This window comes from Saccoglossus kowalevskii, chromosome 8 (assembly GCF_978046115.1).
Source record: "Saccoglossus kowalevskii chromosome 8, keSacKowa6.1, whole genome shotgun sequence".
In the NCBI taxonomy this organism is placed as follows: Eukaryota; Metazoa; Hemichordata; class Enteropneusta; family Harrimaniidae; genus Saccoglossus; species Saccoglossus kowalevskii.
In genome coordinates, this window is record NC_140648.1 from 15,343,162 (window position 1) to 15,405,237 (window position 62,076).

At 35.6% G+C, this 62,076-nt stretch overlaps 2 protein-coding genes and 1 long non-coding RNA gene across 3 annotated transcripts; 2 read left to right on the forward strand and 1 right to left on the reverse strand.

Moving 5' to 3' along the window:
* The first annotated feature begins 1,529 nt into the window (after window positions 1-1,529).
* LOC102808674 (uncharacterized) lies at window positions 1,530-44,972 on the forward strand. Its single transcript, XM_085502251.1, has 9 exons — window positions 1,530-1,607; window positions 3,437-3,839; window positions 4,157-4,222; window positions 4,702-4,788; window positions 5,056-5,118; window positions 5,248-5,339; window positions 42,910-43,101; window positions 43,205-43,318; window positions 43,697-44,972. Exons 2-9 carry the CDS (start codon window positions 3,437-3,439, stop codon window positions 44,141-44,143), a joined length of 1,464 nt encoding a protein of 487 aa, XP_085358377.1. The 5' UTR covers window positions 1,530-1,607; the 3' UTR covers window positions 44,144-44,972.
* On the forward strand, window positions 8,429-14,222 carry LOC146739338 (uncharacterized). The gene is made up of 2 exons (XR_014930084.1): window positions 8,429-9,530; window positions 9,901-14,222. It is a non-coding gene; the product is annotated as an uncharacterized LOC146739338 (long non-coding RNA).
* A 1,969-nt stretch (window positions 44,973-46,941) lies between the features above and the next one.
* On the reverse strand, window positions 46,942-58,550 carry LOC144357845 (peptidase M20 domain-containing protein 2-like). Its single transcript, XM_085502919.1, has 6 exons — window positions 58,074-58,550; window positions 57,793-57,944; window positions 57,336-57,478; window positions 47,948-48,102; window positions 47,494-47,737; window positions 46,942-47,347 (listed from the first exon to the last, which is right to left on the reverse strand). Exons 1-6 carry the CDS (start codon window positions 58,440-58,442, stop codon window positions 47,199-47,201), a joined length of 1,212 nt encoding a protein of 403 aa, XP_085359045.1. The 5' UTR covers window positions 58,443-58,550; the 3' UTR covers window positions 46,942-47,198.
* Window positions 58,551-62,076: the final 3,526 nt, after the last annotated feature.

The following is a 62,076-nucleotide window of genomic DNA, read 5'->3' on the forward strand; positions in this document are numbered from 1 at the left end:
GTTGAACTTTGCTGACAGGTTAGAATTGTGCAGTCGCTAGGAGCTCTCTTGTAGAAAATTAATTTTGACTATGTGTTAACATTAAACGCGAGAAAAAGTGAATAACATGTTAGTACAATATTGTTTAATACTGAATCTTTATGTGTTATTGATGGAAACTGCTAGATTTACTAATAAGTAATTTTTTAGTATTTCATATTTAGATTAGAGACATTTTCGCTGCTGCAGTGTAAGGGCTGAGTATTGATGTTGAGAGGGATACCCACAGAACTCACATTGAACTGGGGGTTATTTCACTGCTAGAATGGGGTAGAAAAGACAATAGTACTGGTCCAGGAAATGAAATACACACCAACATAAAAAGTTAAAGCTCCCGGCTTTAATACTTACAAGAAATAAAGCACAGAAAAATGCAATGCATAAATTCACTAAAATAGGGGATTGTCCAGGGATGTGTGCATTGGTGATAACTCGTAGTAACAGGATGTGGAAATTGATGACAGTCAATGGCTTCTGCAACACAATAACGAAGTGGTACAAGAGTCTTGCTTGCAGGGACGCTGTTATTCTGGAGGGCACCGCTGATAGCAAGAGATCGCAGTTCACATAATGATGATTGAAGCATGTATCACTTGTCACTCAATATCGCAGCAGCAACAGACAGAGACTTAGTTAAAATGATGATCCCCAACTGTCCTCAATCTAGCCTATTTATAGGGCATAAATAGCCCAGTTTCAGGTACACCACATGGGTTTCCACAGGAGCCAATCAGAATGTGGTCTTGCCAGCAGCTGTCTCACGTTGACCTGATGGCACTCACGTCAGCAGGTCAGTAGATAGTAAACATTCTTTGTAAATCACAAGCCAACCTGGTAGATTCCAATTGTCCTTCCAGAGTTGTAAACAAGTATGACCTGTAAATCACCTTTATGACAGTTATCACACGGCAATGCACACCGTTTCTTCCACGCACACTTCCATTTGCAGGGTTTTAGGTAATATAAAAAAAAACATAAAGTAAATGATGCTGACAATATCAAATATTTCTCCACATAAAATATGGATAATGAAATAGCCGGAGTTAATACTACATGTAATTGCGAATTTCTTTCTCCATAAGCAATATTCATCAGTAATAAATTTACATATTTCTTCAATACTGGATATGCATATAACTAATGATGTCGTGTGCTTAGCTATAAGCCAGTGTAGCCAATATGAATATCTGTTGCTTGTATCATACTTATATATTTAAATAACATTTAACATATATATTTATTGATTTATTGATTGAGACTTTCATACAAACTATAAACAGTAGTCTCCAATAAAAGATGCTCCCACAAGTCAACTCCCGACAAAGTATAGACTAACATCCATTCTACAAAATGATAATGCCCTAGTGAGAAATTACCAGTGCAAGAAAACTGTGGCCATAGAAAGACACCCTATGTGATTATAAATTAGCCCCTCGCTCCCCGGGACGGTCCAAATAGTCGAGTACTGGTTACGTGACGCGCATGATAATCCCACTTTCATCGAACTAGAATGTCATTGTCACAGCTTCGGGGCATGTCTGCGTTATGATTATATCTTAGATAAATCGGTGAGTATATATTGAGAACACGTATTACTTCTAATATTATAAGAGCATAGTTTCCTGACTCGATAGAGTGAGGGTCTGGTAAAGTTTTCGGTAATTATTATCAGCTCTATAAAGATATTGACAATAAGCGGCTGTACACTCGCTCGGATATGGACAAAAACACCGAGAGAACAATAGGGTCATATCCGGTTGTTGACCTATTCTTTAAGGCAGGTCACCTTGAATTATGAAAGACCACTATGCAAATAACACATTTTCATGGCGTTGGAGAGACATTCAAATTATATACGTCAGGTAATTGCAAAATCGGTTGGTTTTTGTCTGGAATTTGGTACCAGTTTAAGTATGTCGGAACACAAAAGTACTTGTCCTGGCAACACGGTTACCAAAACAAACTCAGTCATGTGACTTGTGCTAGTACGGAGGCTCATTCGGAACCATACATATGCGCCACTTTCATCGAACTAGAATGTCATTGTCACAGCTTCGGGGCATTGTCTGCGTTATGATTATATCTTAGATAAATCGGTGAGTATATATTGAGAACACGTATTACTTCTAATATTATAAGAGCATAGTTTCCTGACTCGATAGAGTGAGGGTCTGGTAAAGTTTTCGGTAATTATTATCAGCTCTATAAAGATATTGACAATAAGCGGCTGTACACTCGCTCGGATATGGACAAAAACACCGAGAGAACAATAGGGTCATATCCGGTTGTTGACCTATTCTTTAAGGCAGGTCACCTTGAATTATGAAAGACCACTATGCAAATAACACATTTTCATGGCGTTGGAGAGACATTCAAATTATATACGTCAGGTAATTGCAAAATCGGTTGGTTTTTGTCTGGAATTTGGTACCAGTTTAAGTATGTCGGAACACAAAAGTACTTGTCCTGGCAACACGATTACCAAAACAAACTCAGTCATGTGACTTGTGCTAGTACGTAGGCTCATTCGGAACCATACATATGCGCCAATACCACGGAAAGAATATGGGACTAATAAGAGAATGTGATATTGTTTTTCGAATGGGGGGTATACACAAAAGAAAGGTATATAATCTAACCAACTTGTTTTATTTCGGAAATGATGCCATTCTCACCGAGAACTGTTTTTACTGACAACAATTTTTTGAATGTTTTGACCAGTACTTTCCCCCCTACCCACACACACACACTGGGAAAGCTGTCAAGATCCCCACTGCGGCCAATTTCCCACTCACAAGATGGGCCTCGAGTCACGTGCTCACTGCTTCGTTTCGGTAAATAGATCAGTAACATATGCATTGTCTACAATTATAAACAATACTTTTAGAGATTTGTTACCAATAAATGGTGTACACGTGTTACAATGACGTGTGATTAATAACGACTATAAATATTTATTTTCATCCTACCATAGTAGGAAATGTTAATTCCAAATATGGAATACGCGCGTAAGCATCCTCTAATAATAAAAACAAACATGGATGCCGCCAAGGTTTGACCCGGCCGGACTCCACACAAAGAAGTTCGCTGATTCTGTTCTAAACATTTTGGATTTCGGCATTCCCATGATGTATCCTTGGAAGGAAAAGATGTATAATAATAAGGTTTTTACGAGGATATCTCAAAGAATGCACTCAGACAGTACACCGTCGCATCGCTGCGCGTCGGTCGATACTTCCTTTGTACTGTAACCTCATAATTAATTAATCATATCTACATTAGTTATGTATTATTTCCGTCAAATATCAGAGTATCATAATTTTAGTATATAATTATATTGTCCCTGTTCTGATATTTCACACTGATATCAAATAATATGTGTTTAAATCCGTTTTAGATGGACGCGCCAGAGGAACTAGACGAGAAAGCTGATGTGTATTTTTGCCACCATGACAACCTAAGTGATCAACTTCAGGTCGAGCGACTATCAGAAATGTTGGAGAAACGAGGTTTAAAATGTTGGCATTCCGCTAGAGATTTTCGCGGTGGTGTGCCGAAAGTCACAAACCACTTGAGTTGTCATGAAAATTCCGAATGGACGGTTCTCGTGTTATCGGAATCTTTTTGGAATTCCAAGCAATGTGAATTCAAAATGCACCAAGTAATACATAATGGTGGACAGAAGATTATTCCAGTTGTGCTGGATGACTGTGCCATTCCGATTGAAATCAGCCACATTACTCCATTGGACGCCAGGAATGAAACATTTCTAGAGCGATTTCTGTTGGCAATTTTCACAGGTATTCATGTTATATTTCAAATTGATTTACTTATTTTAATTAATTTATTTGTTTGTTTGTTTTAATATATGTGTTTATTTTTAAATAAGTTTTGATTGGTATATTTATTTATTTATTTATTTATTTATTTATTTATTTATTTATTTATTTATTTATTTATTTATTTATTTATTTATTTATTTATTTATTTATTTATTTATTTGTTTGTTTTAAAGTAGTTCTTTGCTTGTTTTAAATCTGTTTCTTCGTTAATTTGTTCCCTTAATTAACTGATGAAACTGGTGTCTTTAGACATACATCTTTTTTTGTTATTTAAGATTCAAGTCAGAAAAGCAAAACGACATTTCCGAGTACGAATCTTTCTAAAAGAAGACCCTTGAGTCGTAAGTATATTATTATACCTATTTTATCTTTGAACACTCAGTCGTATAAGTCAATATAGATGACACAAAGGACACACGAGGAAGGACATCATTTGCAGACGTTGTTCTTTTAGGTCAAAAGTTACATCGTAATTTTAGCGTTGATTAAATAAGTTATGCTTTGCACCTTCTAAGCCACAAGGTAAATATAACCATACTGCTGGTTTATAGTGTTATAAGATGTTAGCTTGAAGGTGTTGACAGCAGTCAGTGGCGGCCTTGTGAAACAGATATTGTTTCGGTACTTCAGTTCAGATTCGTTTGTATATATGTTTTATGTGGCTTGAAGTGAAAACAATTCTCTTTACATTCTCTTCACTTTTCAGGCAACTGGTACGCAGTGAATTTATATAAATGCAAAAACTCGCTAAACGTGGAATAATGTGTTATTAAATGTAGTAGTTCGGTAACTTCCAGAAGTTTCATATATATTTTTCTAGACCCACAAAGCAGAAGTAAGACCATTATGTACAGAAAATCGTTGCCAGGTCCAATTTTACAGCCAGCGCCGTTCATTAAGTTGACAGGTAATACGATTGATTGAATGACCGACCGGCCGATAGATCGAATAATTGATTGAATGATTGACCGACCGGCCGATAGATCGAATGATTGATTGATTGACCAACCGGCCGATGGATCAAATGATTGATTGATTGATTGATTGATTGATTGATTGATTGATTGATTGATTGATTGATTGATTGATTGATTGATTGATTGATTGATTGATTGATAGGAAAAGATTAATTTATATGATTGATTGATCGTTTGTGATCTGCTCCTTTTTAAAGAAATTCTAAAATCAGAAGAGGCTCGCTCACAGTTCAGTCTATTGATTGATCTCACACAATTTGGTAAAGTATTTCTTTTTATTTTTTAATTTCTAATGCACTAATAACAATACATATATATATAATTGTTTGCCTTCATAAGGCATAAAGTCGACTGTCACAAACCGTTGATATATTATGTTAAAATTGCAGGAATGTGGTCCCAATTAAACGAAATGTGCAAGTCGCTCTTTAAACAGAAGATTTCTAAATACACCGATGTTGCAATTGAGGAGATCGTCTATGTAAGTTTCACTATAATAAAATACAGTCAAAACAAAGTCAGCTTGGACTTTCAGTTGTGAGACATGACAAAACAAACGCTGCCAGTGATGGATTTCGTGAATTAAAAAAACAAAACAAACGCAATCAAAGGCGTTGGAAATAAATAGAACACGTTGTGACATCGTCTCACTAGCCTCATTCGCTCACGCAATTATGATACTCACGTTTAAATCATGTTTGTATTGACACAATGTGAAAGCAACAGTCTACCAGTGAATGTATGTTTATCAAACACCAAACTAAACATTCAATGTTTTATACATGAAGCGGACTGCGGCGGTCATGTGACTAAGACGAAGGACATGCGAAAGTACTAGTATGTTCGTCTACTACACGTTCAAGCACCCAACTTTTCTATAAAAAAAACGTTATTTGTATCAGCAATAATTTCTAGTACTGCCTGAATTGCATATTATTAGTTGTCATTATATATTTCCCTGTACAGGATTTTTTTAACGATGTGTCAAATTTCTGAAAGAATATTGGAATAAGTTGGGGTAAATATGAATTGAATATCCATGATTATGGTGAAGTGGCGAGTCATGAGCAGAGTTTGCTGCGTTAATGTTAAAAAGAGATCCGAGTCGGGGAAGCTTTGACGATGTTTGCATGAGAAAGTTCGTTTCTTTCGTATCTTTAGATTTCGACAACTCCAGAACCAATATGCGCATGTCAATATACCGTGTTATAAACACTATACTAGGGTAGCTGCATCCCGATTAATCCACAAATATGATTCATTAAGGGTCAATTTTCTGCAGTCTTTCAAGATAGCCTTGAGTGTAGATTAAATTAGCCTCCGAAAATGTTCATTTTCCAGGAAGTCGACATTTTACATTATTATTCTTCATGCCCATGACAGCCAATCAGATTTGCGCATTGCAGGTAGACATATTCGTGTGTCTACCTACATCCGGGTACAATCTGATTAAAATCTGATGTAGTGTACGGGCATTAATTATTTTGGCTATAAACTTATTTTAATTTTATTTTTATTACTTTTGTTATTAATGCCCTTTTTAGTCCCCGTTCGGACGCAGTCCGAAACGCAGTCCGAAACGCAGTCCGCAGTCCGGACGCAGTCCGAAAACGGGGACTTATGTTTTGCCCTGTGTCCGTCCGTCCGTCCGTGCGTCCGTCCGTCCGTGATCACCTGTATCTCGAACAGGCATGCACCGATTAAGTTCAAACTTCACTCATACATCACACATTATATGGGACATATGCACATGCATTTTTTTCATGATCCGATTAACGATAGCCGAATAGCGGCCATTTTAAGGCCGAAAATGCATCAAAATCGCACATTTTCACCATTCCGGACCCGTATCTCAGTTATGCATGGATGGATTTTGTTCAAATTTGGTACATACATTAAACATAATAGGACCTTGATGCACGTCTTTTTTTCGGATCAAATTCGAAATGGCCGACTGGCGGCCATTTTGTTAAAGAATTCAGTTCTGGATCCGTATCCAAGACATGTCTGGATTGATCAAGTTCAAACTTCACACACACATGGTACATCATGTCACAAATAGATATGTGCATTTGTTTCATGATCTGCTTAACAATAGCGGAATGATGGTCATTTTAAGGCCGAAATGCATCAAAATCACGTAATTTCACAATTCCAGAACCGGATCTCAGTCATGCATGGATGGATTTTGTTCAGATTTAGCACAATGTGTTGTACATATGCAGGTGCATTTCGGTCATGATCTGCTTTGAATGTATATGTCACTCAAATATGAACGGAACGGGGACGTGTCATTGACAATGACTTGTATTTTATTATTTTACTTTGATTTTGATTTTTTTTTCAATTCCGCCCTACCTACATCTGATCCGACGCCTATGTAAGTCCCGTTCAAATCTCGCGTAAGTAACAGCCAATCACAGTCCCCCTTTTATACAGGCTGTCGGTTGCTTACTTTTCAGTGTAGCGACACTCTACGGGCAATCTTTCTGTACATTATATTGTGCTCACTTGAATGAACCATTAATAGAAAATTGCTAGTATATTTTTATTTGCAAAAGAAATTCCACAGCATTTTACAATTTTTGTCATTACATTGAATATTTTTTTCACTTCCAACAAATGTGTGCACTTCCAGATACATCTTCGCCAGTCAAGTTTCGTTCATTCAGTCATCGCTTCAATTTTACATCACTGAGCATAATTATCTAAAATGGAAGCAAAAAAATAAGTAAATCATAATGATTAGAACACTGTAAACAGCTATAGTAAACAATGCAAACTGATTTTAAATTGTATAACGGTCACCGCCCCATGGCATCGACGCAAAAAATTGGAGCAAAAAAATATTTCCTGATCAATTGCGATGTGTTCCAATAAAAAATATTTTATTCCAGTCCAAATCAGCTCAATTACCTTAATAAAGAGTTATTGTATAATGTACAAAATGTTGATACAATTTGATGAATATTTACAGCTACGGCTTCAATACCGTAGACGATGTTGGCCCGATCGTCAACAAAACATCACCCGTCTCCAGGGCAGGCGACTGGAAAAAGACACTCGTGTTCGGTCGAAATGGTGAAAACAAAATCGTCACTCCCAGAATAACTATGCAAAATAACGATCTAAAGTAGAACCATTCGAGCCACAATATTAACATAAAAATGACTTTCGTTGCATTTGACAATGATAAACTTACCGAAAAACCGTGTTATTCTCGGTCGCTAACGTCGGTATAATCGGCCATTTTATTTGAGTGTGTTTGCCACCCGACTCCGCCCGGTGACGTCATCATGTGCGCTATAGAAGGAGGTCTGTGATTCGTTGACTAAAATCGTCGATAGTGGGTCTCGTTGAAATCTCGTTACATAGGCATCGGGTCAGATTTAGGTAGGGCGGAATTAAAAAAAATCACAAAATCAAAATCAAAGTAAAATAATAAAATAAAAGGGCATTAATAACAAAAGTAATAAAAAATAAAATTAAAATAAGTTTATAGGCAAAATAATTAAAACCCGTACACTACATCAGATTTTAAGCAGATTGCATCCGGGTACTTGTCTCCTGGATTTATCTGATTTACGCCAATAACTTGTCAAGGGAAGACGACACGCGGCAATATTCATGAACTGATCTCATTGGAGTAAAAACTAGGATTGCGTAGCGATTTCGTTTGATGTTTAGACGTGCTTGCCGTGCGTTTTGCCAGCGATTGCGCAGTTCGTCTACCAACAAATCATGAGAGTCGTTGACTTACTTGTGACGGCACTGTTTTGTTACGTATTTTGCGGGTTTTGTATATCACATATTATGTAGAGTGTATTTGTGAAAGAGAATGGCCTATACAAATCTCGTACAACGAGATCAGTTTTCGACGAGTTTTGTCGACCAATCATAGTGCGGCTTATAAAAATAGCTATCTGACTTTGCGCATGCGCCAGACTCATCGTTCCTGGTTATTTCAAGATGGCTGCAGGTAATATTAGAACCGATGTGAAATCAATAGAGGATTCCGAATTTGAGGTGAGTTTTAGTCACTTTTACAAAAACTTAATTATCTTTTGTGAGCAATCACGATTGATGTATGTAATTCATTTGAGATAATTCGGATTTCAACTTTGATGACCTTGTATTGCCACAGGTGAGGTGGCGTTACTCGACCATGTTAATGAGTCGCATTCGACGCAATGTAAGCCATGCGTGCATGTTGTTTCGACTTTACTGATACAGTCATCACGATCTAACTATTGCATTATGAGTTAATGTATTACGACCAGGCAATGTTTTTGTGAGCCTAACCCTGTGGCTTTCAGTAATTTTCGTATTTGTCCTTTCAACGACATCCCCCACTCCAGTCTTAACCGTTAAACGGTCCGAGCGCCTGTGAGTAACAGTAACAGTTTTGTCTTCATGCCGTGACTGTGACCTATATGCATGAACAAGTAACGTGAATCATGTATTTGCCGAGTCATTTTTTTTATTGCGATATATTAAATTTTTCTTTAAGGTGCAAGAAGGAGGCATTAACACAGGCATCTGTTATCTAAAAACAATGTCCTAGCCATTCTGCCAACTGGATTTGGTTAAATCACTAAGCTACCCAAGTATGATTCAGGAACCAGGTTCTGTTATCATAGTTTCTCCTGTGGTTTCATTAATGAAAGTTCAGGTAAGATTTCCACTCAATATTAAAATCATAGTTTGCATTATGTGTGTTATAAATTGAAGAAGTTCATGTTGAATGGTCGATGGAATGCGGTTTACAAGTGGCTTAGCCACTCATCATTTCATATTTTCTGATACAATATTTTTAATGTAGGATATATGTGAACATATTCCCCCACTACTGCATGTGTACAGAGCTGTGTTGGTTCATTAAGTTATTTGGGCAATTCATTATAAAAGTGCTCATTCTAACAAAATTTCAGTGTACACATTTTATTAGAGATTTTTTTTTCAAAATCAGGAAATGATTAGATTTGGAGTCCTAACTTGTACACGTTCACCTTCAAATGATAATTTCTGTGATCTTTTTGTAGGGGTGAAAAACTAAATGACAGCCAAAAAAGCAGGCGCACGACGCAACAAAGTGCATTCAAGAATGTTTTCTAACATGTTGGGGAACTACGCTGTTTTACCTGATGTTACAGTCCTTGCACTGACCACAACTGCCTCAAAGTCTCTACAGTCCCAGTTAAAAGACAGCCTCATTACATTATTCCAGATTGTAAGACTATAAACATTTGCCCAAATAGGGAACATTGCATTGTCAGTCGTAAAGACTCCTAGGGACAGTACATCCATATTTTATTGGATGGTTGATAAACTAAGAGAAGAGAAAGATACTTTCCCACAGACAATTATTTATTGTTCATTAGCTTTTTATCATTATTTCAAAGAGGAGTATTCCCAGTTAGTTTTTTATATTCGAATGTACTATAGGGAAACTGGCAGTATTGTACAAGAATCGCATCCAAAAGAAATAGCTGAAGTGTCCAACTAAAGTTTGGGATTAATATTTTGCCACACAGCCTTTGGTATGGGCATTTTTATCAAAACAACTCATGTACTCCATTTAGATCCCTCTCTTTCGATATTGAAAGTTATAATACAGGGGTCGAGTTGAGTTGGTAGAGATGATGAACCATCTCAGCAGTCTTGTTTTACAGGTTTTTTTTAAAAATAGTGTTTCGATTTGGTAGTTAGATGCATGAATGTAGCATTATTCGACAGCCAAACATTGAGACAAATCAGGTTGCACTCTTTATAATTGTAACCAAAATGTTACTTGGCGTCTTTACTACAAACTACGTGGACACGAAAGCCCGATCGTGCCCGCCGTCCGTGTCAGTGTTTCAGATTCCGATGTAATAATGGTTATGGCAAACTATAATTGTCACAACAGACCCTACCAGAAGGGAACGTCACTCAGCGATGATTTATCTCAAATAATCATAAAGGAAATCGTGGAGAGTGGTGGTAATATGAATACCGGCGAGGTACCGAGAGCAGTGTTCCCTGCAGTAGGGCGTACGTTTTCAATAACCGCGGCCGGTTCATCTTCTTTTGCTTTTATTTTTTTTTTCAAATCGTCACGAACCTTTGCTGATTTAATTAATGCTGCGCGTTCATCTGCGTGTTGAGGGTGGTTGATATCGCCATAAATCTTGGTTCAGACACAACGCTCATTCATACAGTTTTTGCGATTGTGATCACCGACAAGATCACAAGATCCACATCGTTTTTTGGTTGGGTCGCGGAGGGTTGTTATCGACACACTGTATTGTTTATTTAACTCCATGAATGAGGACTCTGCATGTTGAACTTCAAGTTGGAGTTCATTGATTTCTTCATTCCTTATTTCCATGTCCAAATCTTGTGGCGATTTGTATTCAAACTTCAACCTCTTTGACACTGACGACGATCGTTGCTCCTGTGCTTCGCTACCTGTACTTGTTTCTTGTTGTACTTCACTATTAACAACAGGATTCATGGCAGGAGAATATCCTTCGGTTATTGTTATTTTCAATCGATGGTAGTCTGTACCAACGACTTCCAGTGTACATCGGAACATATCAGTCATATCTCGGATGTCGTCGGATAACGTTATAAGCATGCCTTCCTCGTTCAGATATTGTACAGAAAACACACTGTCTTTCAAAGATGCAATGTTTAACTTCACCTGCTTTATAAAATTATTTTAATCTACTGGTTTGTCTAGGTAGAATTGCCTGGCCCTGCCTCTGTATTTTACCTGTACTTGGAACATCACGAATCAGTCGATGTGTATTATTAGGCTGTGTAGTTGTGTGGGTAATATTCGCTGTGTGCTGTTCAGTGCTAGGAATATGAGTGAATTTGGCGGAAAGTGTAGATTGTACCAAGGTACTGTCACAATGTAGCAATATGTAAGTGCTGTAATATGTTGCAATAAATAAGGCAGTTATGGTGTAATGTAGCAATAGCCTATACTTCATTCTGTATACTGCCTAGTACTTAATACTTAGTACTATTTTTAAAACCCCTGTATCATGTAAATTAAAAAAATTATATAATAAATGTAACAGTATGTAGGGTTAATTAGTCATTAGTCATTAGATCATCACTATGATGATGTGCATACTGGTCCCTACAAATGTGAGGGTTGTGAAAAGGAGTTTCCTAAAAAAGCTCAATTGAAAACTTATAATTATAACTTATAATTCGGTCTCCGTGTCTCCGTGTGTCCGTGCGTCCGTGTGTCCATGCATCCGTCCGGAGTCGTATCTCAGACTCCCTTGGACAGATTCCGTTCATTCTTTGCATGTGCCTAGTACTTTATGTGGGACATATGCACATGCAGTGGTTTAGCGATTCGATTCAAAATGGTCGACTGGCAGCCATCTTGTTTTTTGAAAATGTTGTATTTTGGACATGCTTTGCTAGTTTTGATTCAAATTTAGTACATAAATCATACATGTTAGGATACATGTTCCCGACCATTCGTGAGTTCCTGAGTCTGTCCGTCCGACCGTCCGTCTGTCCGTGCGTCAGTCTATCCAACGTTATATTTCAGAATCCCTTGGACCGATTCTGTTCATTCTTTGCATGTGCCTAGTACTTTATGTGGGACATATGCACATGCAGTGGTTTAGCGATTCGATTCAAAATGGCCGACTGGCAGCCATCTTGTTTTTTGAAAATGTTGTATTTTGGACATGCTTTGTCAGTTTTGATTCAAATTTAGTACATAGATCATACATGTTAGGATACATGTTCCCGACCATCCGTGAGTTCCTGAGTCTGTCCGTCCGACCGTCCGTGTGTCCGTCTGTCCGTGCGTCAGTCTATCCAACGTCATATTTCAGAATCCTGTGGTCCGATTCCGTTCATTCTTTGCATGTGCCATGAGGGTTGTGAAAAGGAGTTTCCTAAAAAAAGCTCAATTGAAAACTTATAATTATAACCTATAATTCGGTCTCCGTCCGTCCGTGTGTCCGTGCGTCCGTGTGTCCATGCATCCGTCCGGAGTCGTATCTCAGACTCCCTTGGACCGATTCCGTTCATTCTTTGCATGTGCCTAGTACTTTATGTGGGACATATGCACAGGCAGTGGTTTAGCGATTCGATTCAAAATGGTCGACTGGCAGCCATCTTGTTTTTTGAAAATGTTGTATTTTGGACATGCTTTGCTAGTTTTGATTCAAATTTAGTACATAGATTATAAATGTCAGGATACATGTCCATGATGATTTATTTCACAATTGGATCAAAGATGGCCGACTGGCAGCCATCTTGTTTTTGAAAATGTCGTATTTTGGACATGCTTTGTCAGTTTTCATTCAAATTTAGTACATAGATCATACATATTAGGATACATGTCCCTGACCATCCATGAGTTCCTGAGTCTGTCCGTCCGACTGTCCGTGTGTCAGTCTGTCCGTGCGTCAGTCTATCCAACGTCATATTTCAGAATCCTGTGGTCCGATTCCGTTCATTCTTTGCATGTGCCTAGTACCTTATGTGGGACATATGCACATGCAGTGGTTTAGCGATCCGATTCAAAATGGCCGACTGGCAGCCATCTTGTTTTTTTAAAATGTTGTATTTTGGACATGCTTTGTCAGTTGCCATTCAAACTTGGTACATATATTATACATGTTAGGATACATGTCCATGACGATTTATTTCGCAATTGGATCAAAGATGGTCGACTGGCAGGCATCTTGTTTTTGTTTTTGTTTTTCGCGGTATCTTGGACGTGCTCTGTCAGTTTTCATTCAAATTTGGCACATACATGTACTTTATACATGTTAGGATGCATGTCCATGACAATTTGTTTCAAAATCTGGTCAAGGATGGCCGATTGACAGCCATCTGACTTTTTGGCCTTACTACTATATTTCCACAATTTATGTACCATTTTCATTCGTATTTGGCACATACATCATACATATCAGTGTGTTTCATAATCAAAGATGGCTGAATAACGGCTGTTTTTATTTTAGCCACATTACTATGACACGAAACACGTGTTTTGATGTAAATAAACAATCTGTTGTATACGCCACTTGGAACTCAAATTTCAAGGACACGCTCGCGACAACCCCTCCGCTTTAATATGACGAGCACAAAGAGAACTTAACGGGGACTGTTTCATTTTCAATGACTTGTTTATTTGAAGATTTTGCATCAAATGAAGACATCAGTGACATGAAGAGCAATAAACCACATCACCTACATAAGTGACATCTTGGTATATTAAGCCATTAATTTATTTCTCAGCCGTTTTCATAAGCATAACATGTTCATCTGCTTAAAAAAACAATTGACAGAACAAGGTTTATTTAAGTATCAATAAATATTTATTATTCAAAAAAAATATGTTTGTCAATCACTAATTTACTGAAAATACTCTTATAAAAATAACAAAAGTATTTGACAGCTATTCATCAAAGTTTTAGAATTTTAATTTTTGTTGTTGCTAAGTCAACAGGGATATATGGCTACCTACTATTAGTTAATTGTGATGGTACTGTTTATCAAGATAGCACAAATATTCGAAAATGCCTGTTGAGAATCTTAGTTAAATAAATTGATGGATACTAAAGATACCTGGTGGATCTTTTCTCTGTGTGACCAAAGATATAAACTAAGACATTTTGCATCAAAAACACTGATTAAAAAATAGATGGAATCAATTCTGATCAGACATAGACAAGAACAATGAAGTCATCAATAATTATAAAAAAAAAGAACTGGTATGAAAAAATTATAGTACAGCATCATGTCTAAGAAAATACTAATTAACATGTTAAATTAATCCATGTGCTGCATTAATCACATAACGTAAATTGTATGAAACTTGCAAAAAAAGTACACTGTGTTTGCAGCCTCTAAGCTGAGCTGTTAGCAATGCACATCAATAAATACAATATAGGTGATTAACATAAATATTATGTAAATTATGTAAATTATATAAATATATACTATCGACACGCTAATACTAGTAGTTTGTTTCTAAAACTGAATCCACAAACAACACATTCATCTGCCCTGGAGGATAATTGTTTCTGGGGTGTCACGTTCTCCCTGAAAAAAACAAACATGGAACACGATGAAATGATAGCGTTGTTGGCCCGATCTTAAGCATGCGCGTTGACGGTGACCAATCTGTCAACCGGGAGCAGTAGAAAAAGCATCCATACTTCATGAATTCTTAGCTTAGAAACGATCGACTAAAAGGAATTTTCAAGTAAAGATCGTGATTGGGGTAAAAACGACTTGATCCAGAGGCAAAAAACATTACTGGCACATGTAATTCACCTGCCACCAAACAGAAATGAAATACAATCAAGGCCAAACTGGTTAATGAATGCTACTTACTTATTTTAGACAACGATCCATTATCGATAAAAAATGCGTTGTTAATAAGTTGTACGCGGTCCAGCTCACGCAAAAGCACAGTCACTTGGGGGTTGAAAATCAATAAATACTATTTTTTTTTTAAATCATCCGCTATACGCATATAAATAAACAAGAATCCCCCTTGATTCTGGCTGCTGGCCATTTTCGTTCATGAAATCGTCGGATATCATCAGAAAACGCGGGATTTGTGCAGTTTTGAATAAAACCAAGTTAGCCATTATGAACAATGGTTATTAACATAACACCCGATCCCCTCTAAACGTTTTTGTTTAGCATTTTAAGGTAAGAAATCAAAATTTGAAACCGACAATGTGTCGATTTACTAGGTGCCATGTTTCACAACTTGTTTATTTATATGCGTATAGCGGATGATTTATTGATTTTCAGCCCCCAAGTGACTGTGCGCAAAAGTAGCTGCCGTACGCCGCCATGGATTGAGTCATGCTCAGGCGCGTTTGTAACCCGTGATCTGATTGGCTGGTCCCTGGGCGAGATTTGTACGAGATTTGTGTTGGCATTGAGTCAGATGTAGTTAGAGGCGACTGGGACACGATTTTCTAAGAACTGATTAACGGCAAGAAAAAACAAAAAATCGATATATTCAAACTAAAATACAAATAAATATAATATAAAGGGTTATAAAAAAAAATCGGAGTCTCGTACCTACATCGGATTTTAATCAGATTGAGCGTATAGCTGCGCACAGGATGGCGCTGGATGTGTTTGTAAAAATCTTTTCTTCGAGAGGCTGAAACTGCTGAAATTAGGTTTGTCAATACAACCATGAATTTCAAATTAAAATAGCAGTGGAATTCAATCACTGCACTTGAACTCTATCAACTTGTATATTTGCCGTGCAGTTCTACGTGGATGATCTAGAAGATTGCCATGATTAAGTGACACAATTTCCGATTTAAGATTTATAGGGTATAATAATACAAATGTACACCCCAACAGCGGAGGCCATACAGTTTTAGAGACCCCCAGGGCCCATATGAGCTATTCGGGTCGCTAAAACTGTATGTCCACCTCTGGTGGGGTGAACATTTGTATCATGTTGAACACTACGATAAAGACTTTCCGTTTTCGACATTGTGAAATTCTTTCGTTTTTTGGGACAGAAAAAAACAGATTTTGACAAGATAATTCTGAAATTTATATAATTCATAACGAAATGTATTCCCTGTGCACCCATAAATGATTTTCATACTTACTGCTTTCACAAGAATATTACTGAAAAAAAAAATTGCTATATTCTCTATAATTGTGCCTTTTATTTGTCTTGAATTATGACTGAAAGAAGCTGGATGAAATTACAAACTATGTAGTGTGTTCGACAACTCATGTATGAACAATAACTTTAATAAATATGATTTTACTTGGTAAAAATACAGTATTTGTCTGCATAAAAACAAAAGAATTTAACAATGTCGAAAACGGAAGGTCTTATCGTAGTGTTGTTGGTAATAGTTGAAAATAATACATCATCCACGCGAATTTGCTCATATTTTCAACATGTATATGTATACATCCAACTTCGCCATCGCTAAATTTCCTTGATGGACTACAAGCTCTGTTTCTTGTTTCACGTCATCATGTTCACAAAATCGCAGACAATTATTTGTAAGATTGCCCTTTGAAATAGCAAATTTTCTCTATCTTTTAGCGAGTACTCCGCGAGGTATATAGCGTGTTCTCACATTTTAGCATAATTTTCCCAACTTTTATTGCACTCTTGTTTGTAATATTGATATGTTGTTGTTGTTTTTTTTGTCTTCTAAATATCGAGTTTATTTTTAATTGACATTCAACGAGATTGCTTGAATTTGATGGCTGGTTCGAATTTATCCACTTTTACAGTGGTCAATGTTGCGTTCAAGTAGAGTTACTAGTAATTACAAGCCTAATTTACATTTTCTTGTGTTTTTTTTGTCAATGTATTTAAGTGCGTTGGTGAATATCGTAATTATATTGCGTGAGTGAAAGAGGCACGTGAGACTGCGTCACGACGCGTTCTATTTATTTCCAACGCGCGTGGTCGGCGCCTTTGATTGCGTCTATTTTGTATTTTTATTTTCGAAATGTATCACTGGCTGCGTTTGTTTTTGTCATGTCTCGCAACTGAAAGTCCAAGCTGACTTTGTTTTGGCTGTAATTAACGCATGACTCAACACAGGTGGCGCTATTCAGCACAGACCTGTGTCTTATGACGCATATCTAGCCTCTGAAGGCTAAATATCCATCCGCTACCATTTTTCTCAGCGTTTCTGCCGCGGAACTATATAAAAGTATTTTTCTTGTTTTGAACACATCCTCTCCCGATTTTTAGCAAGATTTAATCTTTAATGAGTTGATACATTAAAATAACACACAACACTCATCAGAATATCTTATTTTATTAACATTAAAATGCATGTAAATTGGGAGGTCAAAGGTCTAATTTTTCTCAATATTGCATTGACACGCAGATCGCCGCAAACCAACCGAATAGCGCCACTTGTGTTGACACAAAGTGGAAGTAGTTCCGACCACTTTTCCCATAGTTCCACGCGCGGTATGTGTCAGATCGGTTGAGAAGGGTTATGCGCACGCCACATTGGGTCGTATCTGGGAGCTCTCAAATAGGACCTCACGAATACGACCTACTTTACATATTACCCATATTGCATTATACAAAATGGCTGGTAGGTTAGTTGTTAGTTTTTTTCGGTTTCTTCGCAGTGTGTACTCGATGTTTTGCGTTTACCAGTAATCGTACGTTTTCCTGACGCAGTATTTGAACCAATATCGCCTCGCGAGATAGCGATTCAGTTTGCATGTTTATTCATGTTTATGAACGTAGGATTTATTGACATTTATTGGAATATTTATTGGCATCGGACTCGTTGCGTTGACCCGAATCTTCGACAGCTTGTTAAACGGAAGAATAACAAATAGATTTCCATACTCTTCAGGAGTAAAACAGAGCTGTAACTTAAGCCCAACATTATTTAATCGTTTTTATTTTATAAATGCTCTCCAGACATTTTTGCTATGAACACTTGTGATCCTCCAACCAGTCGGAGCCCAGGAACTTTGATCAACTGTACGCAATCCCTATGAGCGGGGGGGGGGGGTTATCGGCTGGTATCTAGTTTAAGAAATAAGGGATGAAGGCTCCAGCCAGCTCATATTTTTTAAACTCGAAAAAACAGTGAAACGGAATGAAAAAATAAAATCTAAAAAAAAATACCAGCTTGAAGAATATTGGTTGCTGTTTAAAATTTCAAATTTGATCATAGTTCCTGTGCTCCAACACGGGGGGGGGGGGGGCTCCTTTTACCAAAACCATCACCCCATACCACTCCTAGCCCAATTTAATTGCGTATGTCCCTTCTAAGGACGCCTATAGTTATCTAGGGAAGAAGGCTTATTACTGAAACAAACGTACACTAGTACAAGTTCGTACTAAAACAAACACTCAATTCTGTCTCAAACCTCAAAATAAGCATAGCTCTAAACCTATTTGATAAATTGATAGCACCCATCATTAGCTATGGGTGTGAAGTATGGGGAGAGGAAGTCACTAAAAATAGCGATATTATTGAAACTGTTAACTATTCTTTCTTCTGATTACTCCTGAGGGTTAAAAAGAATGCTACTAAGCTTGCAATCTTAGGGGAATTGGGAAGATACCCTCTTGCCATAAAAATTATCACACAAATAATTAAATTCTGGCTCAGATCAAAACTTCCATAGACGCCCAAGTTAATAAAAAGCACCTTTGATGAGGTCAATACAGTAAAAACTAGGTGGACAAGAAATGTCGACAAAATAATCAGTGACAACAATCTTGATAAGGCAATAAAACAACAAATAAAAAAAAAGAAACCACACCAAACCAAGACTATCTCTGCTTTACTGAAAGAAAATTATAAAATAAAATGGAAAGAAGCTCTATTTGATGACAACAGAGCAAATGGTGGAACAAACAAATTGGAAAATTATAGAACATTCAAAACACAGTTTAAAATGGAAAAATGTTTAATAACAATGAGTAATATTAAACTGAGACACTCCCTATGCCAGTTCAGAATCTCTGATCACAAACTTCATATTGAAACTGGCAGGCATTGCAGAACTCCAAGGAATGAAAGGGTCTGTAAACACTGTGCTAAAAAGCAGATTGAAGATGAGATACATTTCCTTATGGACTGCAGTCTGTACAATACACACAGAATTGAATTATTCAAGTACTGTAAGGAAATTATACAAAATTTTAGGAAGTTAAATGAACTAGAAAAATTCAATGCAATCATGAAATATTGTTCAGGAATAAGAACTGCACAATACATACAAAAATGTATGCAAATGAGATGTGAGCAGCTCTACCAAAATTAAAAATATTCTTTCCACCATAATTATGACTCTAATGTGATTTTAATGTGATTTTGTTACTTCTTAATAATATTAGCTAGTGTATTGTATTGTACCGTATAAGTTTATTATGATCTTTTGCGTGTTTGTAATATTATTTAGCTTTATTTAGCATTCTGTGTAGTTGATTAACATTACTGTATCTTAGTGTAGTTTATTTTATTTTATCTTATCTATTTTTATTGTTATATGACCATAGAACAACTCACTGTAGTTCGTTTTAGTGTTGAATAAATTAATTATTTGACAAATTAATTTATTTTTTAATTCAGCTAATCCTTGTTTGAGGTAGTGATGTCTGGGGGCATTGAAGCATGTACTGTTCCAATGTACTATTTAACATCTAGTATGTTAGCTTGCAGCATTTAACTGGTACAATTGTATAAAACCAGTTTAATTCCTCTCCAGGAATTTGACATGTTTCAATAAATGTAAGGTTATCCTGATATTACTTGTTCTAGACCTGAGTGTTTTTGGGTAAATTTTTTTTCTAAGATTGGGGAACACAGCATTAAAGAACTGGGTAATATTCTTTCCACATTAGACGTAAACAAATTTCACTGGCTAACTCAGGTGACTGTGTATTATTGTTGTCGTTAAAACAATACTTCATACCTTTGTAATTTTTAAACATTATTATCTTGGTATAGTAGTGGTTTATACCCCGGTATAAGGAGCAGTATAAATTTGATATCTTAGAACATAACATGTTTCTGTTTTAGCATGTTTGGTCTTATATTGCTTCAGTGATCAAAACATTCAATCCCATTCCTATACACAAGACAGAACCTATATTTCAAAACTGTGATTGGAATAAACATCTTTCATGATGTTGAATAGTTTCTTAAAATAAAAGGAAGACAGTGATTGGTGTGCTTACTACAGGCTAATTACTGCAATGTATTTTACAACAACTTTCTTTTGGTAACCATCAGGTGCTACAATTTTTTTCTCAATAATGATCAATGTATGTTTCTAATTTGTGTTTATTGAAAATCAAATTATTTTACTAATAGATGTCATCTCTATTACTTATAATAAATAAAATGTGGCTAATGATTTTTATCAAATTTACCGCTGCATGTACATAAATCAGATTAAATTATTACCAGTAGCTGATTTGGATGACTGATAGACAGTATGAACCTAATAAAATGGTCCATGATTTAACAGTAGAATGTATAGTTTCCTTTCTCAAACAAGTGAATTTTTAATCTTATGAATATTTCTATTTAGTATCCACTGGAATTCAAACCAGTGAATGTTTTTTAAATACACAGTGCCCTCTATGGGTTGCTTGGAGAAAGATACAAAATAATGTGAACTACCCCCGGTAATTGAAATTGAAGATTGCATAGCAATTGTTAGTTTTATAGAAGTTCAAGAAAGATTAATGTCTGATAATTGTAAATGTAGTTCCACCTTGTTCAAATTCTACCATTTAAAATCATGAAGTGAAGAATATCATTTTTCAGGCATGCCTTAATATATTGTGTGCACCATAGTTTTGGAATCAGCTGTCCTGAAAATTCATTTATTTAATATTTTAATCATTCATATTGTGAAAGGTGCAGCATTTGAATATTGCATAATATTGCATATATATATAAATACAATACTGTATCTTATTGTTCACATTTGTCCAGCCATCTCTTTGTGCTAGGCAGCATTATTCAATTTTTGAGACTAATTGAATCCCACATCCCAAATGCCTGGGTTGAGATTTCTCATGGAAGGAATATTGTTTTGAAATAGAAAAGTGATTGTGTTTACAAATCATTAACATACCATTGTAGCTATATAAGGGGATTATTAGGTTTGGGCCAATTGATATTTAAGGTAGAGATGCAGTTTACCTGACAGGTATTTTAATTAGTTAATTAGGCAACCAAGATGACCTCCCTTGTCCACATAACTATATATTTTTAGAAAGCTTATTGTATGAATTTTAAAATTTTGTAAGTATTTTTTTTATGGACATTGTAGTTTGAAATATGCACAAAAATGTTTTTTTTTTGGTCAAAAGTGATTTAAAACAAATTCGCTTCTAAACCATGTCTCTGTTTCCTGTCAAAATTGGTTTACGGGTACATCTGTTTACTATGAAGAAAGTTTCGTCTTGAAAACTGTCTACCTGGGCAGCAGCTCAAATTTCACTAATTCAAGTTTATGCATAAATTAACACCCAGGCTAGTTGTCTGTACGATTGTTGTAACACTGTTCAACCAAAAACAATGCCCCTACGGCGTTTTGAAGATAAACACATTGTTAATCATTTGTGAAAATTTCAAAACAAAAGGTCAAAGCGTAAAGTTTATAAGAGACAATTGCTAATTTGTATATTTTATAGTTAAGTAAAAATATATGCTGATTTACATTGCTATTGGATTTAACAGAGTTCCACTAGAAAATGCTCGGCACCATCTAAAAAAAAATTGTTATATATATATATCTGTCAGATTTGTTAAATTCGTGTAAAAATATGGAAATTTAGATTTTAAGTGAATATTTTTGTCATTTTTGGTAAAAAAGGGTTATTTTCGACAACTAGTTCGAAACCATAAGTCCAAATGCTTTCATATTTCCAGCAATGATACATTGGATGGTCAGATTTGTTAAACTGGTGTCAAAATAAGCAAATTTGGATTTTTAGTGAACATTTTTCTCATTTTTGGTAAAAAATGTTATTTTTGACAACTGGTTCAAAACCGTAAGCCCTATTTACAGAGAGCTTTCAACTAAATATAAAACATAATACAGCTTTAAAGTATACTTTGAATATGTAATAGCACAAGTGAGTTAAGTAACTGGTATTTTTGATGAAAAATGCGATGATTATTCTCCTTATATCAGGTCCCTTAAATTGCACACATAATAATTTGGACGGTCATTATAAATAGAACATTGATACAGTCATTAGAAACAACTTTTAGATCTTCTCAGCTTATTTCAGAAGCCACCACATATATGGCACAACAATTGATCTTGCATTCAGCAATGTCTTATGTAAAACTGGAGTACATTTTGTAATTGACTCTTTTATACCTGATCATAAGATTATTACTGCACAGATTTATTGAACATTTGTTCTTGGGTGTAACAAAACAATTACATATATGTACAACGTATCAGGAAAGATAACATTTCAAAAACATGACCACAATTTTCAAACAAAAACATATTTTTTTTTTCTCGACCATTTCTCAGGTTTTTGCACATCCATGATTTCTTAAGTTTAGCCTCAATGATGTTTGTCCAATGAAATGCACTATCCTTATGAACACTATAAAAGTTCATAATTGCAACTGCAAGAAACTGCAACTGCAATGTTTTCTAAATGACTGACTATGAATATTACAACCACAATGCCACTTCACTGATTCTTGTTCCATGATAATGAAGACAGCGGACCTATTTCGACCGTCAGGTCGCTTGGTTTTCAGTAGATTAATGATTTATTTCACAGCACAAATCATCACTGTGTACATGGTATGCTATCAAATCACATATGCAATCTATAAACGACAACCATTACAAGTTCTGAATATTAGGGTAACATCCATGTGAAATATAGGAATCTGAGTCTTTGATTTGCACAGAAGATCTGAAGTTTGTGGACTCCTAGTGATACGTCACTCAAAATAGGGAATACTATATAATAGCTTGTGTTGCATGCTCGTTGAATTATGTTTCTTTATTATTTTACCTTTTGATCTTAAAAATTATATTATGTTGTTCCTGATAATAAAATCAACGAAGATCCCATAAATTTGCATGCACAAAGTTTCTTAAAAGTGGGAATAAATATAACCACAGTTTGGCAGTGCCATATTTACAATTAAATAATTGTATTTAATGTATTCATAGTCATTAAAGCGTTGCTGCGCATTCCCTGTAAACAAATGTGTATTTTACACGTATTGTGTATGTCATGAGTTCCATATTGATTAGGACAAGTAGTAGTTTGACCAATCATTTTCATAAACAGATTAAACAGCAAATACAGTGTTTATGTTAGCAACATATTTCTTAAGAACATTTCCCATCATTTCCAATGCTACTACCAGTACTGCAGAATTTACAGTTGATGGAAAATGTTACTGATATTAAAATATACAATCAATACAGTTTTTCTCTATTGGTGCATTAAAATTGTTGTTCTCTATTTCTTTTCTCTAATTTTTTTGGAGTATAAAGAAAACTGGTATTTTTTTTTTTACAAAATTGACCATCACATTAAATGTTTGCAGTTTTCCCCATAGACCACCATGTAAACTGAAAAAAGGTGTATAGTAATGAAACATTTTATTTAGCCATTTCTGAATACAGTCTTGAAAATGTATTGGTCACCCTTAATTTCTGTGCAAATGAATTTATTCACTGATTTCACCTCAAATTTGGTTGTTTTCCAGACTTTTACAAAATTGTTATATAGGCTTGTACATATGACTTACATATGAACATCCATTTGTGATACAGACTTATTTAACATGGACAAACAGTGGCAATTTTAGTGCTAAAAATACATCAAAATTCCCTGTTTTGGCCATTTCAGAAACAGATCTTGGTAATGCATAGACTGATTACATTCAAACTTGGTACAATGAAAACGAATGGGACCTTGATGCACGAGACATGCAGATATAATTAAAAATGGCTTACTGGTGGCCATTTTGTTTTACCAAATACAGTTCCAGGTCTCTATATTGGAAACACTGGAATGGTCAAGTTCAATCTTTATACAAACTCCATACAACATGTGCTACTACTTGATTCAAGATTTAGTACTAAAAATGCATTAAACTTATTTAAATTGGCCTTTCTGAACTAATATTGAATCTTGATGCGCGTCCTTTCCTTTTGATTTAACAAATATAATTCTGGTTCCATATCTTGAAAGTACTTGGATAGTTAACCTGAAACTTTAAACATGCACACAACTCGGGATGCATATTTTTTATTCATATTTGTTTTTTATTTGTTTTTTTATTTTTAGAATAGTGTGTTTTCTTTTTTGTTTTTTTTTAAATTATAGTTTTTAAATTTCTTTTTGTAAGACCCTTTTTATTCTTCCCTGAGGATTTTATGCATCTAATAAATATTATTAAGATGACTGCAGAAGGCCCCATCTTGGATGGATTTTGTTTTTTATGCAATGACTTAAACTTCATAACCAATGAGGACTGTATAACTTGTTAATAGTATTTTTGGGCAGGCAATACAGTAAAACTTGGGTTTTATCTATTTATAGCAGTTTAATTGTACCACAATAAGTCAAAGGTGACATTGTACACTCTTTGCCCAAAAACAATGTTTCTGGCCAAATTATTTTTTCAAAATTGATGCATTTCTTTACTACCATGGCCAACTACAAAAAAAACCATTTGACATGTAATCTTTGAATGATGTGCATGGTGATCTGAAACATTATTTTGTTTTGTTGAGCTTAAACTATATATAAATCTTAAAAAACATGGCTAAGAAAACAGAAATTCTGTGGAACCACAGATAAATCATCCTTGTATATATCATGTGTGTTTGACATTCTGAGTACATGCTTTTCTAGTTTGTATGTTACATTAGTATAGGAAAATGCAGAAAGTATTTGGTGTCCCTTGATGCCCTATTTTCACAGGTTCGTACAGAGTCCTGTCAGGAGCACTAGTGCATATAGAGATAGTCACACAGTGTTATAATGAAGACATTGCACACTAGACCTGATTAACCTATTTAACAAGTTTATAATTCCATAGTTTGTAATAAAATGTTGAGATGACGATGACATAAGTATCCACCACATTCCAGTATATTACTTACATGCACTGTAGGCAACTTTAATACAATTATGAGGGTATTAGTGACAACTGATTTTCATTGATGTCAGTTCAAATTTAAATAGCTAATTATTGCTACTGCAGAACTGACACTTGCCATATTAGTCATCTAGAAGGCAGCACATTTACAGTTTTCAATTTTTTGGAAAATTATCTTTACCTACTTAGGATACTTGATGAAATTTGTGGTGCAAATTTTCACTGGCCCTTTAAATTAGTTGCTCATAATTGTGGATGTACAGTTATTTATATTTTGTGGACACAAATCTCAATTGTCAGTTTTGCGCCTAAAATGTCACACAAATCATATGGACATTCAGAACCAAGTTTATTTAGTATGGAATAACACTGCAACCATTTACAATTATTATAAAACAAATTGTGTTTTATTAGAGAACCTATATAATATAACTGAGGATGCTGATAAAGAATGCCATATTTTTTCCTTTATATTCTTTAGAACAAGCTGTATGGAAACCAACATTACTGCACTGTATACTGGATATAATATAAATTAATGCTGGCTAACCTGGAATTATCAACATTGTATAGATGTGGGTGCAACGTCAGGACAGACATTTTGCCAGATTATTTCAGTTTATAATGAAAATATTTTTTTGATAATCATCTTATAAGCTATTTTCATTTGTTAACTTGAGTCTCGAGTCCAGGAAATAATTCCCTTTCCTCGATGGGTTAAATAAAGTGACACTGAAACATTACAATGAAAAGAAATTGTTTCAGATGATATTTAAATGTTTTTCATATTAAAAGTGCTGATAATACCATGAACTAACAAACATTCATTGTCAGCTGGCTACACATGAAGCTCCATGCAATACATAACCCCCAAAATAGCTTACTGCGGAAGCACCCAACACTGTTCTGTACACTGTTCTAATACAGTTGGAGTTATTGCTATATACCGGTACTGATAGAAAATTGCGTATTTCTAAAGATGCAATACAGTACAATTTATTAACTCATAACAACCTACTGAAGGAGGTTAAAGGTTACAACAACAACAAAAATTACAGAAAAAAAATTAATCAAATTACAATGGCTAATAGTTTAAAGACAACCAAAAACAGACTAAAAACAGAATAAAAGTTAGTAACGGAAATATATAATAAAGTAAAATAAAACACCAAAAAAAAACTATAAACTGAATATAAAAACAAAAAACCCAATGAATAGGTGTAAAAAAAAAATAAAAGAAAAAGTCAATGACTAAGTACCAGGGGTAGGTGCTGCTGTCTAATAGCAAAGCTGTATTTCAGATATTGTGCCAGAGGAATTGCTAAGTTATTATTTGACATTATTTTTATGAATTTATTTTCAGGTGTGAGATTAGTAAAGTCAGGAATAATCTTTTCAGCTTCATTGTATAAAACGACCCTCTCTTTACTATATACTGGGCATATTATGAGGAAGTGATGTTCGTCTTCAATATCATTTTTATTACACAATTTGCAGATTCTGTCGCTACTTTTGATTCTGTTTTGTCTTTCTTTTTCAATTTCTAAACTGTGATTGCTCAGTCTGAATTTAGTTAGGGTACTTTTCAGTTCTTTATTTTTTAGCTTAATTAAGTAGTTTTCCAAAATGAAGTTTGTTTTAAATTTTTTGTAAGTCCTCAGTTTGTTTTTTGTATTAGTGTTTTGTCTGTTATCATCATTAATTGAGTTAATCCAATGCTTTATAAATACATTTTTTATTTTATCGTATATCCGTGACATTTGTGACGATTTTAGCTCATTATTGTCAATATCTGATAGTGTTGTATTTGTAGATTTAAATACAGTTATTATTATTATGCGTCTTATATCTACTTCAAACAAAAGTAGCCGCTATTCATGATGAGAACTGGAAAACCAACTGTAACTTGGGTAGCTGGTAAACTGACCTAGCTGATGACAAACCACTATCAAAAAAACTTTCGACCCCCATGTAGCCACGTACGACCGTCAGCTATATGAACTGTACTCCGTCTACAAATGTTCATCTGCCGACACGTTATTGGACTTTCCCACCCACGATGACAACCAATAAATCATGTTTGTGACGTCTGGTCTGATTACACCCAGCAGCACAAGCTCTAAATCAGGGTCATATATTGCAGATTTGTATTTGAACAAATAATCGTGCATGGGCATCCTGTCTTCTAAGCTTTGTGAAAGCATAAGGTTTTGAAAGTATTGTGCATATTTACAACTTTCTAGCATTTCACACGTAATGCGCCATATACTGTAAAAGGATCAATTGTTCACCGGGTTTTAATTTGGCTTATTTCGCTGAATGAAAAATGCGCTAAATTAAAACCCAGTGAATATGTAAAATTTAGCATAGAATACATTATCTAAATGACAAAACCGTGAATTTAAAACCCACTTAATATACCTGAAATGGTAAATCAGCGAAATTTAAACCAAGTGAAAATTAGTCATTTTACAGTATGTGTATCGATGTCGCCATGCCAACGTTTCGTTTCGTCCTAGTTGTGATATTTATCTGTAAATGTCAGACCATTGGTCTGAGGTTCATCGCAGACTCTATTTGAAAGGCTGCGGTTGAGGTTTCATGTTGATCCGTCGAAAATGGCAGTTACTTATCACACAACAAAAACTTATTAGTTACGACAATATTTTCTTAACATTTTATGGAAACAATTCGTAGTGTGCATAAACCTTAAAGAAACATAATAGACAAACAGTCACGGTAAATTTTAATATTACTTGTTCGTGCTGTTTTGCAGCACTGCGAAGGAAAATGAAAGATTACAACAATTAGCACATATGGCTGGAAGTTACATTTGCTCCGTTGTGTAGACAGGTTTCAACATTTCATCAGATAATACAATTTATATCCAATCATCTAGAACAAACTTTTCTAGAGAACACACGCGCACAAAGATTTTGTGGTCTCGTATTGGGGGGGGGGTCACAGTAATATAAACAAGGATACATTTTGCCGAGATATTCAAATCAGTCGCTATTATGATTTACAGAGGCGGTGGAACGAAATACCCCATGGAGGGGCGAGATCTGCTCATCACCCCTCGCTTACTAGGAGGACCCAGGGGCATACTCTTCCTTGAATTTTGAAATCTAGACCCTCTACAACCTAAGCTATTTCCTTCATTTTGAGGGGCAAATTGTGCTGACACAAAAGGTTTCAGCTTGATTTTCGATTGGCGGCATATTTTACGTGCCCCTGAAGTGGTTCTCGTTTTTAGAATATTAGAAATAAGTATCGGTCTTATTTCTGATCAAGATGGGTATGAATATCGGTAGTATTTTCCCAATTTGGTGTATTTATGGTTCCGTATATGAGCGAATATCTTCACCTCAGATTCCGGCCTCATATCCCTAGGTAACTGTTTTATTCGAAATAAACAGTGAGGACAGAAATGGTACTTTGGTATAAACATGGGTATAGATTTTGCCACTATCCAGTTATAAAATTGGCCACACTTTTGAGCACTTCCCTACCCAGCTATGTATCAACTGCCCCCCCCCCCGCGTGCATGCCAGTGAATGTGGTTATGCAATAGAAAGTAATGTCTACACGTAGGTAGGGTTATTAAAATCGAGAAAACAAAATACGGGTATATTTTTTCCGACATATAAGATAAACGGAAAAGAGGTTACTAATCAATCTTCAAGTTTTACATTTTTGTAATTTCTTCTGTGAATCTCTCCGGCGAACCTACCAGCGAATCTCCGGTAAGGTATACTTAGTAGTACGTGACGTTCAGAATTCCCCCGCCCCTGAATAATCGCGAAGAACAGACTGGCGTGTTAACTGCATAAATATGTATAATTTCCTTCCTGAATACAGAACTTAGTTGATCTAATCGTTAAGGCGTATGATACATTTTGATGTGAGTTAATTTGTAATGAATAGTTCAGCCAAACACTGAATTATATCATGATGGTGGTATGATGAATTATATTTTTTTTCAAAATGATATTTCTGGATTTCATAGAAGTATATTTTCATTTTTTGGCCGGCTAATGTTGGATGTGCAAACCTCATTCGGGAACATGTATATTCGGTGTTTAGAATAAAGATGAGCAAAATGCTAACAGGGCAATCGTTTTTATTGATGTGTTGAAATTACGCCAATAGGGTATGCTTTTGATGTTTTTGTTAATTGAATGTTGTTGTTGTTGTTGTTTTTAAAAAATTGTGTACGTTTTTGAAATTTATTTAAAAAGCTGAAGAACCCTTGTATCATCAGAGGGACTGTGCATCATCATAAGAATAGCGGATTTTGCAAGGAATAATGTTTACTTGCTCTCTTGACTGAACACTTAAAACCCAGAGTAAAGAATAAACTTTATAAAATAGTCGGATGGTTGAGATCATATACTAGTATCACATGGATATGTGTAATTGTAGTTGGATGGTTGGGTGATATACTAGTATCACATGGATATGTGTAGTTGTAGTCGGATGGTTGAGGTGATCTACTAGTATCACATGGATATGTGTAGTTGTAGTCGGATGGTTGAGGTGATATACTGGTATCACATGAATATGTGTAGTGTAGTCAGATGGTTGAGGTGATATACTAGTATCACATTGATATGTGTAATTGTAGTTGGATGGTTGGGTGATATACTAGTATCACATGGATATGTGTAGTTGTAGTCGGATGGTTGAGGTGATCTACTAGTATCACGTGGATATGTGTAGTTGTAGTCGGATGGTTGAGGTGATATACTGGTATCACATGAATATGTGTAGTGTAGTCAGATGGTTGAGGTGATATACTAGTATCACATTGATATGTGTAATTGTAGTTGGATGGTTGGGTGATATACTAGTATCACATGGATATGTGTAGTTGTAGTCGGATGGTTGAGGTGATCTACTAGTATCACATGGATATGTGTAGTTGTAGTCGGATGGTTGAGGTGATATACTGGTATCACATGAATATGTGTAGTGTAGTCAGATGGTTGAGGTGATATACTAGTATCACATTGATATGTGTAATTGTAGTTGGATGGTTGGGTGATATACTAGTATCACATGGATATGTGTAGTTGTAGTCGGATGGTTGGGTGATATACTAGTATCACATGGATATGTGTAGTTGTAGTTGGATGGTTGGGTGATATACTAGTATCACATGGATATATGTAGTTGTAGTTGGATTGTTGGGTGATATACTAGTATCACATGGATATGTGTAGTTGTAGTTGGATGGTTGGGTGATATACTAGTATCACATTGATATGTGTAATTGTAGTTGGATGGTTGGGTGATATACTAGTATCACATGGATATGTGTAGTTGTAGTCGGATGGTTGAGATGATATACTAGTATCACATGGATGTATGTAGTTGTAGTCGGATGGTTGGTGATATACTATACTAGTATCACATGGATATGTGTAGTTGTAGTCGGATGGTTGAGATCATATACTAGTATCACATGGATATATGTAGTTGTAGTCGGAAGGTTGAGACGATATACTAGTATCACATGGATATGTGTAGTCGTAGTCGGATGGTTGAGGTGATATACTAGTATCACGTGGATATGTGTAGTTGTAGTCGGATGGTTGAGGTGATATACTGGTATCACATGAATATGTGTAGTTGTAGTCGGATGGTTGAGGTGAAATACTAGTATCACGTGGATATGTGTAGTTGTAGTCGGATGGTTGAGGTGATATACTGGTATCACATGAATATATGTAGTTGTAGTCGAATGGTTGAGGTGATATACTGGTATCACATGAATATGTGTAGTTGTAGTCGAATGGTTGAGATGATATACTAGTATCACATGGATATGTGTAGTTGTAGTCGGATGGTTGAGATGATATACTAGTATCACATGGATATGTGTAGTTGTAGTCGGATGGTTGAGATGATATACTAGTATCACATGGATATGTGTAGTTGTAGTCGGATGGTTGAGATGATATACTAGTATCACATGGATATGTGTAGTTGTAGTCGGATGGTTGAGATGATATACTAGTATCACATGGATATGTGTAGTTGTAGTCGGATGGTTGAGGTGATATACTAGTATCACATGGATATGTGTAGTTGTAGTCGGATGGTTGAGGTGATATACTAGTATCACATGGATATGTGTAGTTGTAGTTGGATGGTTGGGTGATATACTAGTATCACATGGATATGTGTAGTTGTAGTCGGATGGTTGGTGATATACTATACTAGTATCACGTGGATATGTGTAGTTGTAGTCGGATGGTTGAGATGATATACTAGTATCACATGGATATGTGTAGTTGTAGTCGGATGGTTGAGATGATATACTAGTATCACATGGATATGTGTAGTTGTAGTCGGATGGTTGAGATGATATACTAGTATCACATGGATGTATGTAGTTGTAGTCGGATGGTTGGTGATATACTATACTAGTATCACGTGGATATGTGTAGTTGTAGTCGGATGGTTGAGATGATATACTAGTATCACATGAATATGTGTAGTTGTAGTCGGATGATTGAGGTGATATACTAGTATCACATGGATATGTGTAGTTGTAGTCGAATGGTTGGGTGATATACTAGTATCACATGAATATGTGTAGTTGTAGTTGGATGGTTGGGTCATATACTAGTATCACATGGATATGTGTAGTTGTAGTCGGATGGTTGAGGTGATATACTAGTATCACATGGATATGTATAGTGTAGTCGGATGGTTGGGTCATATACTATTATCACATGGATATGTATAGTGTAGTCGGATGGTTGGGTCATATACTAGTATCACATGGATATGTGTATTATATGTACATGTCGGATATTTTGTCTTTTACGCCTTGATGAGTCTGTCACAGGGTTCACAAAGAATCACGTGTAACTGCCCCTTAAAAGAAAAATAACATTGCATACTCCGAGGTTAGTATTAAAGCCAATCGGCGAATTTTGCAGGGGCTTATTGCCAGTAGCCCATATTCTCAAAACCGTGGCGAAATGAAACATTAAGCTCAGTGGTTAGTTTACGCATCTTTTAAATGTGTTTTGATTCACAGTGCATTCGGCAATCAACTGCAAGTCAGTTATGTGAATATGAATTGCATTCACTGGCAGCCGTACTAATGAACAAGTTGAAATCGCATTTAACGGTAGAAATATGATAATTCTTAAAACATCTACATTTCTATGAAAGGCCTCAGTACTCTATATTGTTTTAATTTGTATGTAGCTGTTGTTGTATTTTCTGATTTAGTAGTAAGTGCAATGTATATTTCATTAAATGAGTGAAACAAAGACGTGGAATTCATCACCTAAACTGAGTATAATAATTTGTCAAAATAGCAATAGAAAATAATATTTCTTTGGCATTACCCAATCTCATTTAATATACTTATTAGACAACAGAAAGACAGACAATATGCAGGGTTACATCCTTAAATGACGATTCACCGTGAAAGGAAGGGGTTCACTGCCAAGTTGAAGCTCCTTGTGTTGGAGAGGTATAGGTACATTCTGCGCTACGGAGTTCTCATTTCAAACTGTTTAACCCCTCTTTTCAGTGTAATGTAGAACTATGTCTTATTATGACAACACATCTTCATCAAAATGTCGAAATTTGAATATCCATTTTAGTACAATTTACCCAAAATGGAGCCTGAGTTTTAAGACCTTTTCTAATATAAATAAGAAGTGGAGTTTAGAACACCTATTAAAACATACCATCTTACATATTTCGACATTGATTTTGCAAATAAAACATTCGCTTGAATGGTATCATCACACTGCTGTCATTTGAAATAAAATTTGCACTCTGAGAGAATTTATAAAGCGTTATTAGTGTACTGGAAAATGCCATTCTCTGTCAGTAATAGCACGGACTGTGACAAAACGTGAAACCGTGAGTTCTATATAAGTTTGTTGAACGTAAATAATTCCATTACAGCATTAAAACATGAAACTTAGTGCTGATGGTCAATTCAAATAATGGGTCAAATATTTTTTTAGTCTATGAAGACGAATCATGTATATTTTATGTAATAGATTGAGAGTTTCCTGTCACCCAGATTATTTGGAAATCTGTTTTTCAAAGCTAAATTTAGATAGCACCGCAGTTCTATTCAACCCACACATTTATAATTATAAGCAAACGCTGTTTTATTTTAGAATTATCTTGCGAGCATCATTGTTTCAACTCAATTATTGGTGATGTAGCTGATAAAACCTTTAAAAAGAAGAAATCAAACATCAAAACAAAACAAAAACATAAACAAAAAAAGTGGTTTGACAAAGATTGTAGAACCCATAAGAAAGATTTGATTTATTGTGCTAAACTGATTAGCAAACAACCTTTTGACAAAAAGTTAAGAGAAATATATTTTGTGAAGAAAAAGAAAAAGAAATATAAAAAATTGATCAAAACTAAACAAAAAAAGGGAGAGCTTTTAATTGTAAATAAATTAACACATTTGAGAAATGCAAATCCCAATCAATTTTGGAAAATCATTAATGAATTGAAAAATTCTCATAAAAATCAATCTAATCCTATTTCTGTAGAACAGTGGGAAGAATACTATAAAATATTAAACAAAGCTGATCAGAACAACAATTTGCAAAATAATATCATTTCTGATATGTCAGAAATGGAAAACAGAAATGAATCTAATAAACTTATTAACAATAAAATAACAGAAAAAGAGATAAAAAATGCTATTAAAAAACTTAAAAATAAAAAAGCACCTGGTTATGATGGCTTCTGCTCTGAGCTTTTGAAATGCAGCTCAGATTCGTTGATAAAACCATTAAAAAAACTTTTTAACCTTATTTTAGAGTCCGGAATTTATCCAAAGTCGTGGAATATTAGTATTATTTCACACATCTATAAAAAGGGTGATTCACACGACCCAGGAAACTACCGGGGAATAGCTGTATCAAGTTGTATGGGAAAAACATTCTGTATTATAATAAATAATAGAATTACCCAATACCTTGAAACAAATAAACATAATTAACAATAATCAAGCAGGGTTCCGTAAAGGTCACCGCACAACAGACCACATTTTTGTATTGAAAACAATTGTTAAAAAATATCTCCAGCTAAATGGAAAATTATATGCATGCTTTATAGACTTTCAAAAAGCCTTCGATAGTGTCTGGCGTAATGGATTGTTTTATAAATTACTCAAAAATGAAATAAATGGCAAAATCTATAATATTATTAAAAATATGTATTGTAATACAAAAGCATGCATTCGTTTAGAAAACACAATCACGGATATATTTGAGACAACAAAAGGTGTGAGACAAGGCTGTGTTATAAGCCCCACACTATTTAATTTATATGTTAATGATATGAGTAAATACTTGGAAGACAGATCCCTTGATCAGGTCACACTACATAACACAAAAATTAACTCGCTACTTTACGCCGATGATCTGGTGCTAATTTCAATAACAGAAAATGGCCTACAAAATGCATTAAATAAACTGCAAGATTATTGCCAAAAATGGAAAATCAAAGTAAATCTTGCGAAAACTAAAATTCTTGTATTCAGAAGGGGAACACTACAAAGAAATGAACAATTCTATTATCAAAATGAAAAACTTTGCTGTGTCAACTCATATAATTATCTTGGAATAATCTTTCAGTCAAATGGTAAATTTACAGAAGCTAGAGACAACCTAGCAGATAAAGCAATCAAAGCCATGTATGCACTAAAGCAGTCTTTACCAAAAGAAACAGACTGTAAAACGTACATCCATCTGTTTAATATATGTATCAAACCAATTTTACTGTATGGATCTGAAATTTGGGGAATGGAAAATATGAGTAACAATAACTGGGACAAAACTAAAACAGAAAAAGTGCATCTAAAATTCATTAAACAACTACTTGGGCTTAATAAATACACAGCGAATAGTGCATGTCGGGGTGAAATTGGAGCATTTCCATTGATAACTGAAGTGAAAATCAATATGATTAAGTTCTGGTCCCGTGTCACAGACAAGTCACAAAATAATTATACAAAGATAGCGTTAAGCGATCAGACTTTGTCAAAAGCACAATGGGAAACATCAGTCAAAAATATCTTGAAAGATGTAGACCTCTCTAAAACATCACAGCTATCACATCAAAATATTAAGGAAATTAGCAGCACTATTAAACAACAATACATAACATACTGGAGAGAGAATATGACAAATGAAAAAACAAAACTGAGAACATACATTAAATTTAAAATTAATTACAATCTGGAAAATTACATTAATGTTTTGGATAATAATCAAAGAATATCAATGGCTAGATTCAGGACAAGTAGTCACAATCTAGCCATTGAAAAAGGCAGACATACCAATCCAAAAACCCCATTAGAAAATAGAATTTGTAAACAATGCCCATTACAGGAGATCGAAGACGAATTACACTTTCTTTTAGTTTGCCCACGATATCAAACAGATAGAAATGATTTTATTTCCAATATTTTATTCCCCAAAGAAATCATTACCAACCTGCAAAAATTCACATATTTAATGAAAAGTAATGACAGAAATATAATAAAACTTTTAGGGGAATTTTTGCATAAATCATTTATTTTAAGAAATGAGCTTTTTTTGGATATAATACCTTGACTCTTTTTTTTCTATTTTTTACGTTATCGTACTTTGATTTTTTTTTTTTTTTTAATCACTTATATATTTATTGCTGTAAACCAATAGAACATTTGTAATTCTAAGGATGCAATAAAGTTATTATTATTATTATTATTATTATTATTATTATTATTATTGTTTGTTGTCATCAGAGTACTTCGCTAGGACCTACAGGACTCTATAGTAAACGTGTCGCTCTCCATGACCAACTTCTACAAAGTACCGAAAAATCTAATTGTTGAAAACATCACTACCGGTAAGTTGAAGATTATAAACTGGAACTCGAAGGCCTCAAAACACATTCTGTGCCCAGGAATATAACGGCACACGGCGTTTGAATCAGTCACAGTACCGACCGTTACATCGCGAGTCATCGAATAGTAGCACCGCAAACCAAGGGTCATTCAATAACCAAACACTCCCTTGCTCCCTTGCTCTGTCCGACTGTGTGCGACCCGAGTCCACGTCGCGAGCTCAGTTTCTATTTACGAAATACCAAATATATTGATACTAATGGGCCCGGCAACGTTAAATTATAATGTGCCACAACGCCATTGAACAATCAATACGTCACTTCCTGAGTCCTATTCGTGAGGTCGTATCTGTGAGGTTCTATTCGTGAGGTATATAGCGTGCGCATACATCAATTGGATCGGTTGGTTTGCGGCGATCTGCGTGTCAATGCGCATGACTATGTAATTTACAAAGTATTGTGGGCAAATGAAAATAATACCAAACCAGAACAGCTAGACCATGGAAGATGCGGCATATAGACAAGAATTGATACAAGCCGGTAGGCTGATTGGCGACCCGCTCCGCTCAAAAACAACATGTTTTGGCTGTTTCCATTCTAGGACATGGACGTGAAGCTAACGTCGGCTTTAAACAAAAACCAGGGCCCCGTATACGAAGTTCGCAAAGAGCATTCAGTCTTCAGAAATCACTTCATTTTATTACTAGCGCGTATTTTGCTGTTACAATTATAATTATTATTTCCGACCGTTTTGCGATTGCATTTTCTAGATTATTTGGTTGAACGCAGCATTTACAGTTCATTCAAAGTTCTAAGTTGCGTTGGGACTTAGGGGCGGACCATTTGATATCCTTTGATATTGAAATGAAGCCTTCTTTTTTTCCCCTATCTGATGTAATAATAATAATAATAATAAAAATGTTTATTTGCCATAGATTACATAACAGAATAACAATACAACAATAAATAATAACTAATAAACAATAATAATATTAATCTATGGTGGGAAACAAAAATTAGCTGATGCAGAGCTAGTCTAGTCTGTTTCGCATCAAAATATATTTTTGACTAACTATTAATTAAAAAGGGCAATCAAGTAGACAGAATAAACTTATTTACAATGGTTTGTTTACACACAGATACATATTTGTATACCTCTATATATACATATTGGAATATAACTAAGGATGATTACAGTGGATTAAATAGTCTTTCACTTCATTTTTGAAATTTGCTCGACTACGAATCAATTGGATATCCGGGGGTAAGCTGTTCCAAATTTTAGTTCCCTGGTAATCGACTGAAAACTGACCCAGATTTGTCTTTTTCATTGGTAGAAAAAAGTGTGAATTATCCTTTGACCTAGTGTGATAATGGTGAGTATGAAAAGAGTTGTAATTAAGGTCACGTGGCAATCTGTGAAATTGTAGGTCATGTATAAATGTACATAGCTGATACTTAAATTGGTCATAGATATTGTGAATACGTAGTGACTGAAACGGAGGTTTACTATGTGCACAGTGATCTTTAAATAATGTGATACGAACAAGCTTTAGGTTCTATATTATATGTGCGATAAGTACTACTCCACACTTCTAAACCATAGGAGATATGAGGAAGAATCAAATAATTATACAGAAGGATGAGAACGTATTTAGGAAGTGTATGTCTGAGCTTAGCAATTAAACCAATTAAAGGCGTTATCTTTGCTAAAACTCTATTAATATGCGGCTTCGATGTGAGATGTTTATCTATCAATACACCAAGATAAGTAGTAGTATCGACTTCCTGGAGAACTGCACTGTTTAAATATATGTTGTGTTTGTTTACCAGCTTATAGGTGGAAAACAGTGTGTAATTAGTTTTGTTGGTATTAATTAATTAAGTAAGTAAGTTTATTAGTGTTGCACCATGTGTTCACCATATCTAAATGTAAATCAACTTCAGCGTTGGGTATACTGTTACTGGAAAATGAATGAAAAAGATTTGAGTCATCAGCAAATAATTTAATTTGGAAGTAAGGTGATGATGCAGGAATATCGTTTATATAAATTAGAAAAAGTAACGGTCCAAGGATGGAACCTTGCGGCACACCATAATTAATTGGGAGAGTGTAGGAGGTATGACCATCAGCTTGAACAAACTGTTTTCGATTCAATAGATAGTTTTCAAGCCATTTTAAAGGTTTTCCACAAATACCATAGAAACTTAATTTGGAAAGAAGAATGTTGTGATTTATCGTGTCGAAGGCCTTAGTAAAATCCAGGAATACCCCCATCACGACATTACCTTCATCAATTTCATTAATTAATTCATAGAAAAGATTTATTAACGCAAGCTTGGTACTGTATTTTCTGCGAAATCCATATTAGTGTTTATTGATAATATTAATATTAAATTTGTTAAGAAAGGAAGATAAATGTTTGTGGAGAGTTTTTTCAATAATTTTACTGATAACGGGTAAGATTGAGATGGGTCTGCAAATAGGGTGAACCTGTTTTGAAAATAGGAGTAATTTTGGCTATTTTTAGTTGGTCGGGGAATACACCAGACATAAAGGACTGATTTATAATGTGACAGAGGTATTTTAATGAAAGAGGCAGCATCTCTTAGAAGACCCGAATAATTATAGTCATGGCCACAAAATTTACACGGGTCTAATAATTTTAGATCTGATTTTATTTCATGGATGGTAACTGGTTGGAGAAAGAAGGAATTCAAATTGGTAGTTGTGAAGTAGTCCAAGGGATCGGCAGATGTGTTAATATTCATAGCAAGTTCCTCCCCAATATTAGCAAAAAATCTATTAAAATAGTTAGTTATTTTTATTGGGTCATGAATATTCATGGTTTGAGAAAATGGGTTGTCTATGGTAAGCAGTTTAGGCAGTCTAACACCATTCCCAGTGGCCCTTCCTGTTAAATCACTTATCGTTTTCCAGAGTTTAGTCGGGTTGTTTTTATTTAGAATAATTAAATTGGAGTAATATTTTTTTTAGATTTTCTAAGAATTGTTGTTAAAATATTTCTGTAGGTTTTGTAAGCAGACAGGCGATTTGGATTGTAATTACTCTTAATCACTTTCTCGTATAGTTTATTTTTTATGTCTGATTGATTTTGTAATGCCCCTCGTTATCCATGGCTTCTTGGGTAGTTTTGATCTTTTTTTCATCTTGACTAAGGAGGCCACTTTGTCACAAATAGTGCTAAAAATAGAAGAAAAAGTATTATACGCTTTATTTACACCCAAGCTGTTGACACTGTTTAATTGCAGATGAAAATTTTCGATATTATACCGGGAAAAGTCTCGAGTATAATATACATTCTGCTTTTGGTACATTTTGTCAAGATTTTCAATGAATGCGAAAATGGTCTGTTATATCTGTCAAAATAATTATAGAAGTTTGAATATATGTGACCAGCTATTTGTTGAACGTGTGGGTTTATTGATTAGTTGTTTGTAATTGATACTGGCCATAGAATTGATGTAATTCTGATTTACTGTAGCTGATTGATTATTATAATCAATATTAAAATCACCAATTAGGATACACTCTGATTTAGTAACATTTATATTCATAAGGTGGTTTTCTAGACCAGTACTGAAGACATCCACATTTGTTCCTAGTTTCCTATATATAATGCCTAATGTTAAAATAACCAGAGTTCAAGTGTAATTCTAGCCACAGGGTTTCAGAGTGGGAAATATTGCTAGAGTTCAATACACGGTAATCAGCCGAATTGTGGATATATGCTGCCACTCCTCCCCCACGTGCACCAGTACATTTCTTAATAAGAGTATAATTTTGGATATTAAAATAAGATGAATCATTGATTTGCCAGGTTTCAGATAAAGCGATGACATTTGGAGATAATGTATTTTCACATAATAATTTTAGTTGGTCAATATATTTTGTTTAATGATCGAATTTTCATGTGTAAAATGGACAATGCACCTGGTGGAGAGTTTGAAAATTGTTTATTGAAATCTTGAGCAACTATTACATTGGAATTTATGTAATGAAGATGAGTCTAAGTCTGTCATAAAAATAGAAATTAATTCACATTGGTATTTCACTGCCACAATTTAGATGTATTAAACAATGCGGGGTATATCATTGCCACCTGAGATAAACATACCTCTTTAATTAACATTCTTCTTAATATAAATCTTTCCATTATTTGTCCATAAAAATCTATACCCAGCTCTCTTTCTTGTAATATTTACCTTAAACAGAAGTTGACGTGCTGCCAATACTAAATTTTCACTAATAAAGATTCTCCCGGTGCTGTTAAATCCAAAATAACGATAATTGGTTGTGGTTTGGTGTGTTCGTTTTCACTGTTATTTTCTCTTGTAGGAAGACATTGGGCAATGTCGATATCACTGTATCTCTGGATTGACTTTCTTAAATACTGACAATACGATGGATGTTGTATCTTCATTTTCACTCATCGGCACGCCACTAACTTCCAGGTTAATTCTCTGTTGATACTGATTAAGATCGGTAACTTCTCTTTCCAGCGCTATCACCCGTTGACTCAAGTCTTTGTTTACTTGTTTGAGTTCTTTGTTACTTTGAAATACCTGGTCTAGACGAGTGGACAGAGCTTCATATTTCTCATTAAAAAAATCAAATGAGCTGACCAAATCTGTTTGCTTTTTTTTCACCTCCATTAAATCATTTCCGATCTTCAATAGTTGTGCACTGATGGGTTGCAGCATGGCCTGTAGCCTGTATGGATTTTTTTTTTCAGCAGACCTTTTCTCTAATTTTTTTTTTTGCACTCAACAGTTGCTTTTGTTTGTTTGTTTGTTTTTTTCAGTATTTTAAAGCGGGAGGGTCGTCACCTGCGCATGTGCGGGAATTGAGTCCCAAGCTACAATAACAACACACGCTAAAAACGCAAAAGGCTCATGGGCAGACGCTTGTTTGTAAACAATGACACGCTATGGCCATCTGACGCATGCTCAGGTGACGACTCCCCCGCTTTAAGTAAAGTAGATGACTTGTATAATAGCCCTCTTTAACATCATGAAAGGGTTTTGCTATCAGTCCACCCCCTGGATGTTTTCTCACTTCCAAACCACGATCTTCCAAACCAGGCTTCTAAACAGTACACAAAACTACTTGACATTTATTTACCGACCCACCTAAAAAAATCCCAGATCATTCTGGTAAAGGAGGAGAAGGACACGTTTGCTGATATCAAACTCCTGGCTGGAAAAGAACATCAGGCACTGGCTGTTGAAAAAGTAAGGCAATTCCTCAAACAGTCGAGGAAAAGAGTGCAGGACCCCGAAAAGGCAGGAAACGCACTTCCAGCCTTAAATAAACCAGTGCTTCGACACATAAACCAAACGGCCCTTCTCAGGGCCACCACATCCTGACAAAAGAGAACTTCCATTATTACTATTGACTCTGTCCATACAATGAATTACACAAAACGCAATAGACACTTCTCACGTGAGAAACAAATTGCAAGATACAAACGAATCAAGAAATACAATGCAAAACTGGCTAAAAATAAACTGTTGGCTGAATAAGTTCAGTTGGTCTCAAATTTTATTCAGAATTTTTCTAGTAAAATTCTAACCCCAACAGAGGTCATTGCCATTGGCAACAGACTCAAATTTATACCACCCCCACCTAAGCCAACCTATCACACATAGTCCCTCTATCACTGTAACAGAGGGACTGTGTATCACACTTTGCTCAGAGACATGTCTATGCTATCTAAGAGAATGCGTATCAAATATCTAATGCGCAATAAACAATCTCAGCAACATCCTGTCAAAATTAAATCAACATGGAACCCACCAGACTCACATAACAGTAGCCTTCAGTAGGAATTAATCGATTTTTATACTAAATTGTATAATGAAAGTAATAACGTCGAACATTCTGAAAGCAAAATAAATCGAACGATTCGGTCAAGTACTGTTCAGACTGATGAACCCGAAACAGCACCATCACACTGATGAATAATCCAATTCCGGATAAATTTGAGTGCTGTATCGACACAGGCTTTCTTCGTATTCAGTTTCGTATTCCAATATTGTTTCCGTGTTTACTTCTATCAGGATCACACCTAAAATATTTTAACACGGAATAATACGTCTGTTACGTATTTAGTGCCCTCGGTCGGTGAGATGTTCGTCAATCCACCACCCCATCGACAAATTAGAGACAAAGTCTGCTGAAAAAAAATCCATAGGCTTCATTTCAATCTTCCTGCCCCCCCCCCCAATGTTATCAACTGGTCCGCCCCTAAAGTGTTTGGAAAAGAGCAATCATACCACGCTATATGTGAGATTTCTCAATATTCACCAATCATAATTTGGAAGTAATTAAATGTCATCTTATGCCTTTCCGATATACTAGTTATGTATATCTATACACCAGTTCATGATACGTACATTCACCAATAACACCCCTATATAAATTTCGTTTTGGAAAAAGGACGAAACGACACTTCCACGCGTTATAGCGGGATACTCAATTCATTTCAGCATGCAGTTGCTGCATGTATGCGAATGGACTTTCGTAAGGCCGAGAGACTACTATTACGGGGTCGATGTCTCCTACCAAAGGCAGAGAATAGAGAACTGTTGGAAGCACGATTATATTACCTAGAAGCATACAAGTACAGAAAACAGAATGAACGAGTTATTTCATTGGCACTGTTTGAAAAAGCATATAACGTAAGTACTCATTAATGTATATGGTGCACCTTAGGATATATTTAGCTTAGGAAAAAAATATTCTTTTATTAACAATATCGTTTTCTGTGTACGCTCGTTCTAGATGATGAAAACAACAGAACCGTGCAGGATACTGTCAGTTTTGGTATTTCACATGGCAAGCCTTAAAATTGAAATGTTACGTAATGGACAGCTTGGCGATGATTATAGTATCCAGGTATGCACAATCTGTTTGTGATTGATATTGATTCTATTTTTACCCATTTTTATATTAAAATATGTTTTAATCTTAATAAAAGAGTATACCATACATCAGTGTGAGGTTACTTAGTTGCGTGTAAAATTATATGTTACTTGAAAAGTTGCATATGTACACCCATTTTTTTAATTAACCTGTTTGTAGACAAATTATTGTCTGCACGTTACATTCTCTTTATTTGACAGATAAATGCACTGCTTGAAAACTGGGTCAATTTCATTTACTATTAGGCATTACCTCTCTCAAAGAATAAAAAAGTGATAACAACTATTGTCAATTATGTTGAGTATACCATATCTATTGTAATTATTCTAATAATTATTATACAATCTTTAGGATATTGCAGTTCAGTTGAATGATTCAATTGAGATCCTGAAAAACGAAGATCCCAGACTCACGCAAAATTTGAAAGAATGCGCTATTACACGACTTGCTAGCATAGCAGTGGACTACGGGTATGCTTGCGATCGTAGGTTAAGCACTCCAGAAGAACAAGTTGATGAAGCACAGAATATACTAAAAAAATTGGGAGAGTGTGGTCATCTTCCTACTTCCAAATACGCTGAATGCCTTCGTTTGTTTGTGGAAACTAAATGCTGTTACAAACTGGGCCAATGTGAAATAGATGAGAAATGTGCAAAACACCAGTACATGAAGTCATTGGCGATTGCTGATGACGCTTTAAGCATGGCAACCAAATATGGTTTCAAATATGAAATGAATACGATTAGTCAATTTAAGCATGAAATCAGTCATAAATTTGAAATTAGTGAAGTGGCTTAGAAACGTCATAAACGTCCTGCATTATTTTTAGTATTAAAGCGGGGGAGTCGTCACCTGCGTGTCATTGTTTACAAACAAGCGTCTATCCATGAGCCTTTGCGTTTTTAGCGTGTGGTGTTATTGTCGTTTGGGACTCAATTCCCGCGCATGCGCAGGTGACGACCCTCCCGCTTTAACAATAGACAAACTAGAAACATATTGAAATTCACAGATATAACTCCAAGAACAACTGACTTGTGAACTTATACACAAATCTTAATATAACTGGCCTTCAGTTTCGCATTGCGGGTGGGTTATAAAATGTGTTGAATTTATTTACAATAATGCGATGCATTGCAGTGGTCCATTTACATATTATTAATATTATTAATCGTTTGCATGTTTGTGTGTGCTCTTACTGCAGTGACATATTCACACAATGATCATTGACATGCCTTAATTACATTGTAAGAAATACGCTCGCTCATTCTGATTTGTTTTTAGGTCGTTTCTGAAATACAAAGATATGTATATCAAAATATTTTTGTCATTTTTTAAGCGAGTTGAGTGCATTGCGATAATTTCATTGAAAATGTCTTAGTGCGTTGGTATTCAATTATTTACTGCCTTATTTATCAGAGATTGTATATTTGTAGTATTTCATATATATTCACTAATTTATAATTAATAACTAATGTAAATTGTTTTTGTCATTAAGTTTACTTTGCATTGCATTGTTAATATCGGATATTTATTGCAATGTACATTCTTTTGTTTTATTCAAATGTGGAGATCGGTGGATTTCAAATTTAATATATCTAAAAATTAAATATTGTTTTCGTACTAAAAAGGTACTTTTTATTTTACCCATTTGTTTGTGTGCTGACACATAAAATCATTTGATATCATATTTAATTGGGATATTTATCAATATTGAAATCTGCTTGAGGTAAATGAATGAACTTGAAACATCATATTATATATTAATAAATATGTACTATCGATATATATCAGAAGTTTCAAACAAAATTAGTGCTCGATGTGGTACGGTATGCTACCAAACAATAGTAATACATCACATTCAACTTGTTCGCACACCAACCAAAATGACGATGCACTACGTCAAATTCATCAGGCTGTGAGCAAAATACTCCATATATTTAGTATTTAATTACTGGCTATTCACACTTACTATTCACTGTCAACAAAAATAAAGATAGTCACTCACCAATAATCTAAACCACACTTTATTACTGATTCGAAACAAATTGCACAGATACAGAGACTACAGGGTTAAGTTATGTGCGTCAATATGACTGAATCACTTCCATGTCTTTCAAACAAATCAATTGTTAGTAGCATAACACAATAATAATAGCTTAACCTTGACAGATTACAATACAACCGTACTTTTATCCAATCACGTACAGTGTTACAAATCAATTATCGCGTTACACTTATCGCAATTGTCACTAAAGGGCGTTGGTCAAAAAGGTGACTGTATACAGAGGTTATTTGCAAAGTAAAACAGATATATATTTAATACGATCGTGGTAAATGAATATCTATTAATTGTTTTCCTATGCGCTTTTTTTACATAAAGCATTAAATTATTGTTACATAAATACTAATGATATCTCAATATTCCCAAATTATACACAGTGACAATAATTATATATAGTGTCTTAGAAGTTGAAAGGTTTATGTTTAGCAATATTAAAAAAAATGCAAATATTTTTAGCGTTTTTAAATAAAGAATGAAAAGCTAAACTGCCAAATTGACCATAGGATATGGTAAATCGACGCCACGATATTGTAAATCGATATCAAGATATGGTGAATCTGGATCACGATGTGAAGAACTGACGTGACGATATGGGGAATCAAGAGAAATATATGGCTATGTCGTCAATCATGAATATGATGAATCAACATCACAATATGGTAAATCGACGTCAGTGTGTAAAATCAACATCAGAATATGGCGAATAATCATCAAGTGCATAGTAAATCGCTATCAAGACACGGTGAGTTGACGATATGGTGAATTGGTATTACGACATGATAAATCAGCAATACGATATTGAAAATCGACATCACAATATGGTCAATCGATATCCCGTACACGTTATAGTAAATCGGCATCAAGACATTGCAATCACGATATAGTGAATCGACATCACAATGTGGTGAAAAAACATTACGATATGGTGAATCGATATCACGATATGGTGAATCTACACCACGATATGGTGAATCTACATCACGATATGGTGAATCTACATCACGATATGTTGAATCTACATCACGATATGGTGAATCGATATCACGATATGGTGAATTTACATCACGATATGGTGAATCTACATCACGATATGGTGAATCAATATCACGATATGGTGAATCTACATCACGATATGGTGAATCTACATCACGATATGGTGAATCTACATCACGATATAGTGAATCTACATCACGATATGGTGAATCGATATCACGATATGGTGAATCTACATCACGATATGGTGAATCTACATCACGATATGGTGAATCAATATCACGATATGATGACGTCGTGGTGAATCTATGCCACGATTTGGTGAATCTACATCACAACGTGGTGAATGAACATTCCGATATGATGAATTCACGTCACGATTTGGCGAATCGATACAACGACATGGTGAATCTACATCATGATACTGAAACTCCTCATCACAGTATGGCAATTGAACATAATATTGTGATTGGACATCACGATGTGAAAAATAGACATCATAACGTGACAATACAAACTTCTACATAAGACAGTCATGAAATTCCACGTGAAAATGCAAAGTTATATTTATTTTTTATGTATTTTACATGGCTTAATTTGTTGGGAGACTAGCTCTACGGATGCTCATCACCACTAAATACAGTTTACAGAGAAAAGAAAAAAATAGTAACAGTACAATCCGTAGACGTATTGCTTAGACATTTACCAACAATTTAGTGTTTTATAACTTCATGTATAGATAAATTTAAGTCTTTTCTTCATAGATTACTACTATTTAATATCGACACAATCATACTACTACGTTTGTCTTGACATCCGCTCTATATCCTCCTGAAAGTCCTGTCTGATTTGCTGTATGACGTCCTCGCCACCACATAGCACATCCAACGCTGTTAATGCCAACGCCTTGGCTTGAGTGAGGGTTGGTTCCTGTGCACTGCCCGCACCTGTTGACGAGACAAGACAGACAGTGTTATTTTCTATTGATTTAATACTCTCGTAAGCGAATATTTACCTTTCATTCCCGGAAGATTGTAAAAACATCGCCACAAGAGAGTGTAGCATATCTACCACAATGGTCGCCTATATTTACCTGCGGCCTCAGTGAAACCTCTGGAATGGTTGACACACTGTGTATCCAGCCCATACAAGGGATGGATACCAGGAACTTCGTACGTGACGTCACCCATATCAGTTGATCCGTTAGATGTCGTAGCTGCTTCGGAATCGTCTGCTTCTAACAAAACTCCCAGGTTAGTTGCGTTTTGACAGTAAAGTCTAACCAATGTCCTGTTATGTACAACGTCCTTATACCGACTGTGAACTTTGCACTCCACCTGAAAGTGATAAAAACACGTAATAACAAATATGTAGATTTGTCATAACTGGATATTTTTTTTATTAAAACGCCACAGTCGTGTTCGATGTGGGTCCCATGTGACGTATACAACGCGTATAAGAACAATATGTGTTTGTTTGTTTGTTTGTTGACGATGGATGAGCTTAGGGAAGCACTATCACCGAGAGAGCCATTCATTACAACTTACTTTGCAACCAGTTGCAGTGGCAGCGCCCTCAGCACACGCAGTCGTCTTTTGTACCAGACTCGACAGCTCAGCCACAGTCGGTGTTCGCAGATAGTATTCCAGACGTGTTACCTCCGGAATGATATTTGGTTTTGTTCCTCCGTTTGTGACGATACCTGTGGATTACAAAATAGACATGTATTGAAAATTTAATTCTCATTACCCATCCACGTTAGAACAATGTTCTCTCTTTAGGAACGTTATTTGCAAATAGTATTTAATTATAGCAAATTTTCTTGGGCATAGATTCTATTTAACGGCACTACTATTTCCCTATGTGTGTTTATTCAAATTAACAAATCGCTACAGTTTATGTATCGGTAACTTTTAACGCTACATATAGCACAAATGCACATTGTAAACACCACATATATTACAAAGCTTCATTGTACATGCAACACAATACAAATGTTTATTATAAACGACACATGTAACACAAAGCTATCTGGTAAAGGCAAGACAGGGGATCTCACATAGCAAAACGATATACAAATATGTGTTGTAAACGTAGCACTTAGCACAAAGATACATTTAAGAACGTCACAATTAACACAAGGCATATTGTTAACGCCACATTTAACACAAATTTATATTTTTTATACCACACTCAGTAAAAAGTTTTATTGTAAATGCAACATTTAGTACAAATTCACATTGTAAACACAATTGCTTTGAACGAAGGGGTGTTCACGCTAGGATGAAACGCAACGGTAACCATGCTTACCTTCGACTCTCCATGTTGGTTTCAATTGTTGTCTCATGACGGACACGTTCTGGTAAAACATCACAGCGGCATCAAGAGCGTTGATGCCTTCCCAGGGTGCATAGGCTGCGTGGGCGGCTTTACCAATGAAATCGACATCGAAACTAGATAATAAAATGTGATACGGTTGAACATTTTGGAACATGTTTTGGATAACTTTTTGTATGTTATAAGAGAAACACAGAGCGACAGTTTGTGCATCTACATGTACCTTGTCCTTGCTATCATAGGTTGGTTTGCCACATTCACTTTGTCCATGGGATGTGCCATCATCGCAAAATCGATGTTTTTAAACACACCGGCTTCTATCAGGTCAACTTTCCCGCCGCCATCTTCCTCTGCCGGCGTTCCTAATATAGTGAGCTGAAACATTCGTCAGTCATAATATTCAAGTTACCCGTATGTACAAATTGTTTACACGTTACAGTATAGGATATCACAGAGGCACTGTGAAACGTCATTATTTATCCATTAAATTAATTGCATGTTATACCGTATATATACCTTTCCCATTGGTTTCCCAGCTGCTTCCATGGCTGCTTTGATTCCCAATCCAGCACCAGCTCCACATTCCGCTATTAAATTATGACCACATGCATGTCCAATTTCAGGTAATGCATCATATTCACATATCACACATACATTCAAACCATCTTCATTACCATAAGTAGCTCGGAATGCAGTGTCCAGATGATAATTTCTTTCAACCACAAACCCCCGTTTTTCGAAGAACTCGGTGAGGGTTCTGTGAGCGAAATGTTCCTTGTAGTTCAGTTCTGGGTGGGTCCATATTTCGTGGCTTAGAGAAGCCAAGTCTGATGCCGCTGCATCAATTGATTCAATTGCTTTCTGTTTCAACTGGCTGATCTCCATAATGTTTGCACTATACGGTTGTGATTATATTCACTTATAATTGAGAATATATAAGGTACAATGTATCACGGATCTTGGCTGCAATAAGGAAAAATACAATATAACCGACTAAATGTTATTTGATTGTGGACAGTAAATCCCCTTACAAAACTATTATTCCACTGATTGCGATTGTGATTGGACGATATATTTGTAACTCCCCTAAGCTTAGTACTGTAGACTGACGAGTGTAATAAATACTGGTATGGGGAACACACTAAAATGCGTTCTGCGTTTACGACACACGCTGAATGACCCTAAAACGACCCATATACTAATCAAACCACGGTTGTGATTATATTTACTTATAATTGAGAATATATAAGGTAAAATCTACCCATCGTGGCCATTCCAGGATGTAATCTCATTCTTACAATTAAATAAATACAACATTAGTATATTAGGTCCATTTTATATGATATTTCAATCGTGTGCATGCAATCGCAAAACTTAATATATTGCCAAATATTTTGATTTCAATTATTTCCATGAGATAACAAATTTAGTATTTTTTGGCAAATTTTTAATTCACTATCAGTATCAGTGTGTTTAAATTTCCGCGAATTAACATTATGGCATTTTACGTCTGTCAAATAACGGCCAAATAAATACGTGGAATCATTAATTACTAAGGACCTGGCGTAGAATTGGAAATTACTTCAAATAAACAAATGTCCAATTCGGGAACAAGATAATAGTATATTTGGTTATTGATGAAATAGTAGGACGCCACTAGCAAGTGCGTCATGTTTCTTTCATGAAGTTGACGCTGATTGTGCACAAAGGAAGCCGCTCATCCCGCCATTGGATGGCGGCACATCGTGTATGTGGTGTTTACAAAGGATGAGGAGATAATCCATGGTAAATCGTAACCAATAATAAAATGATCGGTTGTCCAACTGTGGGTGTGTCTTTTATTTGTGTGCTAAATGTGCAACACCAAAGTTCCGCTATTTATTTTTCATGGTTGTTCGGCCATAGTCGTCTGCACCAGTATCGCGAGTTCTAAGTTTGGTTTACTATGTTGGTCGCTCGACACCATATTCACCGCCACCCTCTCGGCACCGACGCCCAACTCGGCGTGTTGGGGAAGAAATCTACTTGCCATGCCACCTCGATACCTCTTCCCGGAAACATGCTTTCCAATACGAGACTGATTTCTCGGCCATTTAAAATCATATTCTGGACAAGATTTGTATCAATTAAATGGTTGGCTTCCATTGCTGCTCCAAATTATTCAGAAAATTCATTTTAAGGCCACTTTACAGCGGTTTTCACACAGACACCAGTTAATTCCGTTATCCAATTGCTGAAGCAATTTTGCATCGACCAGACACGCCCCTATACAGATGACAGGATTTGATAGGATCGGCCAGTGCGCATGCGTATAAAACAGCTGGTACTAATATCCTAATTTCCTAATAACTTATTTTGCACTCGTACAATGCAAAATACATATTTGATTAGGTTGGTTGGCCATCAATTACCATCCTATGGCACCCAATTCATATATCACCAATACCATAGTACAGATTTATGTTAACAGCGAGTCAAAAATAAGACTAATATACTAAATTTTTATTTAATTAATTGTAAAGATGAAATTACATTGTGAAATGGCCACGATGTACCACGGATCCTGGCTGCAATAAGGAAAAATACAATATAACCGACTAAATGTTATTTGATTGTGGACAGTAAATCCCTACTGCAAAAATATAACTCAAGTGATCGTGATTGGACGATATAATACGTACTTCCCCTAAGCTTAGTATGTAGGCAGTGAAATATATACTGATATGGGGGACACACTAAAATGTGTTCTGCGTTTACGACACACGCTGAATGACCCTAAAACGAATCAAAAACGACCCAAATGAACCTAAACGATCTATCAACAATTTTGAAAGAATGCATTGAGTTGGTGAGGGCGCTGTTAATATTGGTCAAAAGCGCTGTCCCCAAATAAATAAACAATGACACATACTATATAAAAGCAAATAATAATAATAAAAACATTTCTGATATGATAAAATAAAATAAATTATGATTAAATATAAATAAATAAATAAATAAATAAATAAATAAAACGGTATTACAAATTAATGCTGTTACTTAGTGAATGAAACTGCTAATATTTACAAGCAACACATAATGAAGTAAAAATAGACAGATAAATTGATTAATTAAATGTTGTCAAAGTGTTGTGATTGGTCAAATGTTATCATGAGGGTGAATCGCTGCTAATTGATTGGCCAGTAGGAAATTAGGGGGGTGTTTATCTGAAATAATATTAGTATGACGGAATCGGGACTGCGGGTCAAGGTATTTGTGTAGTTCATGTTGGATGACAGTTGCGAATGCTCCCTACAGAGAACAGGTTAAGAAACCGACAGAATACCTTACACATGGATTATTAAAGCGGGGGAGTCGTCACCTGCGCATGCGTCAGATAGTCATAGCGTGTCATTGTTTACAAACAAGCGTTTACCCATGAGCCATTGCGTTTTAGCGTGCGTTGTTATCGTCGCTTGGGACTCGCGCGTGAAGAAATGAAATAATATACATATTTTTATACACAAAGAAAAGAAAACGTTTACCATGCACTGCCGAAAGGATATTAGTATGTACAATCGTACATGGACAAGTCCAAAGGTCAATCATTCAATGTCGGCGATGTTCTCGTTCAGTTATTCGATGGCGGAACAAATGTTGCAAGCTATTTCAAGCTAATAAGCGCACACTGACTCGTGATACCCTCATTTTAATCAGTGACATGCCTGGCGATATTGTTTTGATTTTATCCAGCACAATCACATAACTTGTGAGTTGAATAACGAGTACACGTACATGATTCTTTGTTATAACCCTAGTCGTCGGGTTTCTAATGTTAGTGCAGTGCACCAGATCGGCCCAGAGTGGTACTGTACGTACATGCAATACTTCTTTGGTCATACGTTTGTCGATGCCTGGGGATGGGGTGTACAGAATATTTTAAATGACAAGTCGATCAGTTCATACACTTACCTACTCCTGCTGAAAGTTCAACACGATCTTTTACCACTACCAGAGCAGAATAAACAATTGCACTAAATGTCAAGGTTAATTCGTATATGCAGGTTGGTATAAATAGATTGTACAGGAGAACTGATGATGGATGTAAACAATAACTGCCTCAGCACAAAGACGTATGCGTAATGCAAGGGAATGAATGTAAAGGGAAATGTATTGTAGTGTATTGAGACATTGTGGAATATCGAAATATGAATGATAAACAGCAAGTGATATTTCCAGAGATATAGTTGATACTGAAGCAAAGGAGTGGCCTATTAATCCATGAAACATACTCACACATATCCGTACATATCACCATGTCTTATTGTGTATGGGGCAATGCTGTCGTGTACACAATCATAACAACTGGAAATGGTTTCAGAACAGAAAACTGTTTTATCATTGTAAATAATTATGAACAATAAAAACTGAAATTTAGAAAAAAACTATGAACAACTTGAATAAATAATGAAAATCCGTGATTTGCTGTACAGTTTCCAGAAAATTATCACAAGTCTCAGAAGTATCGGGGCAGCCAATTTGCAAACTCGCTAGCGAATTGGCTAACTGCCTGGGTTTTGACTAAACAGTAGGGTTTCGAATCTCGCTGGCGCCGTCTTGTATTGTGACAACACATCCTCAATAATAAATCTATCTCAACTACTGTATACATTTATCAAACTCACATAAGCTTTTAATTTCTTTTTGAATCTAGACCTGCCCTCTTAAATCTTATCGCTTGGTTTGTTCGTTTGTAGGGAATCTACTCAAATACATAAGAAATGTTGTTATTAACTTTTGCTATCTGGCAACGAACAGTCATTGAAAACATTGTTGTTGTTATTGCCACGAGATCCAGATCTTAATCACCCTGGTCTCTTATCGATTGGTTTCCCTCCCGGACATTAAGACCTGGTGATTCGGCAACACGATATGGTATATATACGTGACAATTTAGTAAATCAACATCACGATATGGTAAATTGACACCAAAATACAGTAAATCGACGTCACGATATGGTAAATCGACATCAAGATATAATCTCAGACTAGTAATACAACAGACTAGCAACGCGGCGTTTTCTTTTGAAGTAATGCGTGCCACGTTTGTTTAGGTTATCAGTTCTTATCGTACCGAGTAAACGTTGCTGGGCAACAACATTTTCATTATATTTCACAAAATAACGCGAGATCTATTCATATTACAATCAACTATCGCGATGCATCGCGAGACATAAAGACAGGAAGTGACATAGACGACAGGAGCTGTCAGTGAACTTCGAAAATGGCATTTACGGAAAAATTTGGCGAATCTGAAGACGATAATTACGAGTGGGAAGCTATTTTAGGAGAACATTTTGACGAAGATAATGACAATTTCTCTGTAGAACTTTGCAACCCCTGATCGATCTCGTGTTTTTCATTTCCTGAAATTAGGAATAAAAAGAAATATACTGGGCTATTTTTATACAAAACTATGACGGAAGTCAAACAAAATCAGTGAAACTCGAAATAGCAACAATACTGACACACAATAGAAAATTGAAACAGTCACTGAACAACGCGTAGATCGCGTACTATGAAGTCGAACGCGACAACAATAACACACCTCCAGTTTTTACCGTTACTGGATCACGCTGATACGCTGAGAGAGATATGTACATGGCACTAGCTATCTCATGTTTCGGCATCCAAGAACACGAAAACAAAACGGGTAACACACAAAGAAGTATGATCGTTCAAAACGCAGCGATAAGATCTCTCCGAAAAAATATCGGAAACCGCAAAATCCGCGACAGCGAGAAATATCGTTTCAAAGTTGCTCATTATATATTCATAAACTATTTGAGGTAAACACCAAGACATTCAGTTACTTGTAACTCCCCTGATTCTTGGTCGATTCTTAAAATTCTTACACAGCTGCAAAGGTCAAAATGTCCAGAACGCATCTCCTGTTTTTTTTTAAATATATCCGGATCCGTTTTACGAAGAAATACGCAATTTCCGAAGGAGCGCGAAGTGTGCAGAATATCCAGTGCTCGGTAAACTTCGACGGTGTCTATGCCAATGCTACAGAGCGTGGCACGCATAGCATATACAATTAAGGTAGCAGGATAGTTTTTTTGCATGAAAAATGTAAACACTTATAATCCGAATAAATTTTACAAGAAACCATACAATCTATATATGTTTTTAACACCTTAAACAATATGCGTTGCGAGTCTGTTGTATTACTAGTCTGAGATATAATAAATCGATATGACAATATGGCCAATGAACATTATACAAATGTTCACCCTAAGAGAGGACATACAGGTGGACATACGTTTTTAGCGACCCGAAGAGCTAATTGTCAGTTGAGGCGAAGCCGAGGTTGACAATGGCCTCTGAAGGTCTCTAAAACTGTATGTCCACCGCTGTTGGTGGTGAACATTTGTATTATTATACCGAATAAATCTTAAAATGGAATTTGTAGCACTTAATCATGGCAATCTTACAAGTCATTCTCGTAGAGCTGAATGCATGTATGAACACAAATACAAGTTGAAAATGTTCAAGAGCAGTGATTTAATTCTTCTGCAGCTATTTTATTTTGAAATTATCGTTGTATTGATAAATCTAATTTCAGCAGCTCAGCCTGACGAAGAATTGATTTTTGCAGCAACATTCGGCGCCATCATGTGTGCGACTATACGATACACTGCGTTCCAGTTTGCATTAGAACACTGAAACGAGCTGCACACTGCTTGAGTATATGTTTATATCAACACCATTCTCTTTCAACAAGTACACTGTACATAATATTGATATATGCAGTCAAAACCCGCAAAATACGTAACAAAATCCAACAAAACGGTGCCGTCACAAGTTAGTCCACGTTTGAACGTAACGATGTGGTACACAGATAATACAAACTTCTACATAAGACAGTCATGAAATTCCACGTGAATACATAAAGTGAAAATAGTGCGGTAAAGAGTAATTCAGATATTTTTGTTTTATCATATTTATTGTGTATGTATTTTAAATGGCTTATTTTGTTGGGCGACGAGCGCTATACTCATCACCACTAAATACAGTATACAGAGAAGTGAATAACAATATAATCCGTAGAAGAATTGCTTAGACATTTACCAACAATTTAGTGTTTTTAACATTTTTTACCAATAAATTTATGTCTTTTCTAGATGGAAGTATCTTGATAGATTATTACTATTTAATGTCGACACAATCATACTACTACGTTTGTTTTGACATCCGCTCCATATCCTCCTGAAAGTCCTGTCTGATTTTCTGTATAACGTCCTCGCCGCCACATAGCACATCCAACGCTGTTAATGCCAACGCCTTGGCTTGAGTGAGGGTTGGTTCCTGTGCACTGCCCGCACCTGTTCACGAGACAAGACAGACAGTGTTATTTTCTATTGATTTAATACTCTCGTAAGCGAATATTTACCTTTCATTCCCGGAAGATTGTAAAAACATCGCCACAAGAGAGTGTAGCATATCTACCACAATGGTCGCCTATATTTACCTGCGGCCTCCGTGAAACCTCTGGAATGGTTGACACACTGTGTATCCAGCCCATACAAGGGATGGATACCAGGAACTTCGTACGTGACGTCACCCATATCAGTTGATCCGTTAGATGTCGTAGCTGCTTCGGAATCGTCTGCTTAAGTTCTAACAAAACTCCCAGGTTAGTGGCGTTTTGACAGTAAAGTCTAACCAATGTCCTGTTATGTACAACGTCCTTATACCGACTGTGAACTTTGCACTCCACCTGAAAGTGATAAAAACACGTAATAACAAATATGTAGATTTGTCATAACTGGATATTTTTTTTATTAAAACGCCACAGTCGTGTTCGATGTGGGTCCCATGTGACGTATACAACGCGTATAAGAACAATATGTGTTTGTTTGTTTGTTTGTTGACGATGGATGAGCTTAGGGAAGCACTATCACCGAGAGAGCCATTCATTACAACTTACTTTGCAACCAGTTGCAGTGGCAGCGCCCTCAGCACACGCAGTCGTCTTTTGTACGAGACTCGACAGCTCAGCCACAGTCGGTGTTCGCAGATAGTATTCCAGACGTGTTACCTCCGGAATGATATTTGGTTTTGTTCCCCCGTTTGTGACGATACCTGTGGATTTAAAAAATATACATGTATTGAAAATTTAATTCTCATTTTCGATCCACTTTAGAAAAGTGTTCTCGATTTAGGAACGTTATTTGCATATAGTATTCAATTATAGCAAATTTTGTATTACATTTTCTTGGGCATAGATTCTATTTAACGGCACTACTATTTCCTTATGTGTGTTTATTCAAATTAACAAATCGCTACAGTTTATGTATCGGTAACTTTTAACGCCACATATAGCACAAATGCATATTGTAAACACCACACATATTACAAAGCTTTATCATAAACGCAACACTTAATACAAATGTGTATTGTAAACGACACATTTAACACAATGTATATTTTTATACCACACTCAGTAAAAAGTGTTATTGTAAATGCAACATTTAGTACAAATTCACATTGTAAACACACTTTGAACGAAGGGGTGTTCACGCTAGGAGGAAAAGCAACGGCAACCAAGCTTACCTTCAACCCTCCATGTTGGTTTCAATTGTTGTCTCATGACGGACATGTTCTGGTAGAACAACACAGCGGCATCCAGAGCGTTGATGCCTTCCCAGGGTGCATAGGCTGCGTGGGCGGCTTTACCAAAGAAATCGACATCGAAACTAAGAAATGTGTTACGGTTGAACATTGAATTAGAATCAGGATACAATGTACCAACTTTGCGTAAAAACTGGACACACAATTTGGTATCTTTTTTCTGAAAAAGCATTGTCACGCATTTTGGTGTCAACGTCATACTGGGTTAATTTGAATGTAGAAATGCAACAGGAACAGGCATTAATTTCGGTGTAGTTGATCCTCGCTGTGTAGATAGCGTTTACAAACACATTACAATCTGCCTGTTTGGGGGTAACTTCATGTGTGTTATAAATACAGCGCGACATTCGAACAAATATGCTTGCTTATCTACGTGTACCTTATACATGCTATCATAGGTTGGTTTGCCACATTCACTTTGTCCATGGGATGCGCCATCATCGCAAAATCGATGTTTTTAAACACACCGGCTTCTATCAGGTCAACTTTCCCGCCGCCATCTTCCTCTGCCGGCGTTCCTAATATAGTGAGCTGAAACATTCGTCAGTCATAATATTCAAGTTACCGTATGTACAAATTGTTTACATGTTACAGTATAGGATATCACAGAGGCACTGTGAAACGCCATTATTTATCCATTAAATTAATTGCATGTTATACCTTTCCCATTGGTTTCCCAGCTGCTTCCATGGCTGCTTTGATTCCTAACCCAGCACCAGCTCCACATTCCGCTATTAAATTATGACCACATGCATGTCCAATTTCAGGTAATGCATCATATTCACATATCACGCATACATTCAAACCATCTTCATTACCATAAGTAGCTCGGAATGCGGTGTCCAGGTGATAATTTCTTTCAACCACAAACCCCCGTTTTTCGAAGAACTCGGTGAGGGTTCTATGAGCGAAATGTTCCTTGTAGTTCAGTTCTGGGTGGGTCCATATTTCGTGGCTTAGAGAAGCCAAGTCTGATGCCGCCGCATCAATTGATTCAATTGCTTTCTGTTTCAACTGGCTGATCTCCATAATGTCTGCACTATACGGTTGTGATTATATTCACTTATAATTGAGAATATATAAGGTACAATGTATCACGAATCCTGGCTGCAATAAGGAAAAATACAATATAACCAACTAAATGTTATTTGATTGTGGTCAGTAAATCCCTACTGCAAAAATATAACTCAAGTGATCGTGATTGGACGATATAATACGTACTCCCCCTAAGCTTAGTATGTAGGCAGTGAAATATATACTGGTATGGGAGACACACTAAAATGTGTTTTGCGTTTACGAAACACGCTGAATGACCCTAAAACGACCCAAATGAATTAAAACGATCCATATTCTGTGACCAATCGAATCAAACCACTATCAGCAATTTTGAAAGAATGCATTGAATTGGTGAAGCGTTTTCCCCAAATAAATAAATAATGACACATAATAAAAGCAAATAATAATAATAATAATAATAATAATAATTGGACTATTAAGTAAATCCAAGAAACGAAATGATATACATATTTTTATACACAAAGAAAAGAAAACGCTTCCCACGCATTGCAGAAAGCATATTTGTATGTGCAATCGCACAAGTCCAAAGGTCAATCATACAGTGTCGGCGATGTTCTCGTTCACTAGTATTCGATGGCGGAACAAATGTCGAGTCTCTGTGATTCAAGCTAATATTGCAAGCTATTTCAAGCTAAGAAGCGCACATTGACTCGGGAAACCATCATTTTAATCATTGACATGGCTGGCGTAATTGTCTTCATTTTATCCAGCACAATCACATAACATGTGAGTTGAATAACGAGTACACGTACATGCTTCTTTGTTATAGCCCTTGTCAGGTTTCTAATATTAGTGCAACACATTTTAACTACTAGCCATCATTTCATGGTTGTAAGCTACGGATCTTTGTTATTTCTGATCGTTTGTCGATGCCTCTGGGTGTGGGGGGGGGGCTGTACCTAATCTTGTAAATGGCAACTTAGAACTCGATCAGTTTATAAACTTACCTACTCCTGCTGAAATTTCAACACGACTTCTCTAACCATAGCACATAATGCCAAGGTCAATTCGTGCACGTAGCGAGGTTGAGATAAATAGATTGTATGCAAAAAGCCTTTGACAGCCCAGAGTGGAATTATATAATCCAATGTCTAGAAATATTTAAAGGGCGACAGTCGTCGCACCACGTCCTGTTCGATATGGGACTCATAGCGACGTATACAACGCGTGTAAAATACATTGTTTATTTACATGAAATTCGAACACGACGACTACCGCGCTTTAATTTTAGTCCTTCCCTCCAACGTTGGGTCTCAGACTAGTAATAATTGCATTACTAGTCTGAGGTTAGGTCCAACGCTTTTATACAGATTCGGTGAGTTGTGTAATGAACAGGGGTGGATCAACTAGATTTGCACTGGTTTCAGGGCTAAAGGTCAATTATGACAAAACTGAAGCAATTTGGTTGGGCAGATGGCGCTTCCGTCGGGACAGACCGTTCGGGGTGAAATGGCCTATGTCTCCTATCAAAATTGTGGGGGTCTTCTTTTCCTATGATGCTAAAGCAGCATATGAAATGAACATAAATATACCAATAAAGTGTTTAAATAGTGTGTTGCAATGCTGGTCTAGACGTAGTTTGACAATTATTGGCAGAACTCAGATTATTAAAACTTTTGTTATTCCAAAATTACTATTTATTTTCAACCATATTACAATTCTACAACGGGATATTAAACTCATAAATACTAAAATATATACATTCATATGGCAAGGACACGATAGAGTAGCACGCAGCACACTGATAGGAGACATAGGCCAAGGAGGTTTGGGTATGATTGATATATATACATGCAATGCAAAAAGCCATTAATGTTAGGTGCGTAAAACGATACCTATCTCCTAAATTTCACCCTTGAAAATTATTTGTTACCAATTACCTGGAATATGTGGAATAAGATTTCATTTTTAAATGTAATTTTTCAGTTGACTTACTCAATGTTAAACTCCCATCATTCTATTACACTTTACTAAAACAGTGGAGTGAAGTTGGGCCTAATAAAAACATCTCACATGAATATGAAATCATATGGAATAACAAAAATATCCTCATTCAAGATAAAAGTATCTTTCACAGAGCGTTTTTAATGCAGGAATAATTTATATTGCAGATATATTTGACACAAATGGGAAAATTAAAAATTGGGCTAATCTCCAAGTACTAGGGCTCAATTATGTTCAGCTACTTCAGTGGTATGGCATTATCTCTGCACTGTCATTATACTGGAGAAATAGCCGTGCAATTTGTGTAGTTTAGTCAGCGGTAAACAAATAATTGCACTTGAAAATTATTATAATTTAATTATGTTAATTAGCGATTTTGTTGATTAGTTTTCATTCCGTTTTGACCTTCTCTCATGCTCTGAGCTTCTTCGCAAACATATGAAAATTGGTGCTTACAAGTCTTAGTAGGGGATTTGGATTATAACACGATCTAAATCCAACGTCAAGCCTATAAACGTTCCATTGTTTTTAGTGCCAAACCCCTTTGTTAAGTACAACAACAAATATTTCATTGGTGTTTGTGAGCTCTTGTGTGATTGGTCAATGCATGGACAGCTCTTCCACTTCAGTGTTTTACTCCCTGTCAATTTGGGCCCTGTTTAACCATAGACAGTATAGTAGTATAGTAACACCATGGAGGTAATAAGAATGGTAACAAACGCCGTATGCCTAACGCAAGCAGGGCTGGAATATTATGATGAGCAAGTAAACAATGACGTCATATTTACTTCCATGCGATGTCACTAATTAATTGAATAAAATTAAAAGTTCGTTTCAGACGGCAGTAATGTTTCCGTACATGTTATATTCAGTCTATACCCCATTTTCGACAAAATATTTGAATATTTTTGTTTTCATGGTGCATGAATCTTATTATGTTATTGTTTACCGACTATGCTCGTTTTTTTATTTTTCTCTTCCACGCATTTTTTTTTTTCAAACAGACTTTGAATCCGTATGTTCTCTCGTCTGTCACCATCTTGACAATAGCTCACACTCTTTCAACCGGAATTCATGTCTAAGGTTGTACCCCGTTTTCGACAAAATACTCGAATATTTTGGTTTTCATGATGCATGAATCTTCTTATTATGTTATTTTCCACCGACTGTGCTCGTTTTTTGTTGTTCTCTGTCTTGCACTTATTTTGAAATTAACTTTCAATCCGTCCGTTTTCATGTCTGTCGTCATTTTGATTACTTATTCACACTCTTTCAAACGGAATGCATGTGTAAGTTTGTACCCCGTATTCGACAAAATACACGAATATTATTGTTTTCATGATGCATGAATCGTCAAATTTTGTTATTTTCACTGACTACACTTGTTTTTTGTTGCTGTCTGTCTCGCATTTTTTTAATAGACTTTCATTCCGTTTTCCGTTTTCACGTTTGTCGCCATCTTGACTACACGTCCAGTCTTTCAGCCTGAATGCACGTCTACCTACGTTATACCCTGTTTTTATTAATAATTTCAACAAAATAACTCGAATACTTGTGAATAAATGAGGCACGATTGTCTTTATTGTTTTATTTTCACTATTTTCGGTTTTTTGCTTGCGTTTCAAAGGGTTTCTTTTGCGTG

Bases quoted from the DNA above. Each gene is read 5' to 3' on its own strand.
- LOC144357845 (XM_085502919.1), bottom strand. From the start codon at position 58,442: ATGGAGATCAGCCAGTTGAAACAGAAAGCAATTGAATCAATTGATGCG. The intron at 57,945-58,073 runs GTATAACATGCA...CGAATGTTTCAG, and splicing joins CTGGGAAACCAATGGGAAAG to CTCACTATATTAGGAACGCC. The intron at 47,348-47,493 runs GTAAATATAGGC...TCTCGTCAACAG, and splicing joins AGGTTTCACTGAGGCCGCAG to GTGCGGGCAGTGCACAGGAA.
- LOC102808674 (XM_085502251.1), top strand. From the start codon at position 3,437: ATGGACGCGCCAGAGGAACTAGACGAGAAAGCTGATGTGTATTTTTGC. The intron at 4,223-4,701 runs GTAAGTATATTA...ATATTTTTCTAG, and splicing joins TAAAAGAAGACCCTTGAGTC to ACCCACAAAGCAGAAGTAAG. The intron at 5,340-42,909 runs GTAAGTTTCACT...AATTCATTTCAG, and splicing joins CAATTGAGGAGATCGTCTAT to CATGCAGTTGCTGCATGTAT.